Source organism: Spermophilus citellus (assembly GCF_964194105.1).
Source record: "Spermophilus citellus genome assembly, chromosome: 4".
Taxonomy (NCBI): Eukaryota; Metazoa; Chordata; class Mammalia; order Rodentia; family Sciuridae; genus Spermophilus; species Spermophilus citellus.
The window spans coordinates 14,287,207-14,356,447 of NC_138185.1; the positions used below are offsets into that span (position 1 = coordinate 14,287,207).

At 46.0% G+C, this 69,241-nt stretch overlaps 5 protein-coding genes across 11 annotated transcripts; 2 read left to right on the plus strand and 3 right to left on the minus strand.

The window, feature by feature from the left end:
* Positions 1-4,759: 4,759 nt before the first annotated feature.
* NELFCD (negative elongation factor complex member C/D) lies at positions 4,760-15,978 on the plus strand (the record flags this gene model as incomplete). 2 transcript variants are annotated; one of them, XM_081293152.1, is made up of 15 exons in its annotated part: positions 4,760-4,903; positions 8,178-8,296; positions 8,533-8,642; positions 9,403-9,512; positions 10,563-10,670; positions 11,128-11,280; positions 11,484-11,614; positions 12,181-12,346; positions 12,605-12,739; positions 13,150-13,289; positions 14,204-14,318; positions 14,679-14,774; positions 14,851-14,991; positions 15,328-15,457; positions 15,549-15,978. In XM_081293152.1, exons 1-15 carry the CDS (start codon positions 4,817-4,819, stop codon positions 15,581-15,583), a joined length of 1,776 nt encoding a protein of 591 aa, XP_081149278.1. In that variant the 5' UTR covers positions 4,760-4,816. The 2 variants fall into 2 exon arrangements, with proteins under 2 accessions (XP_081149278.1, XP_081149277.1); XM_081293151.1 differs by lacking the exon at positions 15,549-15,978 and having other exon boundaries at positions 15,328-15,522.
* Positions 15,548-24,703, minus strand: CTSZ (cathepsin Z). Its single transcript, XM_081293153.1, has 6 exons — positions 24,476-24,703; positions 23,874-24,037; positions 19,918-20,097; positions 17,946-18,096; positions 17,424-17,589; positions 15,548-16,558 (listed from the first exon to the last, which is right to left on the minus strand). Exons 1-6 carry the CDS (start codon positions 24,613-24,615, stop codon positions 16,448-16,450), a joined length of 912 nt encoding a protein of 303 aa, XP_081149279.1. The 5' UTR covers positions 24,616-24,703; the 3' UTR covers positions 15,548-16,447.
* Positions 24,704-34,442: 9,739 nt separating this feature from the next.
* On the plus strand, positions 34,443-40,666 carry TUBB1 (tubulin beta 1 class VI). Its single transcript, XM_081292333.1, has 4 exons — positions 34,443-34,570; positions 38,162-38,270; positions 38,835-38,945; positions 39,040-40,666. The coding sequence occupies exons 1-4, from the start codon at positions 34,514-34,516 to the stop codon at positions 40,116-40,118; spliced, it is 1,356 nt and encodes a 451-aa protein (XP_081148459.1). The 5' UTR covers positions 34,443-34,513; the 3' UTR covers positions 40,119-40,666.
* A 3,066-nt stretch (positions 40,667-43,732) lies between these two features.
* ATP5F1E (ATP synthase F1 subunit epsilon) lies at positions 43,733-47,071 on the minus strand. Its single transcript, XM_081288597.1, has 3 exons — positions 46,912-47,071; positions 45,243-45,369; positions 43,733-43,883 (listed from the first exon to the last, which is right to left on the minus strand). Exons 1-2 carry the CDS (start codon positions 46,941-46,943, stop codon positions 45,246-45,248), a joined length of 156 nt encoding a protein of 51 aa, XP_081144723.1. The 5' UTR covers positions 46,944-47,071; the 3' UTR covers positions 43,733-43,883; positions 45,243-45,245.
* A 1,473-nt stretch (positions 47,072-48,544) lies between these two features.
* Positions 48,545-57,110, minus strand: PRELID3B (PRELI domain containing 3B). Of its 6 annotated transcripts, none has more exons than XM_081288591.1 (7): positions 56,899-57,109; positions 55,472-55,606; positions 52,883-53,051; positions 51,618-51,707; positions 50,973-51,043; positions 50,727-50,829; positions 48,545-49,411 (listed from the first exon to the last, which is right to left on the minus strand). In XM_081288591.1, exons 1-7 carry the CDS (start codon positions 56,928-56,930, stop codon positions 49,292-49,294), a joined length of 720 nt encoding a protein of 239 aa, XP_081144717.1. In that variant the 5' UTR covers positions 56,931-57,109; the 3' UTR covers positions 48,545-49,291. The 6 variants fall into 6 exon arrangements, with proteins under 6 accessions (XP_081144717.1, XP_081144720.1, XP_081144718.1 ...); XM_081288594.1 differs by lacking the exon at positions 55,472-55,606 and adding an exon at positions 55,607-55,834 and having other exon boundaries at positions 56,899-57,106; XM_081288592.1 differs by lacking the exon at positions 51,618-51,707 and having other exon boundaries at positions 56,899-57,110.
* Between the last annotated feature and the right edge of the window lie 12,131 nt (positions 57,111-69,241).

The following is a 69,241-nucleotide window of genomic DNA, read 5'->3' on the forward strand; positions in this document are numbered from 1 at the left end:
ACAATTATTGCTTTATCCAACATTATACGTGTGTGTGTGTGTGTGTATGTGTGTGTGTGTTTAAATGCAGCAGAATAAATAGAACCCATTTAAAGAGACTTTGTATTTACCATTTCTGGCATTCTTCAATTTCTTCTTGTGAATTGAAGTTATTATGTAGTGTTACTTTCAGCTTGAAGAATTTCCTTTAGTGTTTCTTACAAGCAGGCCTGGAAGCAACAAATTCTTTCTGTTTTTGTTTATCTCACATTGTATTTCTTTCACCTTCATCTTTGGTACTTGCTGGGTGCAGAGCTGTGGTCTGACAGCTCTGTCTGTTCTGGCATGTTAACCATGCCATCCCACTGCTCCTGTCCTCACTGTTTCTGATGAGAAGTCATTTATTAATCATACTTCCCTTTTTGCTTTCAAGAATAGGAGCATATTCAGGCAAAAATGTCATAGATTCATGCTGTTCTTATTTAAAATTTGTAATTCTGACTAGTTTTAAGTGCTTCTCAGCTTGTGGGATGCCTTTGGTCCATCTGCAGAGGTCTGAAATGGCCATTTTTGACACTTTTGTCCAGCATTATTGCTGCTTTTGAGGGCAGAATTTGTTGACCTCACTCTGTCATCATGCCAGCCATAAGAAAATGTTTTTTTTTTTTTTTTTTCTGGGTGAAAGAGGAAGCACAGGAGAGCCATGATCTTCTTTGTGTTTTTAATGAATGCTTCATAAAACTGTATTAGTTAATTATTGCTCTAAGAAATTACCCCCAAATTTATCTGCTTGAAAAACACACATTTTATTATTTATGTCATAATTTCCGTTTGCCAGAAATTTAGAAGCAGCCTACCTCTTGGTTCTGATTCAGTGCCTCTCATAAAGTTATAAACAAGATGTCAGATGGGATTGGACTGGGAGGGCAGAATCCACCTCCGTGTTTGCTTCCTTACCTGCTGGAGGTCTCTGTTTCCTGCTGGGAGTTTCTCCATAGGGCTAGTCACAAGTTGGCATCTGGCCTCCTCCAAAGTGGGGGATGTAAGAGAGAGTGTGAGAGCTGGTAGGAACCCAGACGAAGCTGGTACTAGTAAAGATGGAGAGAAATGAATAGACTGGAAATATTTTACAAGTTGATCAGATGGAGGATTTGTCTTTAGATTGGGTGGGAGTGGAGGGGAACAAATGTTAGGGATGACTTGCAGGCATCTGATATAGGTCACTGGAACTGTTGGTCCCATGGCCACCTGAGAGGAGAGACAGCAGAAGGATGGAGTTTGTGGTGCTGATGAAGTTATTGAGATGTGCATGAGAATCCTGACAGTAGGTGAAGAGGCAGTTAGTGCAGTTAAATACTCCAGTCTGGAATTAGAGGAGTCAGGAGGGTTGGAGATTAAATTAAAAAAAAAAAAAGGAGTTCTCAGCATTTTGATGATTTGAAGGTATGGGATGGGTGAGGCCTCCCTGGAAGAGAAGGGAAGTGGAGAAGAAGTCCATATCCAAGGCTTAGGAACTGTAAAATCCAGAGAACAAGAAGAGGGACATGAGGGCAGAGGTCTGACAAGGAAGGGCCGATAAAGTTGGAGAAAACCAGACTGCAAAGCTGCAGGTACAGAGGAAGGTCATATTTTAAGGTCAGTTGTATCATCTCAGAGTCAGTAACTGTGGAGAGATCAAATGGAATGAAGACAGAGAAGAGTTCTTTAGACATGGAAAAATGGTGGTAGTGTGTATGAAGGACAGAAGACAAGTGGGCTGGAGCATGAACAGAAGATGAAGAAGTTAAAGATTTGGGTATTTATGACTCACTCACCAGGAAAGATCCTTCAAACCTCCATTGTCTAGGCTTCTAAGCCTCTCCCAGGTATGTTCAGTTTATCCACAAGCCTGCTTTAATCTTGATTCCCATGAATTCTCACGTGGACATCGCATTGTACTAACTAGTCTCCCAAACTTGACTTTGCTTCTCTGAGATACTTTATGTGCTGGGCATCTGAAATGAGCAGTAAACCTGTACTGGGTCACCTCACTGTTGGGGCTGGGATTGTAGCTCAGTGGCTGAGTGCTCGCCTCACATGTGTGAGGCACTGGGTTCAATCCTCAGCACCACATACAAAAGTAAATAAATGAAAACAAAGATATTAAAAATAAATAAATAAAAGTCTTCCTGTCCACTTATTTCCCTGGACCAAGCCTATAACTCTTGCACATCTCTGGGTTGCATGGATCCTGCCTCCCTCCCTCTCCCTTCCCCCTTCTGATGTCTGCATTACCATCATCTTCTTTTAGGGTCACCTTGTAATGTCTCCACTGCACCTTATATTCTGTGTGTCCTCCAGATTCAAGTCTTAAAAGTCTTGATGTAAACATCATTCCCTGGAAAGTCTTTTGTTGATCTCCCATTGAAGACTCTGCACTTCTGTCATCAAAGATGAATTCACTTCTTTTTTTTTTTTTTTCCTGCCATTGGCATCACACAGGCTCTGTCCAGGTTCAGCTATGCCCCAGCATGAGATACCTAGAAGGAGCTTAGTAAATCTTTCTTGAATAAATTAAATGAAACCAACGTTTCATTTCCATGGAAATTCTCCACTTGATTTTTTCTTAAACAGGAAAATATTTTAAATGGCTTTAGAGTATTTATTTTAAGTAATGCAAGCTAATTTAGACATTCTAGACAAGGCTTTTCAAAAACAACAGGTCAACAGTATCTCAGGAGGTGAGATCTATAGATCCAATTATTCTAAATCATTGTGACTTCTAGACTGAATGTAATGCCTTCATTACAGATTGTTTGTTAATCCGTTTAATAATAAGTAACCTTTTGGTTGAGAGAGAGGTGGTTAAATAATCCCTGATTCTGTAGGTACAATTAGTTATACATATATTAATTTGTCTGCTTTCAATTCAGGTACCATTTAAAACAAAATCTAAAAGGAGAAGTAGTGGGAGTTCAACAGCCCTCTATTCTTTCCAACATTTTCAGAAAGCAAATGAAAATGAACCCTGAAACAAGCCAACAGCAGGGGCACTCATTAACTTCATACACTTTAATCTTGTGAATTGAAGCTGGAGCCAGATTCACTGAATTGGAGCTGCAGACTTCCACCTCCAACAACCTGCAAGACATCTTCCCATGGGTGTTCTGTTGATACCTCCAATTCAACACATCCCAATCTGAACTCATGATTGTCCCTTGCAGAAACCTGCCCCTCTGTTGAGTACAGTGTCACCAGTGGGCCATCCCTGGGCACACAGGCTGGGAGTCTCAGCAGCACCTCCCCAGCCTCTGCCCCTCTCCCCCTCCCCACAGCCTCTGGTCTTTGCCTTACTCACAGCAGCAGCCCTGGCCCCTTTACAGTCATTATCTCTCATCAAGGCTCTTAATTTAGCTCCTTGCTCCCTTCTGTAGATCTTTGCTTATGAGAAACAGCTTAGAAAACCCAGCTATGTCTATACTGTCAGCCCCTCAAAACAAATACACCTTCAGGCTGGGGTTAACTCAATAGCAGAGTGCTTGCCTTGCATGTGCAATATCTTGGGTTTGATCCCACTGCAAAAATAATAAATAAATAAATAAAAATAAAAAAGGAAACCAAAATATCTAAACGTTTCATTGTCATTGTAACTAACACTTATTAAACAACTACTGTGTGCTAGTTCTGTGCTCAGTGCTTTAGCAGTAGGTAAGTTATTGTACTAAGTCCTTGCAAGTACTCTGGTAAATAAAGACCTACAGCGCTGGAAATTGGCTCTGCCTGCTTTGCTCACCTTGTCAAGGTGCCAGTCTTAGTGGCCTTTCTGTTGTAAGCATACATGCCGAGTTTTAACCATGACAATTCCACACTCTGAAAATGCTTCCCGGGTCTCACCTTGCCCAACTGTTTCAGCACAGGACTCCCAGGTGGAATGACTTACTCCGGCCTCTAGACCAGCCCAAGAAAGTGTCTTCTAGCATCACAGAGTACTATCACCCATCACCTCCTGTCCTTATTTCTTTTGTTTCCTGTTCAGCTAACTCAGTAGAATGTAAGTTCACCCAGGGCAAGGACCATGGGGCTCCAGAGGGTGGCAGAGTGCCTGGCCCTTGGGGGACACTTAGCAAACCTTCACAGAGTGGATAAAAGAAGAATGAGCGTACTTTCCTGACCCTCCCACGCTCTGTAGTCAGACCACCTGTCAAGGCTCTGGGGCTCTTTTCTCTAGCGCTCTTTCCTCCCTGGCACTGGTACTACCTTTCAAAGCACCCAGAGCTGAAGGTGTTGATCTCCAGCTCAAAACTTTCTCTGTTTATCATCTGTTCCTCATTTTGGACCCCCTACCACCTGCTAGGAGCCAGCTTCAGGCCCGATAAAAGCATTGTCTTGGTTACCCTCAGCAACGACAAGGAGTCGTGCCTCTTTTCAAAGGCCAAATCTTGACTTTTGAAGCGTCCTGGCACTTTTGCCTTCGAAAGTCCCTCATCCACTCAAAATATATTAAAATTTCTATTTTACACTGCATTTTGTACATTTTGCCAATAATAAAAGAAATTAGTTTGGCGGGTCAGACACTGTCCCTGATGGATTCGTGCCCAGTTGTCCGAAGAGGAAACTGGTGCTCTCAGGACCAAAAGCCATAGCCGGTAGGGCCAAGCAAGGAGTCCAGCAAGAAAGCTGGCTGGCGCTCCGGGACCCGGGGGGCGTTCCCCCAGCTGCGCCTCGGCCCCGCCCCTCCCCTCTCAGGCCCCGCCTCCCCCGCCGAGGCGCGCCGTTGCGGGGGCGGGGCCGTGCAGCCGCGCTTGCGCCCTCCCGTCTTCCCCACCGCGCGCATGCGCCGCGCCGGTTCGCGGAAAGCATGGCGGGGGCCACGCCGGGCGCCATCATGGCCGAAGACTACTTCGGGAACGCGGCCGAGTGGGGCGACGAGGCGGATGGCGGCCAGGTGAGGCGGGGCACCAGGCGCCCCGCGCCGAGGCTCATTTGCCGCCGGCGGCCCTGTCCCCGCTGAGCCCGCGCGGGCCAGTCCGGCACTCGGGGGGCGTGCGCTGGGGGCCGCGGGAACCCTCCGCTGTCCCAGCCTGCGCCCCCGCCGCCCGGCCCGGCCCCTGCCGCAGTTTCCCGGGGCGGCCACGTGGCCAGGCGAGGCCAGGCGCGAGGACTGCCCACCCCGTGCGGCGGGGGCGGGGTCTCCAGGCGGGAAGCGGGAGCCGCACTGCTGTCTTCGAAGTCGAACTTAAACCAGAGTCCTGGGGAGAAAGCAGAACTTTGGGCGCCTTCACACTGTCCCGCTGCTGGGCGACCGCGTCTTTCAGCGCTTGGGCATATTTCACTTTTCCTTGGACCAGATGACAGGCCGAACCTTGCAGCCTGGACGGTCCTGGGGTGGGGTGGGAGCCCGGGACTTGGGAAGTCCGAGGAGGTCCACCCCAGGCCCATGATTGACATAAAGCTTCCCAGGTTACTCTGGTCATGGCTCTCTAGACTGTACAGTTAGGCCTGGGAATTTGCCTTTTAAACCGGAATAAAGATTAGTTTTGAAAGAATAAACCATGAAGTGAGGTTTACTTCGTGGTTCAGCAGGGCACTGGACATGCAGAGAACTGTGTGTTTCTGGAGCTGAAGAAAGTCCTCTGTGGTTAATTACCCTGTGGAACAGGGGCATGAAGTTGGTAGGGATCAGGTTCCAGAGGGCCTTGGAGAGCTGTTCAACGGTAAAGCTTGTTCAAGAGTTTAGTCTGGGTGAAAAGTAGAGCCCACTTGTTGGATCATCCCACAACACTGGGAACTTAGTGGAGCAGTCACATACAGCTATTAGGAGCCTGAGCTAGGAGCTTTCATGCAATATTGCGTTCCACACTCAAGATTATGAGTTGGCTATTACTTTGTTTATCTCCTAAGTGAAGAAAGAGAGATGAAAAGACTTTACTTCCTCAAGTTCCCAAAACATAAAGGAATGGGGATCCAAGCCCTTTGTTTCTTTTCCACTTCATCAGTATGCTAACCACTGAAGAAGGCCAGATGAGAGAAATATAAGGTCTGAATTAATTAGCTTGGTAGTGGGTTGGTGTTTGGTACATCTTGTTCTCATTGAGCATTTGAATCATAAGGACTGAGACTTAGGCATAGGGAGGTGTTGCAACTGGGGCATACTTTAGGGCCATCTAGGCCTGTGTTCTCCATCATTTTGTAAATAGAACATGTGAGCTACTTGCCCTAACTTATGCACTTGGGAGTTTCCAGCCAGGCCTAGACCCCACTGATGGAAGGTTTGGTAGTCCCATGTTTGGCCAGCTGTAATCATTACCCTAATTTCATTGATGATGTTCTTTCATGTTCATTCCAGCTGTGACTATACTAAAGTTGGGAAAGATGGATGACCCAAATTCTGTTCACTTGATGCCAGATGTGGTTTGGAGAGGAAGGACTGTGTGTAAGGAGGCTTCTCTGGTAGGAGCTAAGAGCTACTGACAAATAGATGAGTCTGGCTACAGGTTGCACATGGGGGTTGGCAAGAGGTGAGACTAGACAAGTGAACAGTGGGAAGGCCAAAGTCATTCTAGGGCCTGGATTTCTTTCTTTTTTTTTTTCCCCCAGTGGGAGATAGGAAACTTTAAGCAACTGAGAGACGTCACATTTGTGGCTTATGGATGTCACTATGGTTTCAGTGTGAAAGTGGACTATGGGGAAGGACAAGGCATAGAGAGATTACTACTGTAAGCATACAAAAAATAAGTGGAAAATAAATATGGAAAGAAAAGCCAAATTTGGTCAATATATGGGAGATAGAGTTGATGGGTCTTTGTGAGAGGATGCGGGGTGGGCTGGGGTGAAGGAGGAGGAATTGAGGATGACTCCCAGGTTTCTGGTGGATTGTGGGAAGATTTGTTTTGGGAGTAAGACAAGGTCAGTTTTAGACTTTGGAGTACTAATGGGCATGGAATGGGAATTATATGACACTGCAGTACACTTGACTGTGGAGCCCAAGAGAGGGATGCAGGCCACAATGTAGATAGGCAGGATGCAAGAGATGTGAGGGAGTGGGAGACCAGGGTAGAAGCCCAAGAATGCAGACATCTGAAGATGAGTCTCAGGGAAGTCCAGCCTTCCTCACGGGTCCCCTCACCAATGCTGTCTGAGAGAAGACTCCCCAGTTTTTCCAGTGTAGCCAGCAGGCTGTGTCTGCTTCAGAGCACTGTTCCCAGGATGTTAATCCAAACAGTGGTGGGCAAACTTTTCTGTAAAAAGCCAGACAATCCATATCTGAGGCTGTGTGGGGCTCTGTCACAACTACTCAACTCTGTGGCTGTAGAGGGAAAGCAGTCATAGACAAAATGTGATAGAATAGGTGTGAATGTGTTTCAGTAAGTCTTTATATGTAAAAACTGGAAGCAGGCAACATTTGGTCATAGTTCACTGATCCCTGGCCCAGTTCTTACCCCATTATGTTTGAATTGGTTAGCTCTCTTAGTTTGTGAACTCCTTCCATGGAAAAAAAACTACATCTTGTCTGATTTTCTAAGGTCCCAGGGATGATGAGCACATTTTTAGTGCAGGGTAAATGTTCAGAGATTGCCTGCTTCCCGCTTGTTAGTTAGGGTGACAGTATTAAAACTGGACAGACTTGGGGTCAGTAGTCCCCATCATCAAATGTATCAGCAGGTGAAGCAGTCTGGTTTGCCCTTGGGTTCAGTATCCTGCCTCTGTGCTCCTACCTGGAAGTGGGACTAGAGTTCAGGGCCAGGCCTGCTGCTGATAGGAGGGAAGTCAGAGATTTTTTTCTAACCACAAATTGATGGATCGTGCTCTCAAGAATCTTGTTAGTCTTTGTTGGTAAAGATTAAATGGCATATGTGAAATAATCATGGTGAAAACAATAATAATAGCAAATGTCTAGTGAACTTTTACTAAATGTCAGGTGTTAGGCTTGATGCTTCCAAAAATCGGCAACCAGGAAGGAGCACCGGAGACGTCTTTGTTTAACAAAGGGAGTTGCTATTCAGAGAGGCTCAGTGACTTGATGACTGGCACACAGTCTGCTAGCGGGGTGGTCATATGTCCCACTTGGGGTGATTCTGGATCCCATTTTCATGGCTACTTACCACTTGTCCTGGCTACATTGTGAGACTCATGAAATCGTGTGTGGGATACTTTCATAATGCACAGGTGAGATTTCAGGATATTAATATTGAATATACCCTGCTCCTGGTCTTTCTCAGCAACAGGAGGATGATTCTGGAGAAGGAGAGGATGATGCAGAGGTGCAGCAGGAATGCCTTCATAAGTTTTCTACCCGGGACTATATCATGGAGCCCTCTATCTTCAACACTCTGAAGAGGTATGCAAGGACAGTGTTTGCGTTGGGGAGGAGGGGCTTGTTCAAAGAATTTTCTAAAAGAACCAGATGATGACAAGTAAAATGAGAAGAATGTGGTCTTGGATTAGAATGCTTCTAGGGTCCCCTTTGTCATTTAAAAAATGTTTAAATGTAATTATCTTCCTCCTTACCTACCTGTTCATCCCCTCTCACATGTGTCTGCTCTAATGAGGTGGTGGCTCTTTTGCTTTTCTCAGGTATTTTCAGGCAGGAGGCTCTCCAGAGAATGTCATCCAGCTCTTATCTGAGAACTACACTGCTGTGGCCCAGACTGTGAACCTACTGGCCGAGTGGCTCATTCAGACAGGTGCTGTCCTTGCTCTCACCCAACCCCAACACTCTAATGGGCTTTTGTATTATGCTAGTAAATCAGCAGTGCCTTGTTTGAATCCTGATTTTTAATGTTTGCGTAAGTAGGAGTTGAACTTTTTAGCCATTTTTACCTGTTTGATTCTTATGTTTGATCTAGCAGTTGAGGTTTGAAGGAGTTCCCGTTGAGCAGCTTTCTCTGCCCTGCTGTAGAGTTAAGGGATGACATGCTGTACATTTGGTGTATCATTTTCAGGAGGCCTGTTACAGCAAGCAGTGAGTGATAGGTCATTTTGGAGTTGGCTGTGGTTGTGGCTTCTGGCTCATAGGATCACAGTGGAGTCTTACTGTAGATCCACTGGGCTGCGTCTAGATGGTCACTTGAGTAAGCAGTGTCTGGAAAGAAATGGATGCGTTACTGTCGTGATTCCTTCAAGTGAGCCTCTTGGCCACATCTGCTCTCCTTCATGGGACAGCATTTCCTGTCACCCTCCCTGTCTGTTTGGACTTTGTGAGGGTTTGAAGGTGCTATTCTCCTTTCCATTAGGCAGGGGTGGACCATGTGGTGCATGCTGCTCTGTTCCTTCTTGGGTCTTACTAGCAAGTAGAATTAATAACTTTTTAATGAGTCCAAAGTCTTGCTTTTAAAAGTGGCACAAGCAATTCTGTGTTGTTTGGTTCAGAGAGAGGTGGCTGTGGCCCTTTCTGCAAGAGTGCAGTGGCTTTAGCGAGTGCTGTTGTCTTATATTTTCTTTCAGGTGTTGAGCCCGTGCAGGTCCAGGAAACTGTGGAAAATCACCTGAAGAGTTTATTGATCAAACATTTTGATCCCCGCAAAGCAGATTCTATTTTTACTGAAGAAGGAGAGGTGAGGAATGTTGTTCTTTTTCTGGTGATGCATCCCAGGGCCTTTTCCTAGCTCTGTGTATGGAGTGGTGTGTGGTGTATCACGTAAGTACACGAGTTGGGTAGTGTGGTCTGAACTACTTTTTCTGCTGTGCTCAGCACATTGAGGTGCTTCATGTGGGAGGTTTTGGTGCCAAGGCCAAGAGGAGGTGCAGCCAGTTCTCGCCTCCCAATCCTCGCTGACTCCAGGCACAGCTCTGGGAGGGGGTGAATTCCTGTGGGTCCTCCAAGAAGCATGTGCTGAGACTGGGTGAGACATGCAAGGAGGTCGTGGAGGAGACACCCCAGGTAGAAAAGTAGATGAATGCTGGAGGAGGCTGGGGGAGCCAGGATGCAGGACTGACCCTGAAGGCAAAAGGCATGAAGGAGGTTGGAAGGAAGAATCTCAGGCTGCAATGCAGCTTTTAGGAAGTCCCAGCAGGGCCAGGGAGATGTCTCTAGAGTTTTAGTTGCTGGGTACACGAGCCTATGTCTTTTATGACAGACCTGCCTGTGGAGCCCTCTGTGCTCAAGTGGTGGCTGGGAACAGTCATGGAGAGCCTGGCCTTGGCACAGACAGGATGGTGGGTTCAGAGAACAGCGTCCCCATCCGTCACACAGTAGGAGCCAAGAGACATTTTCGTGGCCACTACTTTGGTGTTGGACACAACCTCCTGTGCTATTTAAATTGTGTCTCCTGTCCTGCCATGGGCATGCAGCTGGTTGAGCGTGAGTCAGTCATGCATGCGATGCAGCTCCTCTGTGCACTTGCTGCCACAGGACTCTTGGATGTCTCCCAGGAAGCTCTCTTCCACTTGTGCTCATGTTGAGTGGGAACTTTTGAAAGCAGAGTGGGCGTGCAGGGGCTGTCCTGCCTCACAGCTCTGTGGCCACAACCAGCCCTGAGTCTGCTTCCTCTAGAGCTGGACGCAGATGGCGGCTCTTCCAGCTGGAGTGTCCTGGGGTTGTTTATGCAACAGACTTCTCTTGGACTAATGCCAGATGTCTTACCTTGCTGTCTGTTTGTCGGCAGACCCCAGCTTGGCTTGAACAAATGATTGCACATACCACATGGAGAGATCTTTTCTACAAACTGGCTGAAGCCCATCCAGACTGTTTGATGCTTAACTTTACTGTTAAGGTAGGAAGAGTCTTAGAAGCAGGGGAAAGTATGTAGGATTGAGGGTGGTTTTTGATGTCTATTTGGTCGGTTGTCTGTGAAGACCGTTTTTGACAAAGGTCTCCATCGTTGCATTTCAGCATGCCTTACCCTGAAGAAGGGAGCATAAAATTTCTGCCTGTGGTTTTAGATCAACATTGACTGTGTTTTAGGATTCAGCAGGGACATTTTATAGTGTGTGTGTTCTGAGGAGCCTTTAAGCACACCTGGCCAATCACTCCTTTTTATGCATCAAGACCTGGGAGGGCTGGGAAGTCCAGGTCACAGCCCAGATTGTGGCAAAGCAGAGACCAGAGTTAAGGTTGGGACCTGAGACCAGTGCCTGCTTGTTCTACCTGCCGCACATGCTGCCCAGCAGCCCAGTGCTGAAAGGTGGGTCACCAGGTGCTGACCCTCTACTTTTGTTTTTGTGTGGCAGCTGATTTCTGATGCGGGGTACCAAGGGGAGATCACCAGTGTGTCCACTGCCTGCCAGCAGTTGGAAGTGTTCTCCAGAGTGCTCCGTACCTCTCTAGCCACCATCTTGGATGGAGGGGAAGAAAACCTTGAAAAAAATCTCCCTGAGTTTGCTGTAAGTTTTCTACATTGTGAATCTTGGATTTGAAGCAGCTGGTTGGGGGGTTTGGGTTCCCAAACATGAAAATCCCCTTCCCTGTGGAGAATCTCCAGGTCCAAAAATCACTTGCCAGAGAGCAGGTTCCCTGCCTGAGAACTTTGATCTGCACTTGCCAGTGCTGTGGTCTTGAGACCCCCATCCTGCCTCCTGTATTCTAGAAGATGGTGTGTCACGGGGAGCACACGTACCTGTTTGCGCAGGCCATGATGTCCGTGCTGGCCCAAGAGGAGCAGGGCGGCTCTGCGGTGCGCAGGGTGGCACAGGAGGTGCAGCGCTTCGCTCAGGAGAAGTGAGGCTTCTGCTTTCCCCACCCCTCTCTGTTGCTTCCATAGAGCCCCGCGGCCCTTGTCCACAGCCATGCTTCCTGCCCCTTCTGTCCTGCTGTCTAGAGCTGGTGGTCAGGGTAGTTTTAACCTACGTGGGGAGCTTGCCTTCCAGAGTGTTGTTTTGAAGACTGTTTTGTGAGGTACTTGAGTGTACTTCTAGTTGACTCTGCTTTTATATGCTAGAATTCACAGATGGCAAATAACAGTAGTCCTAAAATAGTCATTCAGTGATTATTGTGGTCTGTATCTTACAGACCAAAGTTATATCTTCCTAGCTTTATTTTTAGAGTCTTAGCAAGGTGTTTAAAAAGTATGAATCTCTTTATCAAGTCTGTAAGGTGCATTAGAATCATTCTTTTCCAGTTTGCTTTAAACATTGTTTCCATGGGTGGGTCAGTTAATAAACAAGTGAATAACAAAAAACCCAAAATGGATCCTAATGGTTTAGAACATTAAATGTAAGAAAAGAATGAGAAAGAAAAATCTGCCCAACATTGTTAGTGACAGGCTATGTGGTTTTTCTGTCAAGAGGCCATGATGCCAGTCAGATCACACTGGCTTTGGGCACAGCTGCTTCCTACCCCCGGGCCTGCCAGGCTCTTGGGGCCATGCTATCTAAAGGAGCCCTGAACCCTGCAGACATTACTGTTCTGTTCAAGATGTTCACAAGCATGGACCCACCTCCTGTTGAACTGGTAAGTTACCTCTCATTATAGCAAGGTGGGGTCCCCTCTGTGCCAGGGCAGGGTTGTTTTGGAAAGTCTCTTTAAGTTTCCCTGATTCTCTTAAGGCAGTGAGTGCAAATGCCTTTTGAAACATTGCTGTCATTTCTGTCCTTCCCCGTCCCACTCCCAGCCTTCATGCCCATTAGATGTGCTGCCTGGAACTCTGCAGGTGGCTGCAAGTGCGTATGCCCTCTCCTGCCAGACTGCTTGGTGTGTGCTTCTCCCCAGATCCGGGTGCCAGCCTTCCTGGACCTGTTCATGCAGTCACTCTTTAAACCGGGGGCCAGAATCAACCAGGATCACAAACACAAGTACATCCACATCTTGGCCTATGCAGCAAGTGTGGTTGAGACCTGGAAGAAGGTACTGTTAGCCTTTCAGAAGACAAGGGTCCTCCTTTGCTTGGGTATTATTGGGTAATTTGGGCTGCAAGAAATATTGAACCTGCCTAACAGAGAACATGTCTTTTCTTGTGTTTTACTGATGGTGAAAGTGCTAAACATCTCAAGAAAATGCTCCTCTTAATACTTCTTTAGACTGTAATGTGAAGTATGACTAAAAAAAAGTGAAACAGGTCCCTAAGCCAGAGACAAACACAGCTCTCACTGGTTTATAGTTTCTGTACTCTGCACAACCATGCAGTTTGACAATTAAATTGACTTCTGACTTCACAGACAGGGCAGGGGATATGGAGAGAGAAGTGGCCAGTGACAGGATTCTCCACCGCAAGGCTGTGGTGCTGTCAGAATCCACCAACCTGTGTGTGTTTTCAGAATAAGCGAGTGAGCATCAACAAAGATGAGCTGAAGTCAACGTCGAAGGCTGTGGAAACTGTTCACAATTTGTGTTGCAATGAGAACAAAGGGGCCTCTGAACTCGTGGCGGAACTGAGCACACTTTATCAGTGTATTAGGTGAGCAGTGAAACTGATTGCCAAACTAAATCACTGGGGGAGGTGGCTTTTGTTGTCATATTGAAAGCTCACATAACAAAAGCTGCAGAGATACTTGTGCCTTTTATTTTATTTTGTAAACATACAGAGAGCATGGATAACGTGTATAGACAGTATGAGTCATTTTCAGTTGTTTAATAGAAGTAATTTCACAAATTAAACTAAGTGAAAGGAAGACCACCTGGAAATACAAGAATGAAATTGAAAAAGTTCATTTTTTCCAGGTGCAGTGGTGCACACCTGTAATCCCAGCTACTTGAGAGACTGAGGCAGGAGAATCACAAGTTTAAGCCTAGCCTGGGCAACTTAGATCCTGGCTCCAAAAAATGGTTGGGGATGTAACTCAATAGAGCCCTTGCCTAACATTCATGAGGCTCTGGATTCAATCCCCAGGACCACAAAAAAAAAAAAAAAGAAAGAAAAAGAAGGGCTCATCTATAGCAGAAGTCTAAGACTAACGTAGTATTGCTCAGATAGAAACGAATGACCTGTGACTCTGCACTTATGTAAATAGATTTGCCCTGGAAATCATGCATCTTCTTAGGCATTTGAATCTTTCTGTTTATCTGTGTGGGAACTAAGAAAGGGGTTTGCTAACTAAGGTAAACTTGAGCACATGTACCAGACACAGCGGTCTCTGCATCACCCACCATCTCTTCTCCATTAGCAAAGGGGTTGAATGGGCTGAGGATAGAGACTGCTTCTCACCTTGCACCTTGGAGAGGCCACCCCTTTAATAAGCAGCTCTTGGCAGCACAGATGAAGGGGCGGTCTGTGTTTGTTCTCAGGCTTCCTCCCCTTTAATGCTCTTGTTGCATATTGGTATTTTTCCCACCTTTGGTTTAAAGGAGGCATTCTGCTATGTTTACCTGTAGGTTTCCAGTGGTAGCAATGGGTGTGCTGAAATGGGTGGATTGGACTGTGTCAGAACCAAGGTACTTCCAACTGCAGACTGACCATACTCCCGTGCACCTGGCATTGCTAGATGAGGTGAGAGGCAGAGGGCTGCCTGGGTGTGCAATGTCTCTATCTTGCATGTGTGTTGTCATATGCATCTTTTTGGTGTGTTTAGTACATACTCTTCAAAATTAGCTATTTCTATCCTAAACAAGGATTTTCCTTTTAAGGACCTAGTTTCATTGACTGCATAGATGTCTCAGTTTTGTCAAGTGTCATGGGAAGGATGAGGCAGGGCTGAGGAGTTTGCTGGCCCTGGGTCCAGGACAGGACTAGCAGCAGCAGCCATGAGCTACCTGTGCTGGCAGTGACAGTGAGTGGTTCTCTGCATGGTGAGTGAGCCCTGCAACCTGACCACACTGCTCAGCAAGGCTCCCCATGACCTGTTTGTAGATCAGCACCTGCCACCAGCTCCTGCACCCCCAGGTCCTGCAATTGCTTGTTAAGCTCTTCGAGACTGAGCACTCTCAACTGGATGTGATGGAGCAGGTGAGTGGCACCGGGGCACGTGGGGACTGGGGGTGCACCCCATGCTGACCTACTCTTTTGGCCTGCTTCTCTGCAGCTTGAGCTGAAGAAGACACTGCTGGACAGGATGGTTCACCTGCTGAGTCGAGGTTATGTACTTCCTGTTGTCAGTTACATCCGAAAGTGTCTGGAGAAGCTGGACACTGACATTTCACTCATTCGCTATTTTGTCACTGAGGTCAGCAGTGCACCGTTGGTTTCGTGTTTCATGTTCTTTACACTAGCAGTGTCCTTTATGGCTTAATTTAGTTCATTTTGTACCTATCTCTGAGAAGTGTACTTTCTGATAATCATGATGACAATGACAGATAGCAATTTTGTGAGCCCTCCTACCTGCAGGAACTGTGTTACATGTTTCCCCTATGTTACTACCCTGCTGCCTTAGTGTTGGAGAATGGTGTCACCAGGGAAGCCAAAGGGGGAGGCGGGGTAGTTTCAAGAGTGCCATTTCACCTGTGTTGGTGCGGTGCCCGAGTTGGCCAGGCAGGCAGAGTAGCCCTGTTTTCCCTCGTAGGTACTGGATGTTATCGCTCCTCCATACACCTCTGACTTTGTGCAGCTCTTCCTCCCCATCTTGGAAAATGGCAGCATTGCGGGCACCATCAAAACAGAAGGCGAACATGACCCCGTGACGGAATTTATCGGTAAGGTCTCAGTAGATCTGCTCTGGCTACATCGGTATGTGTCAGTTTACACCTTCTGTTTCTAACCCAGTGACTGTGCGTCTGGTTTCAGCTCACTGCAAGTCTAACTTCATCATGGTGAACTAAGTCAAGCATCTGCAGAGCTGAAGCAGGTTTTCCAGGCTCCACTGAGGAGAGCCCTCTCAAGAAGCTGCCATAGTCAGCACCTTGGATGTGGAATCTGCTTAGAGGGGTGGATGACTTCCTTAGAAGGAAAGTGTTAGCAGTGTAAGAGCCTGCTAGGGACATCTCCTCCCCATGTGGTCAGTCCAGTGCTCATTTCCCTCCACATTGCCTCCGCATGAACCTGCTGCTGGCCCTGGGGGTGGTGGGAGTTGTGAAGTTGAGACTCTGGTGAACAACTTTTCAAGGCTGACTAAGTTTTCTCACAAGAACCCAATTGGTTAGTTGATGTTTTATTGTAATTGTTTAAATTTGCTAAGAATAATAAATTTTTAAAAAGCTTTTGTGCTGAATTGTAAGGTGCAGGTCCCGTGTTGGGTTCTTGTATAAATAAGGCATGCTGGGCCTTGGGTGGAACCAGATGGTTTATTCATCACTTGGACAATTTGAAATTACCACCTCCCTCCCTACACTGAATCCAAGATGATTTAAGAACTGGTGATAAGTCTGAACCATTTTACCTCTTAAATGTGATTAGCAACCACACTTGCTAAACACAAAATACCAAGCCCCCTGCTGAAATACCAAGCCTCCTGTGCCTTGGCAGATGGAGCCTGGAGCCACCTTGTGCAGGTACTTAAGTCATCAGCGGTCAGCCCCCCTCAAGGTGCACTTAGCCAGTACCACATGGTTCTCAGGTCGACAGGCACCCTTCTAGATGTTCAGTTTGGTGACCAGTGTCCAAGATTGACAATCACCCAGTCCTACTAATGGATCTTGCACACAGGATCCCAACTCCTGTGAACTGCTCTTCCAGAGGCATCCTCCCTAGACGATGGGGTCCCCGAATGTGCAGTACTCCTCGATGGCCAGGTTGTAGCTGCCACCTCTCCCATCCTTGTAGGTGCTGGTCACTATCTTCATCCAGCCTCTCTCGCCCTGCGAGATGCCAAGGCCCCCACGTCAGCCCTTCAGCACATGGTCTTCTGCTCCAGACTCAGACCAGGCCCTTGGCCTCCACCCCGCAGCCCAGCCCCACCGAACAAAATACCCAAACAGCCTGCCTGGCTACCCAGCACCCTTTCCCATGACCCTTGTCAAAAATGCCTTGTATGAGATATTCACTTGGTTAATACTTAACACAAGGGCCCCCTGCCAGTAGCTAATTAATGTAACAAAACATATTGACTGTTTAGACCAGATGACTTATCCACCTACTAATATCCCCACTTGTAGTTATTTTATAAAAAAGAACACTGATTTCATCACTTCTGTATTTACCATTTTCCTCTATTTCATAATAATGAATTTCTGTATCAAGCTATTAATGGCTAATATTAGTTTTAAAAATAAAAACTCTGGCAGTTATCACCCCTGGATCTTTGACCCAACCTTAAAGTATTTATGAAAAACCTAGAGTACTCCTAATGGGAGTCTGAAATTGGCAGGAGAAAGAATGACCTGGTTGTGAAGGAGGAAGGTGGCCAACTGCATCCTTGGTAGGGGTGTCCCAGCCAGGACACTTCACTTTGGTGCCAATTTTGGTGTCTCATACTGCAGGGCAGAGGAGGAACTGGCATCTAGTGGGTAGGGGCCCCAGGGTGCTGCTAAACATGGGACAATGCATAGGACAGGAATGGCCCTACACAAGCAAGAAGCATCTGCCCAGAGCTGTGGCTGACAGATGGCTGGAGCAAGAGGTCTAGCTGGCTGCAGGCCACAGTGCTCAGTCAGAGGTCAACAGCCACGGGTGAGAAGTGTGGCCTCATTTTCTAGGTACAACCATAAAGTGAAAACATCTCACCCAAGGTTCGCCCCAGGAATTCCGGACAATCCAGTACTCGGTCCCGTCACTGCTGACACCCCATCCGGCCACTGAGATAATGTGGTTCACATAGGCCTTGTCATGGTACTCAGCATAGATGCCACCAGTGTAGTTGGCCATCCCTTCTGTTGCCATTATGCCGCAGCTGAGAGCAAGCAGTGAGTTACCACCTCACCCAGAAAGAGGCTGCAGGTAGCCTGCCCGCCCCACACGGTGGTTCTGGACAGACTTGAGTTGCTGTTGCTGCGTCTTCCAGCCCCAGGACACCACAGCTGTCACCACAGCTGGGCCTCTCTCCCCCATGTGTCCCACAATAATCCCATGAGGGGCAGATCAGTCCCTGGTTGGGGTTTACTTCTGAGAAAACAGAAGTTCTCAAAGGTGAAAGTGGTGGCTGTAGCTCACACTAGGGAGCAAAACTGGTGGTGGGGCGGGAAGTGTGATTGACACACAATCCTGCTGGTACACCTGGCGCAGCCTCACCTGGCGGCCTGTACTCACCTGATGGGACCATTTGTGTAGATCTCCGCCATCATCTTCTCCCTCCCTGAGAGGGAGCCATAGTCGCCCACTCTCCAGAGGGTATAGTTCTGGATGGTGTGGCACTCTTTGAACTCCGTGCAGGTCCCACACTGGTTGAACTTGTCACACTCTGGGTGAGAGCAAGCAGTCAACCTGGGGCTCTCCTCACTGCCCAGCTAACCAGGAGGCCCAGTGCCCTGCTCATTACTAGGAACCAATCATCTCCTCTTTCTGCTATGGAAGAGCTTCAAGGAGGGCTCCACCCTCCTCGAAGGGTGGAACGAGGGAAGAGAAGAGAGGTCAACTTTTGAGTACAGAGCAGGAACTCTGGGTGGGCTTTTTCTTCTCTGTAAAGGCCAGGAGAGGACCTTTCCATAATACTTCAGAGCTGAAATCGAGTGCAATCAAAATACTAAAACTCAACAAGATGATGCTATTGCTGGCTAGTGAATAAATATGCCATTACATATGGTTAAAACAAAACAAAACAAAACCCCTTTCTTGTTATTTTGGTTTGAGAGATATCCACAATTAGGTTAGAAAAGAAGAATAAGAAGGTGTGCCCATGTTCCACCTCACAGGCATGATGGCCATGTTCCCTAACTCTGGGCATTTGTACTTTCACCCATCCACCCTGCTTGATCTTCAGCCTGCCTGGCTACCACTTTGTTGTTGCCTATTTCTGTTGTGGTTACACATCTGTCCAGATCTTCCCCGGGGACAGTAAACTCTTTGAGGATTAAATTGTTGGTTTAATTTGTCCAACACCAAATGCCTAGGGCCTGGCACAACCGGAAAATGGTGGATCTGCAGCCACATTTACCAATACAAAGACAAGACTGTTTATGGCAAACACTCAGGTCTCTGATGTGCTCCATCCACCTGTCAGGAGAGGTGGGATCAGAGCGACTTGGCCTTGGCTGGACAACACCGGCTTGGGGATGGATGTCAGTGGGGTGGGAAGGGCCCCAGGACTATCTGATTCCACAGGGAAGTCCCCCCTGGGGTCTTTGACCCTGCTGGGTTTACTAAACCAGGACAGAAAATTCTTTGGGCAGTTTGGCCCAGGAAGCAAGGAGACAGAATCCTGCTGGCCTGGGTGGGGCTGAGTATTCCTGCCACTTCAGTGGGTACAGGACACTAGAGCCAGCATTCACAGGGTTGGGGGACAGCATTGGGCTCCTTCCCCTTCCTTTCTCCTGCACCTGTCTCAAATGTCTTCTGAGTTTTCCAGAGCTTTCAGCTCTGGCTGTGAGGGAGATCTGGGGTCAGGTGGCTTAAACCTGCCAATTATGGATTTGGGTCCTTTGGTTTCCAAAAGGAGCAGCCTAAAAGGAATGTGTCGACTCTGGGGATTCTGGGCCAGCCTGCTCTGCTCACCCACAAAGTGCCCATTGGCTGCAGGCACATCTGGGTACACATGGCCCAGAGTACTGGGCAGGGACCAGGTTGACAGACCCACTGCTAGACCTCCTGCCTCCAGCTCTGGGTGCCAGCTTCCCCACCAGCTCTCTGTGCCCAGCTCCTGGAGAGTAGGCTCCACCCCGCACAGGGTGGAGCAGGAGCACTTGCCCTGCTCCCTGCAAGGCCTATTATAAACTACCCAAATGTCACAGGTCAGAACCCATATATCACATCAGGGCCTCACCGAAGCAGAAACATGGTCTAAGGCTGGAGGCCTGGGAATTGGGAGGGTGTCCTTTGACCTCTCCCCATGCCAAGGGAGAGTCTCCACAAAAATGATGAGTTTCATAGCTCTACTAGGTTCAAGGCAGCACTGGATGAGGTTGGCACAGGTTCTGGGAACAAGTCCTCCCCAAAGACCGGGGGTGCTGACCCTCCCCTCCCCACCACTCCAGCCACAGCATCACAAGGGTGGGATTGGCCTGGGCTTACAGTACATTCTCCCAGGGAAGAGGGACAGGGCAGCGGGGGAGTGGGCAGGGCCTACCCTGGTCCTTGGCCTGGTAGTTGTTGCAGGTTTCATCAGGGATGCCGTGCAGGTGGGCATACTCCCACACTGGCAGGTCGTTGCCCCCTTCGCAGGAGCCAGCATTGCCGCAGTCAATGACGTTCTGCACAGATAGCAGGGTGGAGGGCCATGCCCCCTTTCTCTTGATGTTGATGCGATCTGGAAGGTCAGGGTCTGCTCAGCACCTGCCCTCAGCAGCACCCTCCTCACTTCCCCAGTTGGCACTGGAGGCCTAGGTCAGGCCACAGAGTGCTGCCCACCATCCTGCCTCCAAGCCCATGCTCAGGGCTCAGGCTGCATGTCTCTGGAGGGCTCGCTCCCATGCCCACCTCCTTGTGGAGGCCGCAGCTCAGCTGCGGCTCTCCAGAGGTCTGCCCTGGCTTTCTGGAGCACTGTGGTGTCTGCGTGCACCGCCTGGCTGCAAGTGCCACCAGGTAAGGCCAGATATGTCCTGTCCACACAGGTCAGCCCAGTAAGTCCTCAAGAAACACCTGCTGAAGGACTGAAGGGATGCCTCGGCTGCCACATGAGGTGGCTGAGAGTAAGAGAGCCCTGTGGAGAGGGGCCAAGGTGGGTACCTCCATGAGCAGGTGCAGCCCAGGGGGCTGGGGAAGGCCAGGGGGGATCCAGACCCAAGCACATGGTGAGTCAGGGGGCCTGAGCAGCCCTGGCTGCCACAAGCCTGGGCTCACACACTGAGGGCACAACTGGGGCTGAACAACTTGCTTCCCTTCCCAGAAGAGGACTCAGGCTACCTAATCAGGATCATCTTGCTCTCCATTCTGCAGGACTAGGTTACCACAATACTCCTTACGGCCCACCCTCCTCTCCTGCAGTCTCACCTGCCCTTCTCCTAGCGACCACGGGCTCAACAGCAGCCTCCGCCTAGCCCAAATCCCTCTTTCTTCCTTGTGCATCTCCCCTGTGGTGCCACCTCCTCATGTCACCTTCTAGACTCCTGCTCACACTGGTCCTGGCTCCATAGGTCTACTCATTTGACCAGGCCTGGGCCTTTTTGGGATCCCCCCACCCATAATCCACTGGGCTGAAAAACTCAAAAGGCAAGCTCATCCTGCCACCACCTAGCCCAAGTCTCTGTGCCCATATATGTACCTCCTGGGTCACTGGCGGGTAGATTCCCAGCTTCCCAAAGCCCATGGGCCCAGGTTCCCTGTCTCCTTCCCCAGAACAGGACTCTTCCAAACTCCCTCTTCTGCCTATAGCAGCTGCCCTTCAGTGATGGGTCTGCACACACTCAGACCCTCCTTTGTCCCCCAGGGGTGCCCCCATCCTTTGGGGTAGAAGCAGGTGCCCCACATTGGCTGCTGCCTCCCTTTGGCATGTGCCTCATCTTTGGACTTCCTCCCCATCTTGGGCCATCAGTGAGGGCTATTCACATCTGCTGTGTGCAAAGCACTTTGCCCAGACTCTGTGCTGGGGGCACAGAGGAGCGAAAAGACTGAAGCTTCATCTCTCAGGGCTCACAGCACACAAGGAGGCCAGAAGCTAACAGATAAACTTGAGCAAAGTGTACAGTGTTGGGGAGGGTTCAGAGGCATGATAGCATGTATGTAGGGTGGGCCAGGGGACAGCCGGCCAAGGAGAGAGGGCAGGAGTGATGAGGATACAGGTAGAAGAGGCACCAGGCTCCCCCTCAACCTGAGCAGGGTGGCCTAGAGAAAGGATTTCATCTTTTACCTGAGCAAAATCATGAGAGGGTTTCAAGATAAAGAACATGATCCACTGGGTCAAGCAGGCAGCTGTAGCAGCTGAGCCCACAGCAAGGGCAGAGGGGCCATAGTGCTATGTGGCCTCTAGGCTTCGGCATAAGTATCCCCTGCAATGGTGGAGAGGCCTACAGGAGGATGGCACTGTGGGTGGGAGTGGTGGGCAGAGTGAGATGCTCCGAGCCATTGACTGCCTCTGGTTGGAGGTGGCAGGAATCCTAGCAAGAGGGTGTTGGGCAGTTGAAAGTGAAGGAGTCCAGGAGAAGGGCTGGACCTAGGAACTGATGCTCAGAATTTGGGGAATGAGAAGGGAAGGCGCAATGGGAAGGCAGAGCCAGCTGTGGGGGTGGGGCGGCCTGTGTTCTAGGAAGGCAGTGGCCTGGGGACTACACTCTGTTCATGGCAGCTCACAACCATGGTATGAATGGGGAGTGGTGGAGACGGTAGCAGGGCCAGTGTGGCTCAGGATGAGAAGAGGAAGTGGAAGGGTGCAGACACTTCCAGAGCCCAAGGAGTAGGGTGGTGGGAGGTGGGGCAGGGTCAAGGGGCTTTTCACTCATTTGTTTGAGATAGAAGAACTTCCTCAAGGGGATGAAGGACGACCTCCTGGAGAGGGAGGGGTATTCTCAGTGAGAGGCTTGGACACTTGACCCCATGGAAAGAAGTCTCTGGTAGCTTCTATTTTCTCAGTGAAAGTAGGGCCATGGCCTTGATGGCCTTGATGTTAGAAGTTTAAGGAGAAGAGTGAATCAGCAATCTGCACAAAGATTCCACTGCGGAAATGTAGGGCTGATGCCTTGGCCAGGGATGGGCGCCCATCTGAGAGGGGACAAACTGCCTCTAGCCATCCCATCTCCTCCTTGCGCTGCAATGTCCTACAAATGTGTATCCTGTCACATGACCTCTCACTGGCAACCTTTCTAGTTCTCTCTCCCCCGACTCCACCCTGTGCTCTGCAGAGAAGTCCCTCTCACTTCCCCAAAGCTGGCTGCCATTACTGGGTGCTCTCCTGGACTTTCTCCGGATCCTCGGTCTCCAGATTTGCTAAAACCAACCAGCCTGGCCCACACCTCTCAGATCCTTCAGGGCTTAAGGCCCTGGCGCTACCTAAGTCAGAGGGAGGGACCTTGGCCCACCTGCTCCCTTCCTCCTCTTCCTTGAAGGGTCAGAAGTATGTTCCAGCCTCCAGAGGGCTCCTTACCAGTTCCCAAACAGAAACAGAGCTGGACCACCAAAGGAGTCTCTGCTAGATGCCACAGCTATAGCCAGTGGGCTCTGGAGTCCAGACCTTACCCCCAGACGGGTTTCTAGGTCAAATCCCAGCTGTCACCATGGACATCTTCTGCCAAAGCCTGCAGCTTCCTCCTCGGCAAACAGAGCCATCATGGCTGCTTGGAGGCTTAGAGAAGATGCTCCACATGAGGCCTGACCCCAGCTTCCTAAGCAGCAGTGGCCACAATGTTGCTAACCCTTTCAACACAAGCCACACCTACAACAGGCATGGCCAAAGAGATAACAAACAGGGAGGAGACAGCACCCAGCCAGGGTGAGGGCCTGCCCCAGTGGAATCCAGGTTCCTGGAACTCAGGCCGCAGGGCAAGGCCCCTCCCAAATGCCCCAGGCACACCTGGGCTCCCCTGCTTTTGCCCCCTCTCCCAGGCCAGGGTGCAGCGGCCCTCAGGATGGTGGACACTAAGATTCCCCCTCCCTCCTTGCCCTGGACCTTCCTTGTCCACTCAGTAGCCAGAAGGCTGGCTGGAAGCAGTGACCAGATCAGGGCAGGGGCTGTAGCCATACTCAATATTTCAACCACAGGACATTTTTCATCTCAAATGTTAACTGCTTCTGAGCACAGTTTCACTTCCATGTCCCCAAGGCCAGGCTGGGAGCTTGGTGATGTCGAATTTCTGGTTCCTTCTCGATGGCTGAGCCATTTGTCACTGAGCTTCGGTCCCACTCCTGCCTGTACCTAGAGGCCTCAAGTGGGCCCATTGTGGATTCCCACAGAATGACCCAGCTTGTGTCACTTTGGTAGAGGGCAAAGGTCCAGACTGATTCCTGGCTCTGAATCATAGGCCTCTGGAACCTTGGGCTGTGGCTGCCTGTGCCGACTAGGAGGCAGCCTGGATAGGTGCTCCTGGCCCTTAATCAAGTGGCAGCTACCGTCTGCCAGGACCATCATGGAACCCTAGGCCCCAGACCACCTACCTGCCATGGCGCTGGTGCTGCCATGGGCCCAGCAGGAGCCACAGTACTGGGGGATGTGCTGGTTCCTGGTGACACTGGCATAGTTGACACCATTCACATTGCGCCAGTCCCAGTTCTTGGGGAGATCAGATGGAGACAGGTACTCATGCGGCCGGGGGTATGTCCTGGGAAGAGAGCAAGTGAGTACCAGGGCTCCTGGGGTAGCTGGGAGCCCACCGGGGGCCACTACTGGCAGTCCTCCTGGGGCCCTCTCCCCTTTCCCAAAATGTGGGAGAGTGGAGGGCCTGGTCACCAGGGAAGCCCATCATACGCCAGCAGGCCCCAGCACCCTTGGAATGTGAGGGCAGCAGGCTACCCTCAAAACTAAGGGAAGGGGAGGGCTCCCCAAGCAACACCAAGTGCTGGAGCGAGACACAAAGGCCAGGAGGGGCTCCAGCTGGGTGTGACGGGGTGATCCCCCAAAGGCCAGATGTGACCTCCCAAGGCCTAAGCAGGCAGGGCACCTTGGTTCCTAGAACCCCAGGGAAGCAAGCCCCCCACTGGCGAGCGCGCCCAGGCGCAGGAATGGGCTTCCCCTCCCCCAGGCCCGGCCTCGAGCCCACCTGCGTCCCAGCTGCGACAGCTGGTCTCCCCGCAGTGGCCGGTAGCAGGTCTGGCCTGGGCGGAAGTAGAGGCTGGCCCGCACCGCGCCGGCCAGCAGCACGAGCACCAGCAGTGGCTGCACCAGGCCACACGACGCCATGCTGCCCTCCGCGCCCTGCGCCGCTCCCTGGACCCGCGCCGGGCTCCGGGACCCACGCGCTCCGCCCGCCCCGCCCGGCCCTTAAGGTGGCGCGGCGGCGGACACACCCCCGGGGCGGGGCTGTCCCGCCGCTGCTGTCCCTCCCCGCCCCACCGCGGAGCCGCGGGCAGAGCCTCCCTTCCTGGCCCCGGTCACCCGAACTCGGGGTCATGTACCGGGTCACGGAGCCAGACCTCAGACCTGACCTAGCCACCTACGACAGCGTGGTCAAGTGGCTTCAACTGAGCGCGCTATTGTCAAACAACTCACTTCTGGGGTCCTGGTACCTTGGGGTGGGGACTGCAACTTTGATGGTCAGCCCGAGTCCAGGATTCCTGGGACCTAGGGATCTGGATAGATGCCCCCAGCATCCCAATTAGGCCATCGCTCCATAGGGATGTCCCCAGGTCCTGAGAAGAGGCCGCCTTTCCTACACAATCATGTCCTGATCTGGCTTTCTGAACTCCCTTTCCCAGAGACCCACTGCCTTTCTGGGGAGATGATTATCTCTCACAGAGAAGGAAAGGCCAGAGCCTTCTAGAGCATGCCCCTAAAGGAAAATTTCACTACGCACATAAATCAGGAGCTCTGCATTCCGGCTTCCAAGGATGCTTGGAAAGGTTTCCTGCTAACCAAGTCCTCCACAGACCAATGAGGAACAGAAAGCAGAAGTGGGACGCACAGGACTCCTTTCTTAATTGAAGAGTTTTTCCCTCCCGCCTACTCCCCGTGGGTGGTGATCACCCTCAGCAAGTCACAAAATGGCCTTCTCCATTTGGTAGAAGGGCCCAGGCATTTTGTTCCAGGCCTTGATATGAGGTTCCTGGTACAGGGTCCTCAGAAGAGCTCTTCAACCTTTCCCACACTCCTGACACGCCAGCCCTCCCCTGCCTCTGTCTAGTGGGAATCAAGAATGGTCATGGCTGCCTCCTGGCCTGCTGGCTGCTTTCAGGACCTCACCTGGAAACAACAACAGGACTGGAAAGCCTGCTGGCCACCTCCAGTCAGAGCCAAGGGCCAGGCAAAACTTAATAGCCCTCAATTTCTGGCCTAGTTCCTGAAAAGTGGTCTCTGAGAAAGAGTGAGGACATGGGGCTCTGTTAGGTCTTGTCTACTTGAGAAGTCACAGTAATGAGCCAGTTGTGAAGCGGTGGGTGGGTGAGGCTCTTTCAAGGTCCCAGGAAAAATTCTCCAGTTTGAACTGGAGGGTAGGTGAACTTACTTTCTGCCTCCCCAGGTCATTTCTCCCCAGCAGGAGCACTGGGTTTGGCCTCTATGCCCCTCTGGGTATATGAGGAGGGGGAAGGGAGTTTGCTTTCTCTTGCCTTGATGACTGAAGAGAACTGGGTGATTCACAGGAGGAAGAGGGCTGGGCTCTGTTGGTCCTGCAGTGTCCTCCAGGAGGGGTCTGCTGGAGTGGTGGGCTCTTTGTTTCCTCTAGAGAAAGAGCTTGAGGCTGGGAATGTAGCTCAGCGGTAGAACCTGAACTCGACATTCTTGAGGCCCCGAGTTCAATCGCTAGCAACACAACATGCAACACACACACACACACACACAAAGGAAAGAGGGAAGGGAGGGAGAGTTAGGGAAAAGGAAGAGGGAAGAAGAGAAGAGGAAAGGAAGAAAGAAGAGCTTAAAAACTCACTGTTAGTAGGGTAACGGGGTGGTGGGGACCCATCCAGATCTAGACTGTAGGATCAAATGCTAGAGCCCACACATTCTACAACACAGAAAACGGGAGGCCCCTGATGAAAACACTTACTCCGGACTTAGCCTCTGCCACCTGGGCTGTGACACCCAGAGCCCTCACCCCTAACACTGCTTGGAAACACATTCAAGTTACAAGCTTTTCCATTTGTGTGGCATTGAGAAGTCCGGGATGCTCCAAGGACTGTCAGGGCCTACAACATGGACATGTGACCCCAGCAGTCACACAGAGCTCCCAGCTCAGAAGGGCCCCACATCAGGTGCAATGGGGTGGGGGAACCACCACTAGGTTCACTTTTCTCTGGGCCCTGTAAACCATGCAGCAGCCTGGTGATAGCAGTGTTCCCTGCCTGCCTACCCTGTGGTGGGGTCTGGACTCTGCGTTCTCTCTCCTGCACCCTAAGGCTAAGTCACAAGGCATCATTTATCTGAGGAATCTCAGTGCCGGTGAGGGAAGGACATTTTCAGGCTGTAAGGAACAGGACATTCAACACTGACAAGTTGTGACCTGGTGGAGTTTCCCAAATAGAGAACTCAGTGATAGGAGGGCAGCCCAGGAGAGTAGGGCAGGGAGTCCCCACACTGAATCTGTGATTCTTCAGGCCAAGAGGAAGGAAGTGAGACTTGCTGTGACTCCCTCGATGTCTGCTTTGTCAGCTCCTTGTGACAGGCCAGACACAGCAAAGCCCAGAACATCAAGACTCTTCCCCTCCGAGCTCAGCTCTGACTGTTAAATGCATGTCCACCTTCCTGCTCTGAGCAGCTGGTTGACCACTGGGCCTTGGGTGGTCCTTTAAGCGAGGTTCCCAAGACTGCCCTGTTGTGGGGCAGCCACCAATCCATCAAACTCAAATTCTGGTGTAGCTATTAGTGAAGGGTCTCAGTTCTCCGGAGGACACACGGATGAAATGAGAAGGTCATTGGGACCAAGGTGGAGGAGGGCCATACTTAGCAGGACAGGGCCTGTGGCTGCATTTATCCTTCTTGGAGGTTGAGTTGATGTCTAGGGCTCTCTCTCCCTTTAGGGCAGACTCACCTGCCTGGCAGCCTGGGAACTCCTAGAAATCTGAAAGGTGTGTTCTCACCTGACACCACTCAGGTGCCACTGAGGTTGCTTTGTGGATTGTGACTCATCTCATTTGGGTTGGAAGTGAGGAGGCCCAGGGCAGGGCTGTCACTCTGTACCCAGGAGGCCCTGCTTGCCTAAGCATTACTTCCAGCAGCCGTTCAGACTAGGCTGTTGTGCACTCTGCCTGCAGCTTAGCTTCTGCCAACAGACACTCAGGAGCTAGGTGTCTCCCAGAAACCACCATAAAGTTCTTTGCCTGAGAAACTGGCCACCTGCCCTGGATTTTTCTTTTCAGAGGTACCTGAGTCATTCTTGCTCCCAGCGGTGCTTAAGAGTAGAGGGCGGGGCCAATTCAGATATTCTGGAGACCCACTGCTACCTGTCTTGGTCGTGGCCAGAAAACATCTGGGGCCAGAAAACAGTGGTGTCATTCATCAGAGATGGCCTGTTCTCATCACTTGTCATAATTCGGGGGGGGGTGTCCCCTTCAGCCTTTAGGCTTTGGCACAACTGTGTGTGTGTGTGTGTGTGGTGGCCACAGGGAGTGGGCACAGTAAGATGCTATCGCTCCATTTCACAGGTGGGAAGACTGAGCCTTTAGCAAGGTCAAAGGCCTACACTTAGCATGAGGTCTTAGGTACAGATTTGAAGGTAGACTTTTTTTTTAATATCCCATCAAGTTTTCTGGCAAACATGATCCAAGGCCACAGACACAAAAGCCTATTCATTTCTAAAAATAAAGTTGATTTACCCCTCATCCTCAAACAGAACAGCACATGCATTTCATACATAGGCCAGATCCAGCCCACCTTCCAGCCTAAGGAGGAGGATACAGATGAGTCTTAGTTCACTGTGGAGAGGCCTCAACATCTTTCCTCCCCTTCTTCCTTCGCGCTCTGTTGTCTGGCTTCCACCCGGCAGGCTGCAGACATTTCCTATTATTCCACATTCCTGAGTAGAGCCACATCCTGGATACGGCATTTGTTTTGATGGCTGCTGGCAGTGTTTGGTGGCCAGCTGGTTTTGCAGGGCACGATGGCTTCCTCACCAGCGCCTCTTCACCCCTTGGTCCCTGGCCAGAGCCTCAGGCCAGCTCCTAGACTCCTAGGATGTGAAGGCCTTCTTGTGAACCTTCTGGACCCTGCCACCTTCCCTGGGCACATGGTGCATCATGCCCCGGCCTGGTTGCACAGTGACCTGCTACACGCACACATGTGCTTGGAGTGGGGGTAGCTCCTTAGGGTCCCATTCATGAGGTGGGCCTTGTCATCATCACTGCTGGGACATGGCACCTGCAGCCTGGCATGGATGTGTGTGGCCCACTTACCTGCAAACTGTGATTCACCCGGTGGAATTTGTTTGCCCTCTAAAGTTGGGCTGTCGGCATGAATTTGTTGAGCATCTAGCATGTGCCAGACTTCTGTTTTCAGCTGTGGGATGCAGCAGTGAACAGGTCTCTGCCTGTGAGCAGCTTGCATTCTGCAGAGGGAGCAGACAGAGGAGCTTGAAGAGTAGAAAGTACTTGGAAGTTGAGAAAATGGAGAATCCTAGTGACTGGGGCCTCTGGGGAGTTTGCTCTGGGACTGTTCTCTAGGTATCCTATGAGTTGGGATTGAATCATGAGGCCACAGCCATGGAATGAGCTGGAAGGAGACTTCTTATGTAGAGGGAAGAGTACATAAACAGACCTTGGCATGTGAACATGTCTGGCAGATGTGATGACCCAGAGGCAGCCCATGGGGAGTCTCAGGAGGGTTGTCAGACAGCAGGCTGCAGGGATGGCAGCTGCTGCCCCTGGTGCATTGGTGCCAGACCTCTACTACCTGGCTGGGCCTTCACCCCTCTCTCTTGCTTCCTCGTCCGTCCGTCTCCTGGCTCAGTGTTTTCAAATCTCTGTCTCATGTGAAGGAACACATCGCCATATACAAGGTTTGGGTTGTCACTAGTTTCAGGAGGGCTTGTTGGGCTCTGGTGGCTGTGGGAAGGACAGCTTGGAAGGAGGTGGCCTGACTTGTGAGGGGCTAATTAGTGTGGCTACAGAGGGGACAGCCAGTGTCCATGAAGCCATAGTATTGCTGGAGAGGTGAGAGCAAGGGCAGGACGCAGCCCAGAGGTGAGGTGAGGCCTGCCAGGAGCATCGAGGCTGCATGGCTGCCTGACTGGAGGCCAGATGGCCAGACTGCCTCCTGATGCCTCAGATTTGTCCCCCTGGACAAAGGGGTCTGAAGACTTGTCATCTGTGGTTGGCTCTGTCACATTAGCCTGAGGTTTTGGCAAGTCAGTTCCCTTCCTGGGTCTCTGTCTCTATCTCTATCTCTATCTCTGTGGTGGTAGTGATAATGGTGATGATGGGGCGGTGGTGGTGATGGTGGTGGTAGTAATAGTGATGATGATGTGATGTGGTGGTAGTGGTGAAAATGGTGGTGGTGGTGTGCAGGCCAAACATGGGACAGATGGTGGCAGAGAAGTGCATGAAGTCCAGCAGGATGAAAAGCAAGTGCTCTTGTCACCCTCCAAACCCCTGGAGGACCAGGCCCACACTTTGTGCTTTTCTAAGGAACATCAAGTCTCCCAAACAACACTCTGCTAATATTTGCTTGACAAATGAATGAATTTCTGAGACTCACACAATAGACTTCTTGGACCCGGGGGGCTTGCAGAATTATATATTTTTGTTTGATTTTGACTCCAGGTGCTCACAGGTATTATACTGATCTCTGTTGACACCACAGAACATTGCTTATCAGTAGTTGCACATCTTGGGAGATGGGAAAGAGATAATTGAGAGGGTCCATATGTTTGTCATCTTTGGGGTACAGCAGTTCAAAGGAAGTGGTGCATTGTGTGTGTGGTGGGTCGTGTCTTCTCCTGTAAGTCAGAGTTGCACAGCTCAGGAGGCTGGTTTTCAAGCTGGTTAAGAGATGGCCAAGCATTTCCACAGTCTGGGGCTGCAGGATGGGCTGGGAAGATGAGTGGCCCAGTGAGCCCTGTGTGGTGTGGGCACCACAGACATTTCAGCTGGACAAAGAGGTGGAGGACTTCTCCATGGAGCTGAGTAGCCTGGCTTAGCCCCTGTCCTCTTGAAGTTACTTATTCATCTTCCTAGAACTTTCTTTTTTTCAGGAAGAGAACACACATAGAGGCAGAGTGCAACAAAGTAGAGCTCAGCTCATCTAGGGGGCTGCCCACACCCGCTGAGTCACTCATAATGGCCCCTCAGATGTCATTTTCTTGCTAAGACATTTGGAAAAATTTCTGCTTCTGAATCACAAGCAAACACTATAATTCAACAGTCTTCTCTGAGTTATTCAAGGAACTTCAATGCACTCAGAAGTAGAAGATCAGGGTGGGTGAACTCAATGAATTCTCTGAGTACTCTGTTTTTCTCCTAATTATATTTCCTTTGCCAAGTAGAGGATGCACCATCTGACCCCTGGGGACATCTTCTAGGGGAAGTCTGGAAAGGGCTGATGGGGGTTTCTGGGTGACGCTTGGTTTTTCTTATCTTCATAGTTCTATTCCCATAATAGAACCAAGTGTCATCTAGGAAGAGGCCAATCTTCTTCTTGTGGAGGCTGATTGCAGTAGCCCGCGGGAGGAGACATGTCCAGGGCATGTGCGGCTGGCCCTGGCTTGCAGGTTTCTTGGCTTCTGCTTCTGAGTCACGTGGAAACACTGTAATTCAGCAACCCAGGTGTGCATGGTGCCCGGTGTGTGTGTGTGTGTGGAGCTCTGCCCCGGCCCTCTGCCTTGTGGGTAATGCCTGGGGAAGCTCTGCTCTTGAGCAGTTAGTGCAACCCTGTCTTGGTCGTGGCCAGAAAACATCTGGGGGCAGAAAACAGTGGTGTCATTCATCAGAGATGGCCTGTTCTCATCATTTGACATAATTCAGGGCTGGGTGTCCCCTTCAGCCTGGCAGGGGAGCAGGCCTCAGGGGGGATGAGTCCTGGAAAGGACTACTCCTCTGGGGCTGGGGTAAGGCACTAGGTAGTCACCACTTCACTGGCTTGCAGCAGACTGGCAGTCACAGGAGGACTCCTTCCTCAGGAGAACAGGTACCTTCACAAGAAGGGCAGAGGCAGGATGACTGCCTCACAGGTGGCTGCTTTCCCTACCCCCAGCTGTGCCCAGGCTTTGTCACCCTGAGTGCAGGAGCCCAGCCAGGCAGTCCCGCCACAGGTGTGGGATGAACAGGCCTGTCTTCAAGTGAAGCCGAGGCTGGCTTGAAGTCTGCCAGCTGCCAGGTGTGCGGGGTCAGCTAGCATGCCTGGTCCTCACAGCTGACTGTGACTCGGGGACCCTTATCTGGTTTACAGATGGAAAAACCCAGGATAAGGGAGGAGATGGGCCCCTTCGGTGGCGGAACTGGGCTTCAGCCGGGGGACCTGCCAACTCCCCCGCCCGGCATCTGCCCCCACCCCATCCTCTCTGCAGCTCAGTGTCCAAAGCTCAGCACCAGCCGAGACTGAACAAACACTGCCCGCAATACAGGAATCAAAGCAAACAGGGCTCCTCTCTTTTCTCCCTTTTGCCAACTGCCCCATTAACAGAAAAGCTTTTTAAGCTCCCATCTGGAAACCTGGCCTTTCCCTCCCTAAGCAAACGGAGAGACCAAGAGACCGAGAGGAATGCGCCGTGGGGAGGGGTGGGAAGCACACTGGGCCCTGCGCATACAGCGAAGAGTGAACACAGGGAGATCAAAACTGCCCTCCGGCCCAGCCCAGTGGTCCCTGCAGCGAGGCGGAATGTGGCCACACGGCCCCTTTCAGCAGCTCTGCCTCAGAGGCCGTGCCCATGGCTTCCCATAATAGCTCATTGAGGCCATTCCCTTCTGATCTGCTCCTGAGGGGCAGGTTTCTTGGATCAGTTTATACTTCCAGCCTAGACCACCTCTTAGGGAATGGCGCGAAAAGTCCTTGGGCACTGTGTCCCCACCGGCCATCAGAAGGCCATACTTTTGTGTAAATACATTATTGGCTCCAAGAAAAGTTGCCATTCTGAACATCACTGCTCAAACCCACCCAGCTGCCAGTGTGAACTCAACAAACATTTACTGAGGCCCTGTTATGTATCAGGCACTTTGGGGACTCAAAGGTGACATGACACCGGCAGCTCCCCGGCTGGTAGGGAGATAAGGCACGTGTCTAAGCAGTTAGCAAACAGGAGAGCCCATGGTCATCCACTGGTCATTCAGTGCTCCGGTCCTGGGCACACAGAGGGGTCTCTGGAGAAGGAGCAGCCATGAGACCCCCAAGGAGCTGTTTTTGGGCTTTGGAGGGTCTGGCAGGCAGGGGAGCCCCCTGAGAGGGACGAGTAGAGTAGCCTACCACTAGGGAGGCTTGGCGTGGAGGACAGGCTAGCTTCTGAGGGTACTGAACTGTGCCTCTGTGTGTATTTCTTAATTTGTCAGGAATACAGAGGAACACAGATGGGTTTCTTCCTCCTGAGTTTACACGTTCTTCTCTTTACCTCTGGATGGTGGGTGTCTGGACCAGAAGCATCCAAGAATCATGTGATAATTCAGATTTGAGTAGAAAGAAATCTGAACCATACAGTCATGTTGCAAAAGTGCAAACTTTATACCTTGAAGAAATTCACCTTGCCGCCCTTGCTTTCCTGTGATCTCCAGGTTGAGGGCTTTATTACTGGGTCTTTGTTAGAGTGAGTTGCTGGCAGTGTCATGACCTGACCTTCAAGTGGTCCGCACTGTGGTTCCTCCTGGAAAGGAGGACTCCCACACACACACCCACTGTGCTGTGGTCAGAGTCACAGGACAGAAGGTGGGCGCAATATCATCCAGTAGTCAAGTCTGTGTCTGAATTTTGACAAAAGTCCTCAGGGTGGCCTTTGCCCTTCTGTGGGATGAAGCCAGGACCCATGGTGCTCTTAAATCAATCTGGAGGACCACATGCTGGACCTGGCATTCTCAGATCAAATCCCCTGCTGCAGGTCTGGGCTGCTCCTCAGGTTCGGAGCCCAGATCCTTCTGTGCTGGGATTAACCTCCTTTGAGAGTGAGAGGCTACTGCTCTGAGACTCCCTTATTGGTCACCTCCCTGTGTGGGCTCCTGCCTGCACCTTGAGGCCCACGAGGCCTATGGGACATACACAGAGTACAGGGCTCAGGCTAGTCACAGGGCAAAGGATGCACAGCTCCTGTATGGGCCCCTGAGGGCAAGAACTCCAGGTTTGGGCTCTGGTAAGGTCACTGATCTGGTTGGGACATGGAGGGACAGCCTCATGGACTTCTTACTTTGAGTCCAATGTCACGTTGTCCTGTGGGATGTTTTCCCAGGTCCTGTCATAGCACGGGGTTGTAAGGACCAAGGACTGGAAGGGACTGGGAGGACAGCTGGGGTCAGATTGGGAAAGGCCTGGAGGCCAAGCAGTGTCCCTGAACTTTCTCTCTCAATGGAGTTTTCTTGAGCTCCTAAGACTCATGGGTCACCTTCCAATGGTGGTCAAGTTCATCATCATTTTACTACATAAGTACTAATTATTTTTTCCATTAACAATAAAATTCAAAACTTAAATAATAAAAAAAATCCCCCCACATTCCCTCGGATATTACCACATACCACAAGTGGTTTTCAAATCACTCCCTGGGAAATTCAGCCAAAGACGAGGTCAACTGTTGAGTTCAGACAACTGATAACTTGCACAGGCAAGACCCTGTGCAGGTGGTCCCAGCCACCGCAGCAAGCTGGGAGCCATGGCTATCATCATGTTCAGGCATCAGAGCTGGCACCAGTGCCCACTCGCCACCAGGGCAAGGCCTGTGAGGTGCAGTTCAGGCACCACACAGAGGTGGCCCCCCATCTTGCACTCCTGCTCTGGGAAATGACTGGGCAATATTCTGTCAGGAAAGGAAGGACAACCCATCTGGAAGGTTGATAGGCAGAGAGCTGAGAGGGTTAGGGCTGGGCTGTGGACTGGACACACCCCTGGGCCAACTGCAAGGGTGGTCTGAAAGCTGGTCTCATCCCTGCAATGACCAAAGTCACAACTGGCTCTCGCTGGTGAACAGTGGGTCTCCTGGAGTCTGAGCATCCCAAGAAGAGCTGACCCTTGGGTTCAAAGCAAGATGCGGGAAATCGTGCACATTCAAATCGGCCAGTGTGGCAACCAGATTGGAGCCAAGGTAGGTAAAGGCTGACTGCTGACCAGGTCCCCCAGACCCATAAATACCCCAGCTGGCAGGGAGACAGTGGCCTTGCAGATGCAGGCACTTGCTGAGGACTTGGTTTATTAAACAGATCTTTAGTTACAGAGACACAGAAGCTATTAAAGGCTGAGAGGATTAGTTTAACTAATGCTAATTTGGTCCATAATTTCATGTATGTAATTCCTGTCAGTCATTTCATTTATATATTTTTTCTTTTGGTACTGGGGACTAGACACACTGAGCTACATCCCAGCCCCCTATCTTTTTGTTTGAGACAGGGTCTTACCAAGTTACTGAGTGCCTTGCTAAGTTGCTGAGACCCTTAAAACTTGGAATCCTCTTGCCTCAGCCTCCTAAATTGTAGGGATTATAGGTATGACCACCACCATTTTACTTTTATCATCTTAGAAATAAACTTTTTATTTCTAACAACAGTAATTTGTCTCAAATGAGGATTTTCAAATTTGTTGGGAAGTTTTTTAGACCTTATTGTTACAGTGTCTTTTCCCTCCCCTCCCATGTTCATGCTATTAAAAAAATTGTTTTATTTAGTATGCAACAGGAAATTAAAGAGGTAAACCCAAAATAAAGTTTTTGTGTATAGTGGCAGAAATAATTAAAATACTTCCTTTAAGGTATGAGATATTTTATCATACCTAAAAGCTTGTTAACCCTCTTCCTTTTTGAGATTGCATAATATTCCATGATATGGATAGACCACATTTTGTCTATATATTCATCCATTAGTGAACACTTGGATTATTTCTCCTCTACTCCTTCTGCTTAAATTTCTCTACAAAATACCTGACTCGATTGGCTAAAACCAAAAAGACAGGTGCTTCAGCTCAATCCTCATTGTAGTATAAACAACTGGACTCTGCAACACCCAGATAACTTGTTCTCTTTGCTATTTTGAAATCACTTCTACCAGGTGCACACCTATAATCCCAGCATTTTAGGAGGCTGAAGTAGGATTGAAAGTTTGAGGACAGCCTTGGTAGCTTAGTAAGACCCTGTCTCAAAAGAAAGCCCCAAAGGACTGGAGTGTAGCTCAGTGGTAGAGGGGTAGTCTAGCATATGTGAGGCCCTATGTTCAATCCACAGTAGTCCAAAAAGAAAATTACTTTTACTAGAATGAATTGCATTAAAAGTAAGATTTTAAAACACTTCCATTAGGAGGCCTTACTTTTTACAGAGCAGCATTTCTCACAATAGCCAAAAGGCAGAAATAATCCAAATGTTCACTGATGGATGAATGTATAGATGAAATGTAGTCTATCCATATCATGGAATATTATGCAGTCTCAAAAAGTAAGAGAGTTAAAAAGCTTTTAGGTAAAATAACATCCCACAAAGTAAACAGTTAAGAAAACAATTCCTGGTACAGTTCTGTAGTATTAAGTGTCTTCATAGTATTGTATATCCAAACTCCAAAATGTTTTTCATTTTATAGAACAGAAACTCTGTCCCTATTAAACACTAACTCTGTCCCTGTTAAACCCATTTCCCTCCAGGCTCCAGGAGCCAATGTTCTACTTTCTGCCTCTGTGAATCTGACCACTCTTATTTAGATGGAACCATCTAGTATTTGTCCTTTCGTGACTGGCTTATTTCACGCAGCATCAACATCCTCAATCTTTACCAGTTTTGATCATCATCTCTCCATGGGCTGACCCTTGGGTTGTTCCACCTCTTAGCTATTTTGAGAAAGGTTGCTATGAATTCAGGTCTGTAAGTGCAGGTCTTTTAAACTGAAGGCAAAGAATTTTACAGCTGGAATACTAGTTATGGTCCTTCCATGCCACAGTGACAAGACATTCATAGCTAACACAGAAATGGGGAGCCCCCTGCTCTGACATTGCAAGATAACATGGAGAGAGGCCCTGGAGAGGAAGTGCATGGTGGAGATAGGGTAAGCTCTTGGCCTGGGTGGTGCTGCCCAGTGGTTAGAATCCAACAGTGACTTCTTACTTGGGGCTATAAGGACTTTAAGACACATTCAATTGTGGTGTCTCAGAACTTCAGTGTATTTACTCTTTCACTCCCAGGACATGCCATAATTTACTATAAAATTGAGCCGATTTAATTTTTATTTATAGCCTATTTTAAGACCATGACTGGAGTCAAGGTGTCATTTACAAACTTAGTTGGGAAAACACCCTTGAGGAGGTCTTGACAAATGAGTATGTTTTGATTGCACTTTAACACATGCTTTTCCAGGTCATCAAAGGGGCCACCTAGTAATGGCTTCCATATTGAGAACAGGGTATGTAGCTACATCAACAAATACTGTACATGTGATTGGAAGGGCAGAATGCTTCATAGCTGCAAGACAACAGCTAATGCATAATTTTGAATCACATGCATGCCTGATCATCAAAAATGCATATTACTTAAAATTGTGCACAAGGTCCTGGTTATGCACTTTTGGGAAAACTTCATGAAAGAAATCTCCAAAGTGAAATGAGATATTATTGTGAAATTTGATAAGAATTCAGTTCATTTTCACTTAATGGAATCCACACTTGAGTAACTCAGAGCACTACAAGGTGAAAGTAGAGACATGTTGTCTGATGTGAAATTATGAAGTGATGTGTCCAACAGCCTGGATTTATTTATTTATTTATTTATGGTACTGGGGATTGAACCCAGCGATGCTTAACCACTGAGCCACATCCCCAGTCCTTTTTTTTTTTTTAAAGAGAGAGAGAGAGAGAGAGAGAGAGAGAGAGAGAATTTTTTAATATTTATTTTTTAGTTTTTGGCGGACACAACATTTTTGTTTGTATGTGGTGCTGAGGATTGAACCCGGGCCGCACGCATGCCAGGCGAGCAAGCTACTGCTTGAGCCACATCCCCAGCCCATCCTTTTTGTTTTTTAATATAATTTTTTAAATTGTAGTTGGATAACTTTATTTTGTTTATTTATTTTTTTTTTTATGTGGTGCTGAGGATTGAACCCAGTGCCTCACAGGTGTGAGGCAAGTGCTCTACTGCTGAGCCACAACCCCAGCCTCATCCCCTTTCCTTTTTTATTTATTTATTTATTTATTTTTCAGATAGGGTCTTGCTAAGTTGCCAGGTGGGCTTTCAACATGTTGTTCTCCTGCCTCAGCCTCTGGAGCCTCTGCAATTACAGGTGTGGCCACCACGCCTAGCAATAGCCTGAATTTAATAGAACAATCCAATTTAGTATTTTATGTGTTTGATATTTTACTGCAGGAGTTCAAGCTGGTATAAAATTCAATATTCATATTTATACTTAGTACAGGCAAAACCCAAGAAATTCCCTGGTCATTTATGAATTGGTCCTTTCTTTTTTTTTTTTTTTAAAGAGAGAGTGAGAGAGGAGAGAGAGAGAATTTTTAATATTTATTTTTTAGTTCTCGGCAGACACAACATCTTTGTTGGTATGTGGTGCTGAGGATCGAACCCCGGCCACACGCATGCTAGGCGAGCGCGCTACCGCTTGAGCCACATCCCCAGCCCTGAATTGGTCCTTTCTGATGCCCTCTGGGCTTTCACAGATCCTTGTCTATACTGACTTAACCCTACTCTTACTTTCAGTTCTGGGAGGTGATTGGTGAGGAACACGGGATCGACTGTGCTGGGAGTGACCTCGGGGCATCTGCTTTGCAGCTGGAAAGAATCAGTGTGTACTACAACGAAGCCTACGGTAGGGCTGGTGGGCTGCAGTTGGTGGTGGCCCAACAACCAGGAAGCAGACAGAAGAGGAGCAAAGGCTTTGGGAATCCAAGCATCAAATGAGTGTTATCCCATCTAGAACAGGCAGACAGGCAGGCAGCTGAATCTCCAGAGTGGGGTCCCCACCCCTGTTCAAGAGGCAGGACTGGAGAGGAACTCACCAAGACCACAAGCAGATTAAGCAGCTCCTGTCCTAAAAAGGGAAATTTACAAACAAAAATTTGCAAAAATGTTTGTAAACGATAGAATCATCCAGATTGGAAGGAGCAATACAACAAACAAAGATGAGAAATGTTTTTTTTTTTCCTTGTTTGTGTGTGTGTGTGTGTGTGTGGGGGGCGGGTATTTTACAGATATGTGTGAAATGTTTTTGGGGTGAAAGATACTACAGGAGGTACTCAAATCCTGAACTATCAAAGACCCCTTTCTAGAACACCCTTGTTTTTTGGACCAGGATTACAAGGTTTCATCTTGATGAAACATTAATTTCTAGAAAAACATCAGTTTGCTGACATCTTCCTGCTGCTTTACACAGGTAAGAAGTATGTGCCCCGAGCAGTCCTGGTGGACCTGGAACCTGGGACGATGGATAGCATCCGATCCAGCAGATTAGGAGCCCTCTTTCAACCAGACAGCTTTGTGCATGGTAGGTTTTTCTAGAAGATTCCACCGGGCAGAGATGAGGATGCCTCCTACAGGTGCCCTTTCCACACATCACGCCCCCTTCCTCTTCTTTCCAGGTAACTCTGGGGCTGGCAACAACTGGGCAAAGGGCCATTATACCGAGGGAGCCGAGCTGATCGAGAACGTCATGGATGTAGTGAGGAACGAGAGCGAGAGCTGTGACTGCCTGCAGGGCTTCCAGATCGTCCACTCCCTGGGTGGGGGCACAGGCTCCGGCATGGGCACTCTGCTCATGAACAAGATCCGAGAGGAGTACCCAGACCGGATCTTAAATGCCTTCAGCGTCATGCCGTCCCCCAAAGTGTCGGACACGGTGGTGGAGCCCTACAACGCCGTGCTGTCCATCCACCAGCTGATTGAGCACGCTGATGCCTGCTTCTGCATAGACAACGAGGCACTCTACGACATCTGCTTCCGCACGCTGAAGCTGACCACGCCCACCTATGGGGACCTCAACCACCTGGTGTCCTTGACCATGAGCGGCATCACCACTTCCCTGCGCTTCCCGGGCCAGCTCAATGCAGACCTGCGCAAGCTGGCCGTGAACATGGTGCCCTTCCCTCGCCTGCACTTCTTTATGCCGGGCTTTGCCCCGCTCACCGCCCAAGGCAGCCTGCAGTACCGGGCCCTCTCCGTGGCGGAGCTCACTCAGCAGATGTTTGATGCCCGCAACACCATGGCTGCCTGTGACCCACGCCGTGGCCGCTACCTGACAGTGGCCTGCATCTTCCGGGGTAAGATGTCCACAAAGGAAGTGGACCAGCAGCTGCTCTCTGTGCAGACGAGGAACAGCAGCTGTTTCGTGGAGTGGATTCCCAACAACGTCAAGGTGGCTGTCTGTGACATCCCTCCCCGGGGGCTGAACATGGCGGCCACCTTCATAGGCAACAATACAGCCATTCAAGAGCTCTTCAGCAGGGCTTCTGAGCATTTCTCAGCCATGTTCAAAAGGAGAGCTTTTGTGCATTGGTACACCAGTGAAGGGATGGACATCAACGAGTTTGGGGAAGCCGAAAGCAACGTCCATGATTTGGTGTCCGAGTACCAACAATTTCAAGATGCCAAAGCCAATCTGGAAGAAAGTGAAGAGGTGATGGAGCAGGTAGAAACGGAAGCAGAGGAGAAGGAGCCTTAGCAGGGACAGATGCTGCAGGAGAGTCACTCACAGAAGTTTCTCCAAAGATTTGTTTCTCTCCTGCAGCACTCCATGGATGCCTTGTACTGTAGCCCAGCTACAGAGCAGGCTTTGGGGGGAGGAGGCTAATAGGTACTAGGGTCTCTGCCCAGTTATGTACTGTGAGTGGTTTGATAGTCAATGCACACTCTATTATCTTTCTCTTTTACTTTTTTTTTTTTTTTAAACAGCGAAGTGAATCCTCCTTTATTTTAAAGTGTATTGAGTCTTGACTTCAGGCCTAGCTCTAGCCAGGCAACCAGACTGCACATGTGGGTTTGCAGGAGGCCTGTGCAGTTCACTCTTAACTCTTCAGCAGCACTGTCAGGTCCTGGCATCCTAGGGCAGCCAAGACTCACCTTGGTCTCTGTCTTCCTCACTAACACTATCTGGAATCCTGCCTTCCTTGTTGCTGGCCTTCAAAAGAGGCAGGTGACCACTAGCATATGGTGATTTATAGGCTCAGGAAAGTGCCAATATCCACTAGTATACTGCATAGAGTGTATATATACCTCAACACATGAACTGGAAAGGGAAAAAGGAAAGAAAAGCCATAGTTTCCTCTGGCTAAACAGAAAAACAAGAGAGTGAAAAACACAACTAAAGCACACTGATCCTCTGATTCCAATTTCTGAATAGTTAGCTTTCAAAACACACACGTCCATTTTAAGTTTCTAATCAGTATTAGATTTCAGGAATTCACTAATAATTATCTTTGGCTTTCCTTTTATAGGCAATTTGGAAACATGCTTTCCAGTTTTATTCAGTAGTTGCCCTTCTCCCACAGCCCCTAAAACGCTGTGTGGCTTCTGTGCTCTCAGAGAAAGGGCACGCTGCATACTCGGCAACCACTCAAATGTAGGAATTAAGCAGAAATGGCTGCAGTGTCCTTCTTGGTTACGGAGGACATCGTCTCATTAGGGAACTTTTACAGTTCAAATTAATTTGCAGAAGTTGCCATAAATGTTTGCATGAGGACATAGCTTTAACCATCACAAGATTTTAATCTGCTCACATTACAACAGAACCAAATACACAAGAGCGTAATCAAATCATCCATAACTTCTTAATTACAGTTTACCTATTTCTGACACACAGCACTGTAGTTCCTTCCATACTGTGAAGGTCTTAATGGCCTTCTAGCATCACCATTGAGCTCTATTATGGGACTATGCATAACTGGTGATGGGAAAATGCTCTGACACTGACTTTAGGAAATATTTACTTGCCGGCAACTGGGTTCCCATCTCCTGATGTGCTTTTGTTATTGGCAATAATAATGGAGCAGGTGGATGGACGAGTTGCTCATTCTGGGAAATGTCACTCTTTTCTGTGTGCATCTCGAGGAAATAACTAAAATACACACCAAGAGAAAATTAGGCCTTGCCATTGGCATCTCTCACAGCCTTCTATTTACAAAATTAAAAAAGCACAAAACAATGGTTTAAAACATTTTACTTGTGTGTGGTTTGTGAAGCACTAGATTTAGTAAGAAACTACATATATGCACTCTTTTAAGTTAATAACCTTCCCAGATGCTGAAGACTTGGAGCATGTGATTATGGCAGATTCAACACACACTTCCTCTGGTACTTTCTTTCTCAAATCTAAAAAGGCAATTAAATAGATGCAAGAGAAGATATGGACTTAAGATCTTTTTAAAAAAGTTCTGTTGATTTATATTATTGTAAAGACTTTTTATTTGTTCAATAGTAATCATTAAAGTACAAAGAAATTCAATTTTAAATGGCTAAATTGCTTTATTTCAAATTAAATAAATTCCTTTTCTTAGAGCCTAACCACCCAGACTGATTAATTTGAGTAGTTAAAAATATTTCAAAATGCATCTCACCATCCCACTCCTTTGTATGATACAAATAGATTAAAACAACAACAAACTAGAAATGAGAAATTTATCCCTCCTGATTTTGAAGAACTCATTCCTTTAGTGGTTATGGTTGCTACGGCGACATTGGTTTCTCAAGAGACTGAAATAGCAGAATTATAAAATTTTAGAGCTTGTCCAATTCCTTCATTTTACACCCCAGGCCACTACAAGAGTTTATGACTGGACTCCCTCTAACATCACCCAACTAGTCTGTGAACTACCCACAACTCAGTCTGATTGAGGTCCCTACATCATTTGGTATTGTTGTCCTGCCAGTTTCCTTGCAGTCTTGGGTTTGGGGAGTTCATTTCATTATAATACTTGATGTTCAAGTTTTTTTTTTTTTTTTTTTTTTTTTAAATCAGAAAGTGCATCAAAAATTTTTTTGCTGGACAGATTTTGTCTTTTATTCAGTTCCCTACATTCTCTCCATATTACAAGCTCTGTCCCTCAGTCTTACTTCTAAACCATCCCCTCTGCCTCCCCAGTAAATAACTGGTCTCTAATCACTAGATTTGAAATAATTTACTCCTTTGCCTATTACTTTATCTGTCTGGTATTAAAAAGGCCCGACAGCCTGTGATTCATTTATTCCTATCCTCTGTAATGGAAGATGCTTCCTGCTACCTTAACCCTGGGGACTCTGGCACTTAAGAGAGATGCTTTAACTTCCTAACGGCAGGAAGACAGGCCCTTGGCAGACTCTGGGGCCTCTCTCCTGCTGCATACCCCCTTCCATTCAATCCACTGCTCCTTTTTGCATGCTGTAGTGAGAATTCAATAAAACTATAGGTCAAGTGTCGAAGGTCATTCCCAGAAGCTGAGAACAAAGATGTTTTCATCATCTTGTCCTCGGCCATGATAAATTATCACCAGCTTAAGTGCCATGGTGAGAATTGGTCCTAGAAGTGTTCCAAAATTTCCTGTTCCATTTTACTTCTCCATTCTCCAAAAAGTAAAAATTTACAGTTAATTTTGCAATGGTGTAAAGTTAGGCAAGTGTTCCAAGCTTCATAGAAAGATAAAAACCAAATTTGCAACAATTCTTTCTCACTAAATATTTAATGAATGAATGAATGAACACCACAAAACTGCTGCAGCATCATACCTCAGACCTGTAGTCAAGAATCTCAAGATTTTAATTTTAGCCTGGCCATTGGATCTCAATAAGCAGGTATTGAACAGCTTTGCCTCATTTCCTATGAGAAATGCTACTAAAATATAGACTCATTTATAAAACAATATGAAGTGCATTTTGTGATTAAATTGTAACATTAACAGTTCTGTATAGGTTTTAAGTGCACAATAAATAAATGAGTGCTACAATTTAGTGTTTGTTCTTTTAATGTATGCTTTCAGTAATTACTTTCATTTCCATTACTGGCTAAGCGGCACTTAGAGATACTTCTGTCTAGACAAAAGGATGAAGACCCTGCTTGACAACGGAGCCATTATTCTGATGTGACTATGCAATTCAAAGATTAGGGACAACAGAGCTATAATGGCAATGTCTAATTTCAATCACCAATTAATGTCATGGAAAACAGAACTTCTATTTTGAGACATTTAAAAAGTGTTTTCTGTATCTCTTTGGTCACTAAATATCACATATGCCCTTTCCCCTTATCATGTATTTGTGCAGACAGTTTCTATAAACAAAAGTTTGACAGAAACCAAAAGCCAACAATAAGAGTGAACCATACATCAATTTATTGGCATTGTCAATTTATGAACAAGACAGTTTTTTTTTTCATGAAGTGAGATGATTTTAATTTGCCATAATATGTGCCCACACTTCTTCACCTTGAAAATGTAGCATTTCAAGCTTTAGTCAGGGTCTAGGAGGAAAAAAGAAAATGCAACAGTTGCCATCCAGTTCTGTATCTTTTCTTAAACATCCAACACAAATATCAGAAAGGACCTTCACATAGTCAACTGTCAATATTTAACTGTGGCTGCAAATCCCTTCGCAGGTGCAATCCCTGAATAACTTTAAGAGTGCAGGGCCTCACCCAACTGGCACTCCCCAATAAATAAATCTAACACTTGCCTAGGAAGAAAGGAACTACTTTGCCTTTAAAAGACATCAATATCCCTGGTGCTGATGGAGAGGGTCCTCACTGCTGAGCTGAACAGAACTTATTGACCCCAAGGACACAGCAAAGTCATAGGAGTCAGATGCAGTGTCTGGCACAGCACTACTGTATAGACTAAGAGAGATTCTTAGGTCTCCTATGGACTTAGGAGATTAGACAGCCCCTAAAAAAGGACTCAATTCAAAACACCACATTTCTAGACTCTAATATCTACCAATTCAAAATGAGAATGAAAAGTGCTTAGGGGAGACAGCTCCATCAAGTGAAACTGCTCGTATCCATGAGCTGCCAAAGGGTTAATGTCTACCACACTTCTATGCTACAGTGTGTCTGCAGCTTTTTAAAAGCAAAACAAGAAAATTCAATCTGAAAAACACTGCTCTGATAATTTGCCTTATCTTTGAAATAACAATGTCAAGAAAGTAGCTGAGAGATCAAATCACTTTTATAGTTTGGAGTACAAACGTCTGAACTTATCAACTGTACAGAACTGTCTTTTTATTGCATAAGAATGAAACTTTACATCACCAACATCTTTGCAGAACTAAAATGAACCAAACAGTCTGAAAGCATAATAAATTCAGCAAAACAGTATTCACTGCAGGGTCTTGCAGATTTTACTGCTCGGTAAAACAGCAGGACCCTTGCTGTACCCGAAGTCCTTATGTTCAGGAAATGGTGATTTGTGAGGACATTAGCAGATGTGGGGGAAATAAAAACGCAAAGAGCTGTAATTTTTCATGATCCTGAACTGTTACATAACTCCAATAGCAATTAGAAAAGTGAGGAGTTTATCCTCCAAATTATTTGATTTTGTGCAGACAAATGAAACAGGTTTAATTAAAATAAGATGGCTTTCTACCTAAGCATTGCTAAATGAACTGAAAATCAATATGCCAATTACTTCTGCTTGTCAGGACCCAAAAGGACATCCTTTTATCATGCCACAGTACTTCTACACCCTGTATATTTTAAATTATTACTCCAATAACTAACTTTGAAATGCGCTGACTAAAAAAATGAACAGAAGCCCAAACTAGAATTAGTTTGATTTTTATGTGGCTCTAAAAATTTCTTCTTCTAAATAAATCCATAACTTACTGATTATTCCTTTTTTACTTTCACAATTTTTATGCTGCTGCCAGAAGTCTTCTCGGCATTTGCTTTGAATTCTGCCTTCAGTGCATCCCTCACTGCTTTTGCACAGATCTGAGAGAATCGGATGTAGCTGGGAGAAAATGAGAGAAGATATGTTAATTATCAATAATCCTGCCAGACAGCTGTGTTACTGTGTTTTTGGTTTCTTTCCTATACTTTTAATTTTGGTTTAGTTGGACATTATTGCAGAATTGGATTTAAAACTAATTTCAAAGGAAACCTCTACACACACACACAAAGAAAGAAATGTGCCAAAAGAGCAACTGATTTTTTGGTTCAATGATCATGATTTTAACTTACAGTAAAAGGGGCATAAATATTTTTTTTAAAAAAAATCCCACAACACGATGGTGGGGGTGACACTCATGTCTTAGAACTTGTTTTTAGGAGTCAGAGTTCCAATGCCTGCTTCTACTTCTACTAACTGGGTGACTTGTAGGCTGTTTGACTTGCAAACAAACAACCAACCAAAAATCAGACCAAAATGTTTTTGGAGGATACAACACAATGATTTTCCCATTTTACTTAAAACCTGTTTAACTGTATTATTCTTACAAGATAAGGTATTTATAATTAACAGAGAAAAAAACTATCTTGAACCCAAACAGCTCTTTCTCTGATAAATATTTAAAGGCTTTCCTGAGAATACTAGACTGTCTCTCACAAGCCTGTCATTGAAAATATCTCCTAATCAGGGTTTCTAAATTACGAAAAGTCCTCAGAGAACACCATCAATTCTAGCAGAATATCTAAATATCTGCTCCCTGTTTGGTAGCTGGATTTCTAGCAACATCTTATTTTCCCAAAAGATGGTCACTTTTCACACTTTTTTTGAAAACAGGAAGTGGATGGTGGTAGCTACTGCTCATGTCTTAGAACTTGTTTTTAGGAGTCAGAGTTCCAATTCCTGCTTCCACTCCTACTAACTGGGTGACTTGCAGGCTGTTCAGCCCTTGTCAGCTTGTTTATTCACCTGTAAAAACAATAGAATAAAAGAATAATAATACCTGCCCTGATAGGGTCTGGGTGGTACAAAGTGTGAAAAACCTTGGATCACATAGTAGGTGGTTTAATAAACGGTTTCTGTTATTGTTTTTCAAGTTCATCGTACTTTGCTTGACCTTAGCACGTCAGGGAACTCGGGCTACTCAGTAGTTGGGGAAGTTACCACTACTCAAATCTAGCCAACTCGCAAGGTGTGTCACTAGGACCACAGGTTCCCAGTGCACACCGGGCGGCAGCTGCACACTTGAACCCCCTGCCCCCACCCCAGGCCACCACTGTGCTTTGCAGGTCTCAACAACTCAGAGGGGGCTTCCACCCTTTTCCACAAGGACACCGAGGTCAAGGGGTAACACAAGAGCATGCAACTCTGCGGGGCTGTCCGTGTGTGCAGCCGATGCACTAGGGTGCACTGCACGCGCCGGGCCCGCCCCCCGGCGTCCGCATCCTCCGGGGCTTGTAGGCCAGCAGCCCTTGTCCACGGCGACTCCATCTTGGCGGAGGCGCCGAGGCCCGGAGGCCGGTGGGGAGGGCCAGGCCACGCGCCGGCTACCCCTGCCGCGATTCTGGCGCCGGGCCCGTGCACTTCCCTCCAGAGGCCCGGGCCTACCTGAGTCCAGCCTGTCGCCAGTACGCCACCATGATGTCGCGAGAGGGGGTGCGTCGGGTCGAATCGCGAAAACGCGGCAGTAGCGGCTCAGCCGGGCAGCAGGAAGGTCAGGCTTGAGAAGCGGAAGGGGCTGGGCTAGCGGACCTGCCAATCACCGCATATAGCCCCGCCTCCGCAGCCACCGCGGAAGCCCCTCTGCCGCCTGGAGCCAATGGGGGCGCGCGGCCCGGGCTGCGGGTGCCAATCCCCGGGCGGGCTGACCGGCTGCGCCTGCCCATTGGCTCCCGCGGGCGATGGACAGCGAGACCGCGCCGAGCCCCGCCCGGGGCGCGAGGAACAGATTGTGGTCGTGGGTACCGCGCAAAGCCGGGCGAACCCATTAGTTCGGTGCCGGTGTGCTGGCCTTCAAGGAGTTGCTCTTCACCTTCAACCACGAAAAACACGTTATAATCAAGAAAAACACCACAGTCCAGAGAAAGTTTTTATTAATAAAAAGTTTTTAATTTCTTTCATTTTTTTATGAGATGCTCAAGAGTTCAAGAGTTGCAGTCATCAATACTTTATTTAAATATTCAGTCCTCTTCAATGAATTTGCTGGCTGTGATTATATTTTAACAAAATTAGCAAATTATCAGCTATTTAAAAAGATGAAACTAACTGTATTGGAAAATGAAAATAGGATTTTATCATTAGATCAGAATAAAAAAAATCAAACGAAGGATAAAAGATTTTAAAAAATTGTTTTCCATTAGGATAGTACACCTTTTTTTTCAGAAAAAGTATAACAGAAATTATACAAGTCACTTTTTGTGAAACATTAACATTTAGCAATGTTTTCTTTAGCTGAAATGTTATTTCAGTTGTAAAAACCATCTCTGGTTACAAAAAAACATAATCAGAAACCTTATCGGATTTAACTTGCTTTTACAAATATCCTAAGAATTCTTTAGCTAAACAGTATTTTCAATAGAAAAACATAATTTAAAAAAGTTTGGTATCTTTCTGTCGTTTTTATGTACACATATTAACTGGTCTCTTTATAGAAGGTGATCTCATTAAGCACTGTAAAATAAAGGCAAGAGCTCATCACCTTTTAACAAAAATATTTTGTACGCAACAACTGCAAGTATCAAAGATATCATTTAGTGATTAAAACTGCTTGCTACAAAATATTAAACAAAATACATTTATTGGATTGTTTTTCACTTTTCAGCCACCCATCTGGCATCAAAAATAAGGACATCCCATTAATAAAACCTGCAGTGCAACTGGCTCAGTGGTTAGTTTGGGCCACTCTGTCCCCACCTTTCATTATTCTTTTTTCTCCCCAAACGCCCCCACACCCCCACAGTGGCACCATATTATTAAAAACATTAAGTACCTGGGATTTATGCCTCACATCAAGACATCATTTGAGTAATTTCAAATGATGTACAGCTCTTCATGTAAAAAAGATGTTTTGTGGTCACAATTACCTCAAAAAGTAATTATATTCAAATAACCTGACATATCATGCCTTAGCAATTACAAAACCATGATTTTGACACATGGCAATTTATAAGTTAGGCAAATGTGAAATGCTAAAAGATGTGAACAGCTGTTCTGTTTAAGTGTTCTGTTTAAGAGTGCGAAACTCAGGTAATGACTTTATTTTTTTAGTTAACATAACCAGCCCACGGTACAGCATGCTAAATCATAAAGTACAAGTCCAAGGAAGGTAATACCTTTACTAAGTTACAAAACTTTGGCAAATCAACACAGTACTCTATAATACAATAAAATATTATTTATGTTGGAGTCATATATTAGACTTAGTGATGATTTTTACTCCAAAAACATCATTTAAATACCAAATCAAAACACTGTGGTTTTTAGCAGAGCAAGTTATTTTATACAATTTAATGTCTTTTAAAACTACACAAATTCTTATTTTAGAATCAGTTCCCCCATGCAGGCTGCGCTAGTCTGTATTAGCAAGGTGAGTGTGTGTGTGTATGAGGAGAGGCTCTGCTTGCTTGGCTCTGGGGTTGGTCCAAAGTCAGGTACAGTTCCAATGCCTGAAAAGTGTTAAAATTCTATTTTAAGGAGACTCAATGTCAATACCCATTTCTCCGGAGTACTTTAAAAAAAAAAAATTGTTAAATTTCACATAAATACCAGAACCCTAGAAATTAGTCATTTCAAGCCACAATAACCTCAGATGATCCCTTGGATTTTAAAAGTCCTGTATCTTTTTGTTTTGATCAAAAGTCACATAGCCTTACTCCAGATTATTAGAAAAAAAAATTCTACCTAAAATACAGTTGTACTTTTTAAATAACAAATAAATACACTGTCTGCTTGGAGAGACCTGGGGATTTGATATTCTATACTGACTTTATCATTTTTCTACAAATGCCGCTGCCGCCATTGGTGTCCTTATGCTTCCTCTTGCTGAAGCCGTCAACTCTTCAATCTCAGCATTTAATTTATGTATTACCCATTCCATTGCTTCTCGGCCCTTAAAAAAAATCCAATACATTTAGTGTTACTGAGTGATAGCAAAGGTATGTACAACAGGAAGTAACAAGGAGTGTTAAGAGCATAACTAAGCTCCAAAAGGACAGATTGTTTTTGTTCTTGCTTTCTTTTTTCAAATATTATTTACCAAATATCAAATGCCTTGAGCAACTGGCTTGACCCATAAACTGATTTTTATTTTGTATGCAAAAGATGTTCTCAAAAGAATCTACAATTAAATGACAGCATGTTTTATGCATTTCATAATCAGAGCGGTCAAACCCTTTTTCATGTCTAAATTTTAGATTAAAGTCTTATACCAGACCCTGAAGGATCTGGTCCTTAACTCCATCCTCACCCCTTCTTGCCTGGTGCTCTACAAAATTCCTTAAAGAATGGAAGGAGGAACATGTCATGATTCCTTTGTCAGGGCCTATGCACACACACTTCCTCCACCCCAATGCTCTTCCTGGCTTATCCCACAATCCACCTCCATTCAGCGCTTGGCAGAAACATCCATCACTACACACTCTCCTGCCTGTCCTTATTCTCCCTTTCCTAAATGTGTGTTGTAAGATTCACACTGCCTTCTGGTTAACTTAGCGAGGGCAGGGACCACATTTGCTTTGCTCCCTGCTGTTATCCCCAGTCCAGCCTAGTATTCCACCTGGCACAGAGAAGGTCTCTGAGTACCTCTGACTACTGCATGACTATATTAAACATGTGTTAAAGAACAGTGCATTATCAACTCTTTCCCAAAATTTACTTTTTTTTAAACAATGCACTCTCAATGAGAGCGATTCTTGATGGGGCAAAACTTGGTTCTTGAAGGTGATGGAAAAAACTGGACTCTTTTATATCTAAAACACATATAATATTTATGTAGTGTTAACTATATATCATGGATTAGAAGGAAAACATCAAAGACTGATGAAGGGGATGATAATAAAGAACAGTTGTGGGACAGCAGTTAAACTGCACACAGCTACACATCATTAAGCATTTCTATGTGCTGGGCCTTAGGCCACACACGCTCCATGTTATCTCATTTACCTCATGCCAACCCTGTAAGATGGGCAATCTCCACTTCCCAGATAGGAAACTGAGGCACAGAAAAGTTCACTTGATTGCTCAAGGTTGAAAGGTTGGATAGAACCTGCCATGTAAACCCAGGCACACTAGACTCCAGAAGCCTGACTGTCTGGCTTCTGACTGCAAAGTGGCTGAGAGTCAGCTTACAAGGACAAATAAATTCAGCTTAAGGTCTTCTAGAAATGAACCCAGGGACATCAAGCATTGAGTAGCAGTCTACTTACTTTACTAGCATTAGACGATATTGTGGTCGCCATCAGTCCTTCCAGGTAACTGCTAAGGCTGACTCCCTGCACAGAGATGATGGCTTCCTGAGTCAAAATAGTCCTGCCACAAAACACATGCACAGTGTGAAATGACCCAACTTGCCCTCTTTAAAAAGATTTAGTAAATTAAAAAACAAAGAAAGAAAGAAACAAACAAACCCAAACTCCTTGTAAAATATGTTGGTCAAAAATATTTTTACTTACTTTTCTGGGTCTTGAGGATGTGGTTTGTAGATAAGTCTCTCATCCACTGAAACCATATTTGTAAAGGAAATCTATAGAACAAGGGGATAAAAAGCAAATCATGGGGCTGGGGTTGTAGCTCAGTGGTAGAACGCTTGCCTAGCATGTGAGGGACACCAGTGCCTTGATTCTCAGCACCACATATAAATAAATAAGTAAAATAAAGGTTCATCAACAATTTAAAAAAATACTTAATAAAAAAAAGTAAATCATTTTGGAAACAAAGATTAAAAATATTTCCAAAATCAAAACACAAACCAAAATCTTACTAGCTAAATATACAAAACAACAAAAAGCCAAACACAAATAAACTTTGACATTTTTCTATGAATACAACTTAAATTTCACTGTTTGCTGTCTACTTTTTATTTTTTAAAATTAAGAAAAGTATAATAATAATATGCACATGATCCTGCATTCACTTTATTGAATGGTTAACTCCTAAAAAGAGGTGGGACCATTACAGCAACAAGGCTGCAAAGCTGAGCAGTGCTGACCTCAGCTCCCAAGTACTGACTTTCTGCACACATCCATCTGGTATCAACTATACAACAAAAAATTAAGCCAAACAGTTCAAAATTAAAACACAAGAGAGCCAAGACTTACATTAGTCGATTTAAGTTCCATTGTTTTCTCTACAGGATCAACTACAGAATGTTCTTGCACATATGTTTTGGTTCTTGCTGAACCAATAAGCTAAGAAAAACATTCAGAATTAGTGATCAGAGGAAGAAGGATTTCTTACTGAGTGTATCAATATTTTATTTGATTGTATAAATGTGTTACAATAGCTTAACCCAAAATCTGTTTTGAAAAACAGGAGGTAACAAAGGTCAGAAAGAAGAACTGTTGGAGGGCAACAATAACTCACACATTACAGATGAGACAAGACTGCTATACCCTAAAACCTTTCCTAAAGGCAGCCAGGAACCAGCCTAAGAGAGTGCATGCAATCTAAGGCATGCCACCAAAACCGCCAAGGTGCGCAAACAAAATACAGAAATTAGAAGATTTGGGGCAACACGGCATCTAGAAGAGGGAAAGCCCCAGAACCTGTCAGTATCTCCTGAAGTGTTACATGGGAAAGGCCCTACAGCTTCATGCTCCAGATACAAAACAACCATCTTGCTGTGGAGGATCCCAGCAGCACCAGGGCTACTTCCTGCGCTTGACCCCCAGGCCTGCTCCCTGTTCTTGTTCACTTCTGTGTCCCTGTCACCTAATGCTGTGGTTTGTATATAGGGGATGAGTATATTCCTGATGAAAAATGTATACTTAAGATTTCTGAGTAGACCTGCCTTCTGTGAAGACAGACCCTCTACAGAAAACCGGCTCCATTTGCCACATCAGTTTTCTCACACTGTGATAAAATGGCATTCTAGTTTCTTGCTGCTTAAAGTGCATCACTAAAGCTACTCTTTTGTAACTGACTAGAACTGTTTCCACTGTACAGGAAGGAGTACCAGGCTATGGCACAAATATGACAATGCTAAGTCCTAGAACACTCTCCTTAATGTGCACAACCTATTATCAACCACAGCAACTGTCACCTAACAGTCATGACTGGACCATTACATCTACATTTTATTGGTCTCAAGTTGCTGGTAAAAGCAGAAAGAACAGAATAAACTCCTTTTAGGTTATACAGCATCAGCTGGTTCCCTTCAGAAGGTTCCATCGGGCGCCTTCATGAAGACTGTAATAATATTTCCAATTCATTATACACTCATAACTCAAGTTTATTATAATACAATTTGAACTGATGCAAAAATGATATTCAGAATGTGCTCCCACAACCTATTTGAAATTATAATGTGTTTTAGGAAACTTCTGCACTGCAGGCACACTTCTCGGGGATCGGGCACACTTACAGACTTCACGATGGAAGGCAGTCCCCACTCTGTGCTAAGAAGTCTGTGGCTGTGCAGCTTTCCAGAGGGATCTATATGCCTGTCCAGCACATCAACTCCAACCACACTCGGGTTCATAGGGTTTGGGTATTTCTGCATTGCAGCTGTTGTAACAGTTTCCCATGGGTGGCTGCCAACACAAATCCAAAATCAAACGTTTAAAAATATACATGATAATTAAACAATTTTTACAACTTGTCAAATCACTCTTTATATTGGATATCTAATTAGTTTACCTAGGGACAATTATTTTCTGAACACTGACTGAATGATGATTTTGGGAGCTTGATCTACATTTTTAATGTGAACAGAATTTGGTATTTTTCTAAAACACAGGCTATATAAATGTAATTGATGTCTATAAATATCAAATTATTTCTACAGAGAATTAAAGTGTAGTTTCTTATCTTTCCTATTTACAATTATCCACTTTCACATGTAAATTGTTTCTAGGAAGAACCACTAATTCATAAAAAATGTATTTAAAAATTATGTTCTGAAACAAGTAGCAAAACCAGCCCCTTCCCACCCTTTTGTGGTACTGAGGATTGAACACAGGAGTGTCCTACCACTGAGCTCCATCCCCAGCCCTTATAATTTTTTATTTTGAAACAGGGTCTTGCAAAGTGGCCCAGGTTGGCTTTGAATTTGCAATCGTGCTGCCTAAGCCTCCTGAGGAGCTGGGGATTACAGGTGTGCACTACTAACATGCATGGCTAAAACTACTCATTAAACCATTTATTCTTTTGTTTGACCACAATCCCATGAAGTTATAAGAGTAAAAGAACTTATAGGCACTGTAAATTCTTATAGGAATTACAGAAGATCCAAAACTTTATTGATTTAATTATGAAAAATTTCTCTACGTTAATATAAAACAGTGTCCCCTCCAGTCAACATCCATTATTTTCCTCAAAGAAGTGATTCTGATTTCTGTTTTGAAAAGGTCACCCAATACTATAAAATGTTCTTCTGGCCCCCAATATGCTATTTTCTAATAATCTCTCTTAACATAATAGGCAGTTCTTATCACCTAGGACCGAAGTAGTTAACAATACCATGTCATTTGAGAACGTGCAGAGTCTTTATTTTCTTGAAAAGGCACAGGTACTTCAATGACTCAAAATGTGATATATATTAGCTCTTTACAAACTTCTGTGAATTAGCTACTCTAGATGTCCCTCTTACAAAAAGCCTGTGTCAACTACCATTAGTACTGAAGGTGGTCTGGACCACCTGCTTGACTGATGCCAATCCCAATCTATCTGTGCTTTTGTCTTAATTTGAAGGAAAAAGACAAGATCTGGAGATGATGTTTCAAATCATACTTGACTGATATAAATCACCCAGCATTACTTCTTATTTTTCTAAAAGTAAAACAGGTAAAAAATTCATTTCAGAGACCTCAAGACTGAAAACTACATCTTGTTAACAGACAGGAAACCTCAACTCCATTGATTTCTCAGAACCCTGGACAATCAGTGACATGCTTTTTAATGTTTTCATTTTCTCTATAATATTGCATAAATTAAGCTCATTCTGTTTTTAATCTCAAGCCTTATTCAGTAATCAATGCAGATATGTAAGTGGAACAGCTTCATAAATCTAAACAGGCCCCAGAAATGGAAGTGATATAGGCCAAGCACTCTGATTATCACCAAGGCAACTATCTAAAATGAAAATCAGATGAACACTTTCCCTGTCCATCTAGTCATATACCATGGTGAGCTGGCTTCCATGTGCTTATCTCTTCCTCCCACCCTCTCTAAAAAATTAATAACTCCATGGCTTCAGGGTGATAATGCATTATTTGTAATTTTGCCCATCTCTGTGCCCTTAGCCAACTTGAAAACATCGATGTTGACATAGCTCAAACTAAGATTGCTTTATGAAACAAAGTTACTCAAACTTTATAAAGGTTGCATATTACAATCTTCCAACAATTGTTTTTAACTGTATTAACATAATTATGTGAAAAAGATCTAATACCAAAAGACATTAAAATATAGCACCAAAATGGAGTCAAGGGAACCTAGTGGTGGCTTAGAGTCCTATTCCATTTCTTCACCTATAAAATAAGGTTCAATTTCTTCACCTATAAAATGAGGTGGGTGTGGTAGAGCATACCTGTAATCTTAGTGATTAGGAGACTAAGGAATACACAAGTTTGAGGCCAGCCCTAGCAATTTAGTGTGGTTCTAAGCAATTTAGAAAATAAGATAGAAAAAATATAGGATATATGAAACAACAACAACAAAAAAAATAGAAAAGGTTGGGAATGTGGATCACTGGTTAAGCACCTCTGGGTTCAATTCCCTATACCAAAAAAAAAAATAAAAAATAAAAAAATAAAAAAAGGTGGGGACATTGTTAACTCCATTGGGGCAACAGTATCTTGATCTATTTACAATGTAACCAGTCCAAAGAGCAGTGCCTAGCACATACTAGGCATCCTTCCATGTTGAAGTCATCAACTGAATATCAACCATAAGCTAGACCTCAAGAGGAAGTGCTGGAAAATCAAGGATGGGTAAGGCATAGAATGAGAACTTGGGTGTGGGTGTGACAGCAACATCCTGAAGTTGGGACACATGAAAATGGTAAGATTTGTGAGAGGAAATTTTGATTTGGACTTCAGGAATGTTGAGTCTGAAGAGGTGCTGGACAGTAGGCAGTGGTAGACACCTGAAAATAACAATGGGAAGTTCCTGAGAGGCTGGAGATCAAGGTACAGATCTGGTCGCCATGAACGTGTATCATCTGGCACCTTGACTGAGCAGCTCAGACTATTTGGAGAAGAGGCAGAGCAGAGCTGCTTGCTGCTCCTCCTCCTGGAACATGGAGAGCATTTATTTGAGTATGCCTATCTTCTAGAAGGTAGGTCCCAGAACTTTCATCGAATCTTTAAGAGGTCTGCGACAAAAAGAGAAAGAGTACAATCTTACTGATGAAATGGAAGACAGGCAGGCCAACAATTGAATCTCACTCAACATGAGGAAGATGTTGAGAAAGAGGACAGGAGTGGAGATAGGAACTGGGACAAGGTGAGGAGAAGTTTAGGGAGGACCAGGGAGAAGGGAGTTCTGAAAGCCAGACTCAGTACCAAGCACTTCCGAAGCATTCCAACTTGGGCAAGCACCCTGAGGCTGAGTGGACTAGAGGACATGGCCAGGTTCAAGAATACTATAAAGACTACAATATAAAGACCGTGGTCTGTCTTTCCTCCTCACACAAATGGGTTTTAAACTTCAGGGAGAAAAGAAAGCTTCCGTCTGGTTCTAACATTCTGTTCTTTCTGGATAAACAGGCGCTCCGAGGGGCCTGATTCACTGTGTAAAAGTGTTGACTTCTTTTAAAATTGCCCTCAGAAACACTCACAGACTCGAATGTCTAAATCAGACAACACTACAAAGTTACAATAATGAAAACGGTGTGGCAATAGCAGCAAGATGAGCGGAGGAGAGTGGACAACCTATAAATCACCACAATGTCCAAGGCAAGGTGGCATTTCACACCAGCGCGAGGGGCAGATCAGTCAACAGAGCCCTGGAATAATGCCCTGACCACTAATTTAGGAAAACAGCGCACGGCTGCTTATGCCGGTGGTTCTTCGGTGTGGGGCGTGCAGAGGTGACTGCAGGCCTCACCTGGCGCTATAGTAAGGCCTCTCCGCTGCTGCAAGTTCAGGACAAGCACAGCGGGTCTGAAGGCGCTTGGGGTCTGGCTATTGCCAGCCGGGCAGACCACAGAGGGGCCACATCTCCCACTCCCGCCACAGAGCGCTAGGCCGTGGGCCCTGGGCCTGGCACGCCGGTGCCTGGTCACCCGACGGCACGTTGTGGCCAGCGCGCCGGCGGCGCAGGCCCTTGAGCCCCCGACGGCCGATACGGCGCGGCGGGGCGGGGCCTGGGGTCGTGACCTTGCCCAGCCCGCGGGCTCGTCGCTCCCCGGGGGCCTCCACGCCCGCCCGAACTTACTCGAAGACGTGCTCCGAGGTCCAGATCTTCATGATGCCGGCGGCCTGAGTCCTGTCCGGGAGACTCTAGGGGACAATGAGGCCACACTACCCAGCCCCAACCGCACCCGGCGGCCGCGCAGCGCGCAGGCGCCGTCGGGCCCGGCGCGAGGACGTCCCGACGCGCGGCCCCGCGCCCTATCCCGGCCGGGCCAAGCCTCAGCGCCGCGCAGCGCAACCGGGCTCCGCCCCCTGAGGGCGCTGCGTGCCGGCGCAACCGGGCCCCGCCCCCTGGGGGTGCGTGGCGCAGGCGCAAAGCTGGCGGAGAGAGCTCGGCAGTGGCTGTGCTGCGCAGGCGCGGTTCGTCGCGGCGACCTGGTCTTCTCTTCTTGGCGTGCCCACCGAAGCCCTGTAGCCAATCCGCAGTCCTCCACGGTGCGGGTACTACCTGCCCGCGGTGGGGATGACACGCGTGGCCGTTGGCTGGTGTCATTGCGCCCCTCCACCTGCATCAGCAAGCCCGCCCACAGGCAGACTCTTGTCATCTTGAGGTCATCCTGTTTGACTCCCATTGGGAGGGAGCCTTTGAATGCTTCTCTTGCTGGGTGATGAGTCTCGGTGCCTTCCTAGGAAGGGCTCATTGATCATTGGAAAGGGAGATAATTGCTTTTGGGATGAATTAACGAAATCGTCTAGTGTATCAGTTTGACTTCCATGAGGCTCTTGGCAGACTTGTGCAAGGGTTCTTTGTACATACTTAACTAGTCATTTGTCGCTTAAAGCAATGACTAAGAAGTGAAGGGCCTGAGGGGGTGGCTTATGGTTGCGTTCAAGGTGAGCCTTGCCCTGGGGAGGAACTTTATGGCTCACTTTTCAGGAGGAATCTTCCCAGCCCTGAGACCCCCACTGACCACACACAACCTTGTATCTTCCAAAAGGACAACTTACCATTTGAAATGATGATTGTTGAGGGCAACCTTTACACGTATTTTTTTTTTTTTTTTTTTTTTAAAGCTAGGCTAAAGTACTGCCATGTTCTTGTTCCTGGCTTGCTTGATTGTTAAAAACAAAAGGTTAATTTAAGAAGGTGGATAATTTAAAAAATCTATATATATATATAACAACAACAGAAACATATAATACATATAAAAAACAACAGAAACGTTACATTAGACAGGAAGGAAATAATATGGTTGGGTAGTTGCTAAGTGCAATTTGTGGTACCTAGGATTAAAAAAGCCCCAAATCCTACAGTACTGAGAGTGATTTTCTTGGGAAGGTAATGTGTTAAGGACTGTGGAGAGTGCCTTAGCCTTGATTAAGATGCGAAGTTAAAGTCACTGGGAGTTAAAAACACTGGTTCAGTAACCATCAGCACAGAACAGCCTGTCCCTGCTATTCATGGAGCTCCATGAGGCTGTTTGCCATCCAGCATCCCAATTTTATTTATTTTAGAGAATGTTATTCTGCACCCCCCCCCCCCCGCTTCAAGATTTGTTTTTGAGTCATGAAAGTTAAGTGATACCTGTTCTATCCCTCCCATACACACATTTTATCAGTCCATTGATTTTACTTACTACATCTGAAGTGATGGGGATGAAGGTATGGCAGGATGGAGGTCTGGGACCCAAGTGTCTTTTCTTTCTGTGGTGGCAATGATACCATTTCTTACATTGGAGAGCAAAATTTTATTGGTACTATCTCCTGGAGACTCACCTAAGAGACACACAAGAAGCACATGAATGGTTTTTAGATCTTTAACACTATGTTACTGACAGTGCCTCTCACAGAAAGAAAGAAGTCATTAGCAGGTCATTAACCTGATTTGGAACTGCATAACTGGTTTTTTGGCCCTGTCCCAGGAATGACACCTATCCCCACTCCCTTCCGTTGTGATCCTGAGAGGAAGAATGCAGATGTGACTGCTACCTGCAAGAAGCTTCACAATTGACTAAGAAGCTGAACTATGAGTCAAGAAGTAATTGATACCTGAAGGGAGGGCTGTGCGGAGGGCAGAGATCCAGTGTTGTGCAGCCTCAGTCCTTAAAGAAGAGGAGGAGGGGCATTTTCCTGGACCTCAGAGGAGGAGATGGTTGTGGGTTTGGGATCAGGAAATGGTAAGAGAAGAGGCACATGGAAGCACCAATGTTAGTGGCTCCTGTGTTAGCAGATAGCAGAGGCAGGCCTAGTGGGGAAGCTGGCAGTCATGGTTCTAACTAGCTCCTTTTATCTCCAAAGTTCATTCACTCACTTTGCATTTTCATGATTTTGCACTATCTTTAGGCCACCCATTCCATTATTGGAACTTTTTAAATACCAGTGTCATATACAGAAAACTACCCTCATCCATGATCGTGCTTTCCACAGTTTCAGTTAAACATGGTCAGCTGTGATCTGAAAATATTAAACTGAAAATTCCAGAGGTACATAATTCATAGGATTGAAATTGTGTGCTGTTCTGAGTAGTGTGATGAAATCTCATGCCACCTTCTGTTCTGCCCTGGATACAAATCATCCCTTTGTCCATTGTATCCATACTTTAATTACAAATAATTTTTTCAGTTATCAGATCAGATCAGATCAACTGTCAGCCGTTGCTGGTGCTGGTATAGAGGGTTGGTCACTATCCATAGTTTCAGGGATTGACTGGGATTTCTTAGAACATATCCCCAGAGGATAAGGAGGGGTCTAGTCTAAAAAGAACTGTTTTGGTCTTTGCCCTTGGTCCTGTCACAGAGCTTCTAAAACCTGAAAAACTTCTTGATAGAGATGTCTTTTGTTACAATGAGTCCTTTAGGTAATTCCTAAGCTGATACTAGTGAGGTGACTTAAGTGGAGGGCCAGCTAGCCTAAGGATGGGGGTCAGACACCAGAAAAGCTAAGCAATTAGAGAGTTGGAATTTTAACCCTGTTCATCTGTCTCCAAGCCAGGCTGTGTAGAGCTGGAGATTAAGCTCTCAACTTGGGAGTTTGATAGGCTTCTAGGTTGGTGAACACAGTTGCATGCCAGGAGGGTGAGGTCCTGTGCTCTTGGCCCTTCTGGACTCTGTCCAATGTATCTCTCCCTCTGGGTGTATGGTTTCCTCTATGATAAACTTATGTTTCTCTGATTTCTGTGAGGCATCCTAACAAGTCACCAAAACCAAGGGGGTTTGGTGGGAATCCCAGTTTAGAGCTGGCCTCTGGAGTGAGGGCAGTCTCCAGAGATTGAGCCTGAAGCCTTGGGGATATGACCTCATCTCCAGGTAGGCTGTCAGCACCGAAAGGTCTTCTGCAGGATTTCCTCCCCCTCACTCCCACACCTGGTGTCAGTGGAGAGAATCCATAGGAGCAAACATTGATTTGTCATAGCTTCATGAATTTGCTGTAAATGAAACTTTATGTAACTACTGTGCTGTCAATAGAATACCAGTTTCCCCTCTGATATATGTGAAGTACATAACTCTTAAAATAAAAATAAAACCCTATGAGCTCCTGGGTGTATTTTCATGTACTTCATTAGGGGGTGAGGGTCTCACTTTGGGGCCGACTTGCACACTTCTGAAATGCTCTTTTGACTTTTATCCATTCTCTTCAAACTTCAAACCACCTTTTCCTCTGAGGCTCTCACAACGACCTTCATCTCTGTATTCCTGTGATCTCCTTCAACTTCCCTCCCTTCCTCTTTGAAATGACTGGATTCCCCTTGGTCCTGCTTCTCTTCTTAACTCACTTTTGGCCTTTGCTCCCTTCATTAATTTGTTGCACAGATAGCCACTGGTCATTCACTCCAGGCTGTGTCTGTGGTTACAGAGCTGACTGCACCAGCTGTCCTTGTCTGGGGGGATTTCCCCAGGGGATGCTGGGCATCACCTGGAGACAGGACAGATTTTTACTCCTTGTCAGGATGGTGCTGTGGTGTCTAGGGGACAGAGGCCAGGAAGGCTGCTTGGCATCCTACAAGGCCTAGGATAGCGACAGTACCCCTCAGCAATGAAGAATATAGCTTTCAAAGTCAATAGTGTCATGGTGTAGGAACCCTAGAGTATGGCTAAGAGTAATCTGCCAGCCTACCTGTCTGGCTTCTGTTTCCTCCTCTATTTCCAAATCCATTGAACCCTACAGCTACATCATTATCTTCTGTCTTCGCTACATACTTCCACATCCTTGAACTTTGAACATGGAATTTTCTATGCCAGAATGTGCTTTTCCTGTATTTCCTCTGAAGAGCTCTGTCTCTGTGGGATGTCTTTCCCAGAGCTCTGCCCAAAGCATGGTCCTGCTGCGACGAGACCGTTGTATTTTAAACAGCCCTCATGATGCCGTGGCCCAGCGCAGGTGTGTGTCTATGTCTGTACCTGTGGTCTGAAGTGAGAAGGAAGGACGCTGTTAGGGAGTCAAGAGTCCTCCTTTACTGTTCTTCAGACTTTGAGTCCTTGTTGTCATTATGTGGCCCCCAGGGAAGTAAGAGCACAGATCCTCATCTGTCAAACCCAGGTGCTTGCTGGTGTCTCACACTGGTTGTCCGAGACTAGATGTTCATCTGTAAAACCAAAACTCTTGGAAAAGATGCAGAATTTCATCACACTGATGAGAGCGATGTTCAAGAACTTCTCCAGTGTTCACCAAACTAGCAGCAGAAGACTTTGAATAGAATTCAGGCAGTTGGCACTTGAGAAAGAAAATCAACAAGGGATGACCCCGAAAGAAAAAGCAGATCAGACAGCAATGATTTGAAGAACTGGGCTTGGAAGAGACCCTAGAGAAAACAAATCAAGTCCTTGAATATTTCTGCAGAAATGGCCACCACTGTGATTGGGCTGTGAAAATCAAACGTATTATGTAGTGTTACTTCTCAGTTTGTGGGCAAAGTATGCCAGAACTAGTGCTTCATTCATTCTATGTAGTGAGAATTAGCATGGAGTTACCAGTTTAATCTGTGTTGTACGTGTGTGTGTGTGTGTGTGTGTGTATACACACACACACACACACACACACACATATATATATATATACATATATATCGTAATTTATGCACATATGTATCACTTTATATATGCACATGTGTATATGTGTGTATAAATTTATTATCATCATTTTGAATCTCATTCTTCAGGATAAAGTCTCAACTTTTTGTCATTATTATTAACTATGAAATTTTGGTGTTTGGTTTGAGTGGATTCACTTTCAGTGTTTTTTTTTTTTGGGGGGGGTACCAATTTCACACTAAAAATGAGTGCCTTCTTATACTCCTAAAGCGAGGACTACATGGGAAGATCAATTAGCAGAAAGACACAGTAAGTACTTAGGGTGGGAACAAGCAAGGACAGAGGTGAAGGTGGTGGGTTCTAGCCATCTTTAGGAAACCTTCCTGCAGAGCTCTCACACATTTTCACCTTGTGATCCAAGTGGCCCTTATGCAATGGAAAGCCAGTCTGTGTGACCACAGAATGACTCAGAGAAGTGACCAGCACAACTCAGGCTGAGACCACAGTGTTCCTCATCTTTCCTGCCTAGGGAGACTGGCCATGGAGAAGATACCAGAAAGCTGGAGGGCTGGGAGGCCTCTGAGCCCTCTGGCTGTGCTTGGAGCCCACGGCTGGTTTCTGCAGAGGGCACCGCCCCATTGGGAATGGCATGTCACTTCTGATTTAATGAGAATCCAGAGTCAAATTCAATTTTGTTCCCATTAGCAATTGAAGAGTCAGGTAACTGTCTAGAACTTCAGGTCTATATGAGTCTTTCCTCTGTTATCTGTTTACCTAAATACCTAACCAAGTTATTCCTAAATTCCTGTCATAAGAAATGAATCTTTCCTCCTGAGAGGGCTTGGCTTTTCCAGTAATTCCTCATCCTGAGAAATTAAGGGTAATTTCTTAAAGCTAAATCAATTTGCTTTATTAGCAGTCTTCCATAACCAGGTAGTCTATATCAAAATTGGCTTTACCCCTTTCCTGTGCTAAAAGCTTTTACTGCGAAAAGACTGTCATATATACACACAAGGGTATAACAGTTGGCCAGAAAGCCTTACTGGGGTAATAAAAATGTCATCATACCTTACATTCTCTGTATGAGCAATTCTTCTAACCTGTGTTTCATATTCACTTAATTGACATTGTTTGGTCCCTACTGCAATATCAGGAGATGGAAGGGTGGGAGGAGGTCGGTGGCCCACTGCCAGGCACTTGAAGTCTTAAGAAGGCTAAAAGCAGCCTTTGGAAGAGCGTAGGTGGGAGGTGCATTTTTCTTTTTGTTTTCTCTCATAAAGGATGCTCTTATTTGAAGTCACTCAGATAGTGACCTGCTGTTTGGTGACCATGGCCCATATAGCCAGTGGACTGCATGTCTTTCATGCCATCAAGAGGGAGGGGGACAATCTGTGCATCCAAGGACTCATCTTCTTTGTGAAAAGCATAATTAGGATTACAGAAGGGGATGGAGCCTGGCTCTTGATGAGGAGCTTGGCAGGTCTCTCCATCTGGCTGGAGGCAAATTAGTTCTCTGTCTTTGCTGGAGGCAAATGGACCAGACTTAGGCCTTATAGGGGGTTCCACTCCCAAGTGCCCCCATCCACAGGGGACTTTGGAACCAGAGTTCCGTGTGCAGCTGTGCGTTGGCCTGGGTGATTCAGATGGCTCCTTTTGTGTGGCCTATCCTTGCTCGACTTTATCTTGGGGACTTTTCAGATATAACATTTCAGAAATTAACAGTGTGAACATGGAGGGAGAGAACAATTATAGCCACAATTCATTTCCTGAGAGCACTTCAGCTGCCTACAGTTTCAAAAGATCAAACTGTCACCTCTTCCAAACCCCAGGCCCGGCTCATTCAATGATGAGTGCCTGGGAAGCATATTCTGGGATTAATAAATATCTTGCCTTTCTCCAAAGTAGCTCAGAGTACACTCTGTCTATTCTCTTGTTTGCCAGAGTGACATCTTGTACAAAAGGGAAGTAGGGACCATTATTCCTGACTTACAGCTAGAAAACAGAGGTGAAGAGATGTAAGGTCTCTTCCATCCAGTTCTGAATCTGATCCTCTAGCTCGTGGAGGCAGATGAGGGTAACAGGACAACAACCCATCCCAGTTGTGTTCCCTGTGTGATATGCCCCTCTTGTTTCCCAGGTTCCCAAGGGCAAGGCCAGCAGCCACAGAGCTTTGCTCTTCAAAATCCGAGTGAGACCTGTCAGTGGCCCTTATTCATTCTGTAAGTTGGGGGGTGCATGTTAATATTCTTGTGGAAGTGCAGTGAATATTCTATTCACAGAATTTGGGGTGCAGCCAGTGGTTTGCTTTGTCATGGTCTTCCTGAGAGACCCACAGTGCAGAATCTGTGGCTTTTTATATGTTCTAAGAGTTGTACTGAAAAGAAGCACAAAGGAGTAGAAGGGTAGAAGGAAAGTCAGTTGTCTGCCATGGATCAATCATCTGTTAGGGTCAGATGAGCCTATAAAAAAAAAAAAAAACAAACGCATTCTTTTATCCTGAATCCCCAGTAGGGAGGCCTGATACTATGGAGTACAGTGAGGCACTTAACACCTGTGGATAGAAGGTTCTTGAGTAAGGTCCCAAGAGTAATATCCATATCCAGTGGTTCCTTTCCAATGCTCAGGAGGTTGGTCTGCATCTGAAGAGAGGTGTCTGTAGGCCTAGCAGGTCCAAGATGGAAACCAGAAATTGTTCAGCAATGCTCAAGCTGAGCCTTTGAACATCCAGCTGCCATGTTGGACAACTATAAGAAGAGACCAGCCAGGGATATACACTTCTATCCCAGTTGTGTGTCCCTGTATCTCCTTCCAAACCAATCAAAAACTGTGTCCCTTCTAGCCTTCTGTGTGCTTTTCCACTTGCATAAAGAAAGGACAGTTTATTCACATTAAGATGCTCCAACATCAGTTGAAAAATTTTCAAGAGTTTTTTTTTAATTAAGAAGTAAATTGATAATATTTGAGATTAGGGAGCAAACCAATTTAGGATTGGAGGGACCCAGAAGCATTCAAGAACCTAGGACTTGGACCTTCTCAGTTCTGGCCAGAGACAGCATACAAAGACTAGTAGACCACTCCATTCACAGATGCATCCTTTGAGTCTCTATCACAGGGCTGTTACACAGTAGCTGTTCAGTAAGCTTTTGTTGAGTGAATAAATGAAGCCAAGCTCTAGCATTTGGTAACACCTGTTCTTATTTATCAGAGTCAATAGGAGCATGGACAGTTGATGAATCTGGACAATTACCAGAATTTGAAACTCAAGAGGTGCAATATGAAGGTCCCTAGATCAGAATGAACACAAGGGTATAGGCAGAGAACAGTAGATGCCCAAGTCTGAGCAGTGCCCCTCCAGCTCCGTGGGTCCCATGGCCATGTCTAGGGAGACCAAGCAGAGCGAAGAGGACAGGTCTGGAGGGAGGTGTGTGCCCACAGCCCAAACTGCTTTCATTTGAGAGACCAGCTGTTTGCTTGGGCCTAAGGCTGAAAAATGTTGAGCCATATGTCCTTAGTAAATCAGTGCGTGGCTCTATTAGAAAAAGTGCCCGAATGATTGATTAGAAAATAACCAGCCAGCCCCTGAGTACTGCTTTACTTGTGTGCTGCAAGTTTGTTTAATGTCAAAATGTACCAAAATCCACCCAGCTCCTTCCACTTCCATTTTTCATTAGAGAAATATTTGACAAATGCATGTGCTGTAGCCACTTGGGAAGAGGGAAAGTAAGGACTTTGCTCAAGAGTCAGGACTGAAACACGAGCTGCAATGGAAAATATGCCCCTTTTCTGATGGTGTGCTGTGATAACAATGGTGAAACGGCTCCTGAGTCCTGTTGGCTGATAATCATAATAGGACCTTAAATTCACCCAGACCTTTATTCCCAATGCTTTGGACCCCAGCAGATGGAGAAACAGAGTCAGCAGAATCCCCATGTTGAGGATCTTTGGAACGCAGGGAAGCAAGACCATCATCTGTGTCTCTGGTCCTTTATCTTTTCAGACTTGTCTATTCAATACAAGTAATGAAGTAGGAAAAGCTTGCTTTGGGAAGTGGTGTTGGCGGCTTCTTGTGTCTTCAAATGGCATTGGATATGTCTGAACAAGATGAGATCCTCAAATAACTTCTGTGATTTGCCTCAGCCAGTGGTGCCCTAGCCCCAAATGCATTCAGGATTTACATTTTTTATGTAATTGGCACAGAGCATTGATTGTACATCTATTCAAATTATGCTTGGGAAAACTAATTTATTTGAAAAGCTAACATAATACCTTTTACATTTTACCCCAAATTAATTGTAAATACAAAATCAATGCCTTTAATTCATAACAGTAACAATCCCTTATAAACATTAGACAAAACAAAACATGAATTATCTAGGGAGAAAAACTTTATGAGAGATGTATAGCACCTAGGTAAGGAGACTCAGAGTTTTTCAGAAGAGCAGAACAGGAAACTGGGGAACGAGAATGCTCTCCATGATCCCTGGGGGAAGGAAGATTGGACATTCTGATATTGTCAATTCCCCCTAAGTGGATTTAATGAAATTCCCATCACAGTCCCCCTGGGACTCTTTGGGAACCTGACAGAGTGATTGCAGTGGTCCTTTGGAAGGGTGAAGAGGTGAGGGTCACCAGGAAAGTTCTACAAAGGCAAATAGTAGTACAAGATTTTCCCAAACCTGACATAGCCATAGTGGCTGAAATAGTGCAATCCTGAGCAAAACTGGGCAGAAAGAGATGTATTACCTTAAACTTGACCTTAAAATATGCATTTGGGGAAAGGATATATTAGTACACAGATAGTGCTGTGACCTTCAAAGAAATATTTGGAGAGAGTAGCAAGTCAGATTATCTCAGGCTGTGCATCTCGATCAATCCTTGCCTAACCAAAGAGATAAATACTCAAAGTCTAATTATCCGTATGGATTCAACCATATCAATAAAATGAATTCACCGGCATAGAAAACATCAAAAATAACATGACAAGGAAAATATAGTATGAAAATATTTATCCCAAATATGAAGCATTGAGTCAATTTTCTTAAAGAAAAAACCAAAACACTTGTATAAACCACTAAAAACATACCAAAACTTTGGAAAATGAAAATGTTATGAAAAGACAAAAAGTACAAATGGTGAATAAATGTAAAAAATACTCTATCACACTGGTGAGCCACTAAATGCAAATTACAACACTATACTATTTTATTGGACTATCAACTCAGCAAATCAAAATACAGTTCTTATTCAAAATCAGTACATATAAAGTGAAATCAGTACTTTCATGCACTTCTGTTGAAAGTATACATTGGTACCATATTTCTGGAGAGCCTTTTAGTAATATCTATGAAAAATCTTTAAATATGCCTCCTTGTCCTTGTTATTCCCAGTACAGGAATCTACTGTAAGGAGATACTCAGAAAAGTCTAGATTACAGAGTTGTTTGTAGTAATGTAAAGTTAGAAGAACTCAGTGTTCAAATAATGATTTACTGGTTGGATCACAAGGAACAGAAGTGGCATTACTTGGGGAGGGAGAGGGAGTAGCAAGTTGTAAGGAGAAAGAACATGGGGGTCAGGGAGGGATGGTAGGGGACTGCAGCCTGGGCAGGGGGCGGGTGGCAGCAAAGCTCTAGTGCGGTGATGTGGGCCTCCAGGAGGAAGAGAGGAGGGAGGCATACTGACCTCCTTGCCACTGTCTGGCTCCCCATGAGAATTTAAGACACAGGAATTCAGTGTTGGCCATCCTTGCAGCCTTCCTTTCTGGTAGGTACTGAATGAATTAGCAGATAATGAACATATTTCTTTCAAATGTTGAGTAGCTTTGAGTTCTAGGTTACTGAGTTGTGGTTGCACTCTATAGCTAATGAAGATCCAACAAAGTTTCTTAGGAAGGAAATTAATAAATATTCTACCTAAGTAGCTCTGTTGATTTATTTTTATGACATGCATTCAATGCTATTTTAAAACAGCCTTATTTGGGCTTCAGTCAGTAGGGGGTGCACCGATGCTGGAAATTCCAATATTAATAAAGAATGGTGTTTATTTATTAATCTTTTGGTCCTTCTTTCTGATTACTATCGATTTCCTGTGTACTCTCTACTCCCCCACCATTTTTCATTTTTCATGACCATATGTACTAATAGGTATAAAACTGGGTTTTCATAAGAGTTAATTTAGTATCATTATTGATGATGGTTGTTAAAGGTGTGACAATTTTTAGGGAAATTTGTGCTGCACGAAGAAATTTTAAATTATGCTTATCATTTATTCAGGACAAATTTCCCCTCAGAATAGGTGTGAGAAAGTACTAGAAGAAAATGGAGGTGATATTTCAATAGCTCACGTGGACACTAATATTATAATTGGAACAAGAGTAATTGTGACCTTTAAAGAAAGCCTACTTCATAAAGTGCTCATTAAAAAGATGGACTTGGCTTTTGGAACATTATTTTCTCAAAGTTCTTCATGAAATAGACTTAATAAAATACTATGGTTTATTAAACCTTTAAAGAGCATAGAAAACAGGAGTTGTGTAGAGGAACTGAGGGGGAAGATAAAATGAGGTATGCATATAGTATTTTTGATGCAAAAAAGGAACATGGTTGTTCTATCTAAAATTCAAAGTAGATAAAAATATTGTACCAGAAGAGTCTTAGAATTAAAACCTCTGTGATAAGAATCATCATTTCAGGGGAGGCAAGGAAAAACTATAGAATACAAGAGAGAACCACTTGAACAGGAAGAGAGCTGTATTTGTGCTAGAGGAGGTTTTGAAACTTGGAATTGCCTAAATTTTATTAAACAATGCAGTGCTCTTTTGAAAGGATGATATTAAAAAGTGCCAGGATTTCCCATTTCAATTCCTTTAAAATGCTTACACAGTGTCTTAAAACAAAGGAAAGTATCAGCTATGAAAATGATTATTTAGGCAAATAAAATTCACCAAAAGTTTAATTTTTTTTTGTGGAAGGGAAAAGAAATAAAAAGAAAAATACCAAGTGGACCATCCCTTAAAAGGCAAATCTTCTCCAAAATATTTCCAAATGTAATTCAATATCATATTTTTCATGAATAGCATACATTTCAAAAGTCACACAAACAACGTAAAATGAAAAGTTTCAGTAGAGATATAGTAATGATAGTAAGTATAGGAAAGCAAAGGTGGCAATAAGAACATCAAACAAATAAAAATAAAATATATTATGTGATAGATGTAGTATATACTGAAGATACAATAACTGAATCTATATGCACCAAATAACATAACAGCATAACACACAAAATGAAGAATGTAAACAAAGGTTTAGAGGGTAGCAGGAAAGTACTTATCATCAAGACCACAACGGGCAAATTAGAAAAAATTTTGTAGTTTACCAATGAGACATATTTCTTTAGAATT

Excerpts from the sequence above, each read along its gene's own strand:
- PRELID3B (XM_081288591.1), bottom strand. The coding sequence starts at position 56,930 with ATGAAGATCTGGACCTCGGAGCACGTCTTCGA. Across the intron at positions 55,607-56,898 it reads ACCTCGGAGCACGTCTTCGA|GTGTCTACCACTGCCTACTG; the intron begins GTAAGTTCGGGC and ends TGTTATTTTCAG. Across the intron at positions 49,412-50,726 it reads TATCGTCTAATGCTAGTAAA|GGCCGAGAAGCAATGGAATG; the intron begins GTAAGTAGACTG and ends ATTTTTTTTAAG.
- ATP5F1E (XM_081288597.1), bottom strand. The coding sequence starts at position 46,943 with ATGGTGGCGTACTGGCGACAGGCTGGACTCAG. Across the intron at positions 45,370-46,911 it reads TGGCGACAGGCTGGACTCAG|CTACATCCGATTCTCTCAGA; the intron begins GTAGGCCCGGGC and ends ATTTTCTCCCAG.
- CTSZ (XM_081293153.1), bottom strand. The coding sequence starts at position 24,615 with ATGGCGTCGTGTGGCCTGGTGCAGCCACTGCTGGTGCTCGTGCTGCTG. Across the intron at positions 20,098-23,873 it reads CAGCACCAGCGCCATGGCAG|ATCGCATCAACATCAAGAGA; the intron begins GTAGGTGGTCTG and ends CTGACCTTCCAG. Across the intron at positions 18,097-19,917 it reads CTACCAGGCCAAGGACCAGG|AGTGTGACAAGTTCAACCAG; the intron begins GTAGGCCCTGCC and ends GCTCTCACCCAG.
- TUBB1 (XM_081292333.1), top strand. The coding sequence starts at position 34,514 with ATGCGGGAAATCGTGCACATTCAAATCGGCCAGTGTGGCAACCAGATT. Across the intron at positions 34,571-38,161 it reads GCAACCAGATTGGAGCCAAG|TTCTGGGAGGTGATTGGTGA; the intron begins GTAGGTAAAGGC and ends TCTTACTTTCAG. Across the intron at positions 38,271-38,834 it reads GTACTACAACGAAGCCTACG|GTAAGAAGTATGTGCCCCGA; the intron begins GTAGGGCTGGTG and ends TGCTTTACACAG.